Source organism: Sphaerodactylus townsendi, linkage group LG08 (genome assembly GCF_021028975.2).
Source record: "Sphaerodactylus townsendi isolate TG3544 linkage group LG08, MPM_Stown_v2.3, whole genome shotgun sequence".
In the NCBI taxonomy this organism is placed as follows: domain Eukaryota; kingdom Metazoa; phylum Chordata; class Lepidosauria; order Squamata; family Sphaerodactylidae; genus Sphaerodactylus; species Sphaerodactylus townsendi.
In genome coordinates this window covers 114,621,989-114,688,503 of record NC_059432.1, presented here as the reverse complement: position 1 = coordinate 114,688,503, position 66,515 = coordinate 114,621,989, and the positions used below count along the sequence as shown (strand labels likewise).

Here is a 66,515-nt window from a genome sequence, read left to right as displayed (position 1 = left end):
GGGTGGGGGGGGGGGGGGGTGGGGGGGGGGGGGGGTGGGGGGGGGGGGGGGTGGGGGGGGGGGGGGGTGGGGGGGGGGGGGGGTGGGGGGGGGGGGGGGTGGGGGGGGGGGGGGGTGGGGGGGGGGGGGGGTGGGGGGGGGGGGGGGTGGGGGGGGGGGGGGGTGGGGGGGGGGGGGGGTGGGGGGGGGGGGGGGTGGGGGGGGGGGGGGGTGGGGGGGGGGGGGGGTGGGGGGGGGGGGGGGTGGGGGGGGGGGGGGGTGGGGGGGGGGGGGGGTGGGGGGGGGGGGGGGTGGGGGGGGGGGGGGGTGGGGGGGGGGGGGGGTGGGGGGGGGGGGGGGTGGGGGGGGGGGGGGGTGGGGGGGGGGGGGGGTGGGGGGGGGGGGGGGTGGGGGGGGGGGGGGGTGGGGGGGGGGGGGGGTGGGGGGGGGGGGGGGTGGGGGGGGGGGGGGGTGGGGGGGGGGGGGGGTGGGGGGGGGGGGGGGTGGGGGGGGGGGGGGGTGGGGGGGGGGGGGGGTGGGGGGGGGGGGGGGTGGGGGGGGGGGGGGGTGGGGGGGGGGGGGGGTGGGGGGGGGGGGGGGTGGGGGGGGGGGGGGGTGGGGGGGGGGGGGGGTGGGGGGGGGGGGGGGTGGGGGGGGGGGGGGGTGGGGGGGGGGGGGGGTGGGGGGGGGGGGGGGTGGGGGGGGGGGGGGGTGGGGGGGGGGGGGGGTGGGGGGGGGGGGGGGTGGGGGGGGGGGGGGGTGGGGGGGGGGGGGGGTGGGGGGGGGGGGGGGTGGGGGGGGGGGGGGGTGGGGGGGGGGGGGGGTGGGGGGGGGGGGGGGTGGGGGGGGGGGGGGGTGGGGGGGGGGGGGGGTGGGGGGGGGGGGGGGTGGGGGGGGGGGGGGGTGGGGGGGGGGGGGGGTGGGGGGGGGGGGGGGTGGGGGGGGGGGGGGGTGGGGGGGGGGGGGGGTGGGGGGGGGGGGGGGTGGGGGGGGGGGGGGGTGGGGGGGGGGGGGGGTGGGGGGGGGGGGGGGTGGGGGGGGGGGGGGGTGGGGGGGGGGGGGGGTGGGGGGGGGGGGGGGTGGGGGGGGGGGGGGGTGGGGGGGGGGGGGGGTGGGGGGGGGGGGGGGTGGGGGGGGGGGGGGGTGGGGGGGGGGGGGGGTGGGGGGGGGGGGGGGTGGGGGGGGGGGGGGGTGGGGGGGGGGGGGGGTGGGGGGGGGGGGGGGTGGGGGGGGGGGGGGGTGGGGGGGGGGGGGGGTGGGGGGGGGGGGGGGTGGGGGGGGGGGGGGGTGGGGGGGGGGGGGGGTGGGGGGGGGGGGGGGTGGGGGGGGGGGGGGGTGGGGGGGGGGGGGGGTGGGGGGGGGGGGGGGTGGGGGGGGGGGGGGGTGGGGGGGGGGGGGGGTGGGGGGGGGGGGGGGTGGGGGGGGGGGGGGGTGGGGGGGGGGGGGGGTGGGGGGGGGGGGGGGTGGGGGGGGGGGGGGGTGGGGGGGGGGGGGGGTGGGGGGGGGGGGGGGTGGGGGGGGGGGGGGGTGGGGGGGGGGGGGGGTGGGGGGGGGGGGGGGTGGGGGGGGGGGGGGGTGGGGGGGGGGGGGGGTGGGGGGGGGGGGGGGTGGGGGGGGGGGGGGGTGGGGGGGGGGGGGGGTGGGGGGGGGGGGGGGTGGGGGGGGGGGGGGGTGGGGGGGGGGGGGGGTGGGGGGGGGGGGGGGTGGGGGGGGGGGGGGGTGGGGGGGGGGGGGGGTGGGGGGGGGGGGGGGTGGGGGGGGGGGGGGGTGGGGGGGGGGGGGGGTGGGGGGGGGGGGGGGTGGGGGGGGGGGGGGGTGGGGGGGGGGGGGGGTGGGGGGGGGGGGGGGTGGGGGGGGGGGGGGGTGGGGGGGGGGGGGGGTGGGGGGGGGGGGGGGTGGGGGGGGGGGGGGGTGGGGGGGGGGGGGGGTGGGGGGGGGGGGGGGTGGGGGGGGGGGGGGGTGGGGGGGGGGGGGGGTGGGGGGGGGGGGGGGTGGGGGGGGGGGGGGGTGGGGGGGGGGGGGGGTGGGGGGGGGGGGGGGTGGGGGGGGGGGGGGGTGGGGGGGGGGGGGGGTGGGGGGGGGGGGGGGTGGGGGGGGGGGGGGGTGGGGGGGGGGGGGGGTGGGGGGGGGGGGGGGTGGGGGGGGGGGGGGGTGGGGGGGGGGGGGGGTGGGGGGGGGGGGGGGTGGGGGGGGGGGGGGGTGGGGGGGGGGGGGGGTGGGGGGGGGGGGGGGTGGGGGGGGGGGGGGGTGGGGGGGGGGGGGGGTGGGGGGGGGGGGGGGTGGGGGGGGGGGGGGGTGGGGGGGGGGGGGGGTGGGGGGGGGGGGGGGTGGGGGGGGGGGGGGGTGGGGGGGGGGGGGGGTGGGGGGGGGGGGGGGTGGGGGGGGGGGGGGGTGGGGGGGGGGGGGGGTGGGGGGGGGGGGGGGTGGGGGGGGGGGGGGGTGGGGGGGGGGGGGGGTGGGGGGGGGGGGGGGTGGGGGGGGGGGGGGGTGGGGGGGGGGGGGGGTGGGGGGGGGGGGGGGTGGGGGGGGGGGGGGGTGGGGGGGGGGGGGGGTGGGGGGGGGGGGGGGTGGGGGGGGGGGGGGGTGGGGGGGGGGGGGGGTGGGGGGGGGGGGGGGTGGGGGGGGGGGGGGGTGGGGGGGGGGGGGGGTGGGGGGGGGGGGGGGTGGGGGGGGGGGGGGGTGGGGGGGGGGGGGGGTGGGGGGGGGGGGGGGTGGGGGGGGGGGGGGGTGGGGGGGGGGGGGGGTGGGGGGGGGGGGGGGTGGGGGGGGGGGGGGGTGGGGGGGGGGGGGGGTGGGGGGGGGGGGGGGTGGGGGGGGGGGGGGGTGGGGGGGGGGGGGGGTGGGGGGGGGGGGGGGTGGGGGGGGGGGGGGGTGGGGGGGGGGGGGGGTGGGGGGGGGGGGGGGTGGGGGGGGGGGGGGGTGGGGGGGGGGGGGGGTGGGGGGGGGGGGGGGTGGGGGGGGGGGGGGGTGGGGGGGGGGGGGGGTGGGGGGGGGGGGGGGTGGGGGGGGGGGGGGGTGGGGGGGGGGGGGGGTGGGGGGGGGGGGGGGTGGGGGGGGGGGGGGGTGGGGGGGGGGGGGGGTGGGGGGGGGGGGGGGTGGGGGGGGGGGGGGGTGGGGGGGGGGGGGGGTGGGGGGGGGGGGGGGTGGGGGGGGGGGGGGGTGGGGGGGGGGGGGGGTGGGGGGGGGGGGGGGTGGGGGGGGGGGGGGGTGGGGGGGGGGGGGGGTGGGGGGGGGGGGGGGTGGGGGGGGGGGGGGGTGGGGGGGGGGGGGGGTGGGGGGGGGGGGGGGTGGGGGGGGGGGGGGGTGGGGGGGGGGGGGGGTGGGGGGGGGGGGGGGTGGGGGGGGGGGGGGGTGGGGGGGGGGGGGGGTGGGGGGGGGGGGGGGTGGGGGGGGGGGGGGGTGGGGGGGGGGGGGGGTGGGGGGGGGGGGGGGTGGGGGGGGGGGGGGGTGGGGGGGGGGGGGGGTGGGGGGGGGGGGGGGTGGGGGGGGGGGGGGGTGGGGGGGGGGGGGGGTGGGGGGGGGGGGGGGTGGGGGGGGGGGGGGGTGGGGGGGGGGGGGGGTGGGGGGGGGGGGGGGTGGGGGGGGGGGGGGGTGGGGGGGGGGGGGGGTGGGGGGGGGGGGGGGTGGGGGGGGGGGGGGGTGGGGGGGGGGGGGGGTGGGGGGGGGGGGGGGTGGGGGGGGGGGGGGGTGGGGGGGGGGGGGGGTGGGGGGGGGGGGGGGTGGGGGGGGGGGGGGGTGGGGGGGGGGGGGGGTGGGGGGGGGGGGGGGTGGGGGGGGGGGGGGGTGGGGGGGGGGGGGGGTGGGGGGGGGGGGGGGTGGGGGGGGGGGGGGGTGGGGGGGGGGGGGGGTGGGGGGGGGGGGGGGTGGGGGGGGGGGGGGGTGGGGGGGGGGGGGGGTGGGGGGGGGGGGGGGTGGGGGGGGGGGGGGGTGGGGGGGGGGGGGGGTGGGGGGGGGGGGGGGTGGGGGGGGGGGGGGGTGGGGGGGGGGGGGGGTGGGGGGGGGGGGGGGTGGGGGGGGGGGGGGGTGGGGGGGGGGGGGGGTGGGGGGGGGGGGGGGTGGGGGGGGGGGGGGGTGGGGGGGGGGGGGGGTGGGGGGGGGGGGGGGTGGGGGGGGGGGGGGGTGGGGGGGGGGGGGGGTGGGGGGGGGGGGGGGTGGGGGGGGGGGGGGGTGGGGGGGGGGGGGGGTGGGGGGGGGGGGGGGTGGGGGGGGGGGGGGGTGGGGGGGGGGGGGGGTGGGGGGGGGGGGGGGTGGGGGGGGGGGGGGGTGGGGGGGGGGGGGGGTGGGGGGGGGGGGGGGTGGGGGGGGGGGGGGGTGGGGGGGGGGGGGGGTGGGGGGGGGGGGGGGTGGGGGGGGGGGGGGGTGGGGGGGGGGGGGGGTGGGGGGGGGGGGGGGTGGGGGGGGGGGGGGGTGGGGGGGGGGGGGGGTGGGGGGGGGGGGGGGTGGGGGGGGGGGGGGGTGGGGGGGGGGGGGGGTGGGGGGGGGGGGGGGTGGGGGGGGGGGGGGGTGGGGGGGGGGGGGGGTGGGGGGGGGGGGGGGTGGGGGGGGGGGGGGGTGGGGGGGGGGGGGGGTGGGGGGGGGGGGGGGTGGGGGGGGGGGGGGGTGGGGGGGGGGGGGGGTGGGGGGGGGGGGGGGTGGGGGGGGGGGGGGGTGGGGGGGGGGGGGGGTGGGGGGGGGGGGGGGTGGGGGGGGGGGGGGGTGGGGGGGGGGGGGGGTGGGGGGGGGGGGGGGTGGGGGGGGGGGGGGGTGGGGGGGGGGGGGGGTGGGGGGGGGGGGGGGTGGGGGGGGGGGGGGGTGGGGGGGGGGGGGGGTGGGGGGGGGGGGGGGTGGGGGGGGGGGGGGGTGGGGGGGGGGGGGGGTGGGGGGGGGGGGGGGTGGGGGGGGGGGGGGGTGGGGGGGGGGGGGGGTGGGGGGGGGGGGGGGTGGGGGGGGGGGGGGGTGGGGGGGGGGGGGGGTGGGGGGGGGGGGGGGTGGGGGGGGGGGGGGGTGGGGGGGGGGGGGGGTGGGGGGGGGGGGGGGTGGGGGGGGGGGGGGGTGGGGGGGGGGGGGGGTGGGGGGGGGGGGGGGTGGGGGGGGGGGGGGGTGGGGGGGGGGGGGGGTGGGGGGGGGGGGGGGTGGGGGGGGGGGGGGGTGGGGGGGGGGGGGGGTGGGGGGGGGGGGGGGTGGGGGGGGGGGGGGGTGGGGGGGGGGGGGGGTGGGGGGGGGGGGGGGTGGGGGGGGGGGGGGGTGGGGGGGGGGGGGGGTGGGGGGGGGGGGGGGTGGGGGGGGGGGGGGGTGGGGGGGGGGGGGGGTGGGGGGGGGGGGGGGTGGGGGGGGGGGGGGGTGGGGGGGGGGGGGGGTGGGGGGGGGGGGGGGTGGGGGGGGGGGGGGGTGGGGGGGGGGGGGGGTGGGGGGGGGGGGGGGTGGGGGGGGGGGGGGGTGGGGGGGGGGGGGGGTGGGGGGGGGGGGGGGTGGGGGGGGGGGGGGGTGGGGGGGGGGGGGGGTGGGGGGGGGGGGGGGTGGGGGGGGGGGGGGGTGGGGGGGGGGGGGGGTGGGGGGGGGGGGGGGTGGGGGGGGGGGGGGGTGGGGGGGGGGGGGGGTGGGGGGGGGGGGGGGTGGGGGGGGGGGGGGGTGGGGGGGGGGGGGGGTGGGGGGGGGGGGGGGTGGGGGGGGGGGGGGGTGGGGGGGGGGGGGGGTGGGGGGGGGGGGGGGTGGGGGGGGGGGGGGGTGGGGGGGGGGGGGGGTGGGGGGGGGGGGGGGTGGGGGGGGGGGGGGGTGGGGGGGGGGGGGGGTGGGGGGGGGGGGGGGTGGGGGGGGGGGGGGGTGGGGGGGGGGGGGGGTGGGGGGGGGGGGGGGTGGGGGGGGGGGGGGGTGGGGGGGGGGGGGGGTGGGGGGGGGGGGGGGTGGGGGGGGGGGGGGGTGGGGGGGGGGGGGGGTGGGGGGGGGGGGGGGTGGGGGGGGGGGGGGGTGGGGGGGGGGGGGGGTGGGGGGGGGGGGGGGTGGGGGGGGGGGGGGGTGGGGGGGGGGGGGGGTGGGGGGGGGGGGGGGTGGGGGGGGGGGGGGGTGGGGGGGGGGGGGGGTGGGGGGGGGGGGGGGTGGGGGGGGGGGGGGGTGGGGGGGGGGGGGGGTGGGGGGGGGGGGGGGTGGGGGGGGGGGGGGGTGGGGGGGGGGGGGGGTGGGGGGGGGGGGGGGTGGGGGGGGGGGGGGGTGGGGGGGGGGGGGGGTGGGGGGGGGGGGGGGTGGGGGGGGGGGGGGGTGGGGGGGGGGGGGGGTGGGGGGGGGGGGGGGTGGGGGGGGGGGGGGGTGGGGGGGGGGGGGGGTGGGGGGGGGGGGGGGTGGGGGGGGGGGGGGGTGGGGGGGGGGGGGGGTGGGGGGGGGGGGGGGTGGGGGGGGGGGGGGGTGGGGGGGGGGGGGGGTGGGGGGGGGGGGGGGTGGGGGGGGGGGGGGGTGGGGGGGGGGGGGGGTGGGGGGGGGGGGGGGTGGGGGGGGGGGGGGGTGGGGGGGGGGGGGGGTGGGGGGGGGGGGGGGTGGGGGGGGGGGGGGGTGGGGGGGGGGGGGGGTGGGGGGGGGGGGGGGTGGGGGGGGGGGGGGGTGGGGGGGGGGGGGGGTGGGGGGGGGGGGGGGTGGGGGGGGGGGGGGGTGGGGGGGGGGGGGGGTGGGGGGGGGGGGGGGTGGGGGGGGGGGGGGGTGGGGGGGGGGGGGGGTGGGGGGGGGGGGGGGTGGGGGGGGGGGGGGGTGGGGGGGGGGGGGGGTGGGGGGGGGGGGGGGTGGGGGGGGGGGGGGGTGGGGGGGGGGGGGGGTGGGGGGGGGGGGGGGTGGGGGGGGGGGGGGGTGGGGGGGGGGGGGGGTGGGGGGGGGGGGGGGTGGGGGGGGGGGGGGGTGGGGGGGGGGGGGGGTGGGGGGGGGGGGGGGTGGGGGGGGGGGGGGGTGGGGGGGGGGGGGGGTGGGGGGGGGGGGGGGTGGGGGGGGGGGGGGGTGGGGGGGGGGGGGGGTGGGGGGGGGGGGGGGTGGGGGGGGGGGGGGGTGGGGGGGGGGGGGGGTGGGGGGGGGGGGGGGTGGGGGGGGGGGGGGGTGGGGGGGGGGGGGGGTGGGGGGGGGGGGGGGTGGGGGGGGGGGGGGGTGGGGGGGGGGGGGGGTGGGGGGGGGGGGGGGTGGGGGGGGGGGGGGGTGGGGGGGGGGGGGGGTGGGGGGGGGGGGGGGTGGGGGGGGGGGGGGGTGGGGGGGGGGGGGGGTGGGGGGGGGGGGGGGTGGGGGGGGGGGGGGGTGGGGGGGGGGGGGGGTGGGGGGGGGGGGGGGTGGGGGGGGGGGGGGGTGGGGGGGGGGGGGGGTGGGGGGGGGGGGGGGTGGGGGGGGGGGGGGGTGGGGGGGGGGGGGGGTGGGGGGGGGGGGGGGTGGGGGGGGGGGGGGGTGGGGGGGGGGGGGGGTGGGGGGGGGGGGGGGTGGGGGGGGGGGGGGGTGGGGGGGGGGGGGGGTGGGGGGGGGGGGGGGTGGGGGGGGGGGGGGGTGGGGGGGGGGGGGGGTGGGGGGGGGGGGGGGTGGGGGGGGGGGGGGGTGGGGGGGGGGGGGGGTGGGGGGGGGGGGGGGTGGGGGGGGGGGGGGGTGGGGGGGGGGGGGGGTGGGGGGGGGGGGGGGTGGGGGGGGGGGGGGGTGGGGGGGGGGGGGGGTGGGGGGGGGGGGGGGTGGGGGGGGGGGGGGGTGGGGGGGGGGGGGGGTGGGGGGGGGGGGGGGTGGGGGGGGGGGGGGGTGGGGGGGGGGGGGGGTGGGGGGGGGGGGGGGTGGGGGGGGGGGGGGGTGGGGGGGGGGGGGGGTGGGGGGGGGGGGGGGTGGGGGGGGGGGGGGGTGGGGGGGGGGGGGGGTGGGGGGGGGGGGGGGTGGGGGGGGGGGGGGGTGGGGGGGGGGGGGGGTGGGGGGGGGGGGGGGTGGGGGGGGGGGGGGGTGGGGGGGGGGGGGGGTGGGGGGGGGGGGGGGTGGGGGGGGGGGGGGGTGGGGGGGGGGGGGGGTGGGGGGGGGGGGGGGTGGGGGGGGGGGGGGGTGGGGGGGGGGGGGGGTGGGGGGGGGGGGGGGTGGGGGGGGGGGGGGGTGGGGGGGGGGGGGGGTGGGGGGGGGGGGGGGTGGGGGGGGGGGGGGGTGGGGGGGGGGGGGGGTGGGGGGGGGGGGGGGTGGGGGGGGGGGGGGGTGGGGGGGGGGGGGGGTGGGGGGGGGGGGGGGTGGGGGGGGGGGGGGGTGGGGGGGGGGGGGGGTGGGGGGGGGGGGGGGTGGGGGGGGGGGGGGGTGGGGGGGGGGGGGGGTGGGGGGGGGGGGGGGTGGGGGGGGGGGGGGGTGGGGGGGGGGGGGGGTGGGGGGGGGGGGGGGTGGGGGGGGGGGGGGGTGGGGGGGGGGGGGGGTGGGGGGGGGGGGGGGTGGGGGGGGGGGGGGGTGGGGGGGGGGGGGGGTGGGGGGGGGGGGGGGTGGGGGGGGGGGGGGGTGGGGGGGGGGGGGGGTGGGGGGGGGGGGGGGTGGGGGGGGGGGGGGGTGGGGGGGGGGGGGGGTGGGGGGGGGGGGGGGTGGGGGGGGGGGGGGGTGGGGGGGGGGGGGGGTGGGGGGGGGGGGGGGTGGGGGGGGGGGGGGGTGGGGGGGGGGGGGGGTGGGGGGGGGGGGGGGTGGGGGGGGGGGGGGGTGGGGGGGGGGGGGGGTGGGGGGGGGGGGGGGTGGGGGGGGGGGGGGGTGGGGGGGGGGGGGGGTGGGGGGGGGGGGGGGTGGGGGGGGGGGGGGGTGGGGGGGGGGGGGGGTGGGGGGGGGGGGGGGTGGGGGGGGGGGGGGGTGGGGGGGGGGGGGGGTGGGGGGGGGGGGGGGTGGGGGGGGGGGGGGGTGGGGGGGGGGGGGGGTGGGGGGGGGGGGGGGTGGGGGGGGGGGGGGGTGGGGGGGGGGGGGGGTGGGGGGGGGGGGGGGTGGGGGGGGGGGGGGGTGGGGGGGGGGGGGGGTGGGGGGGGGGGGGGGTGGGGGGGGGGGGGGGTGGGGGGGGGGGGGGGTGGGGGGGGGGGGGGGTGGGGGGGGGGGGGGGTGGGGGGGGGGGGGGGTGGGGGGGGGGGGGGGTGGGGGGGGGGGGGGGTGGGGGGGGGGGGGGGTGGGGGGGGGGGGGGGTGGGGGGGGGGGGGGGTGGGGGGGGGGGGGGGTGGGGGGGGGGGGGGGTGGGGGGGGGGGGGGGTGGGGGGGGGGGGGGGTGGGGGGGGGGGGGGGTGGGGGGGGGGGGGGGTGGGGGGGGGGGGGGGTGGGGGGGGGGGGGGGTGGGGGGGGGGGGGGGTGGGGGGGGGGGGGGGTGGGGGGGGGGGGGGGTGGGGGGGGGGGGGGGTGGGGGGGGGGGGGGGTGGGGGGGGGGGGGGGTGGGGGGGGGGGGGGGTGGGGGGGGGGGGGGGTGGGGGGGGGGGGGGGTGGGGGGGGGGGGGGGTGGGGGGGGGGGGGGGTGGGGGGGGGGGGGGGTGGGGGGGGGGGGGGGTGGGGGGGGGGGGGGGTGGGGGGGGGGGGGGGTGGGGGGGGGGGGGGGTGGGGGGGGGGGGGGGTGGGGGGGGGGGGGGGTGGGGGGGGGGGGGGGTGGGGGGGGGGGGGGGTGGGGGGGGGGGGGGGTGGGGGGGGGGGGGGGTGGGGGGGGGGGGGGGTGGGGGGGGGGGGGGGTGGGGGGGGGGGGGGGTGGGGGGGGGGGGGGGTGGGGGGGGGGGGGGGTGGGGGGGGGGGGGGGTGGGGGGGGGGGGGGGTGGGGGGGGGGGGGGGTGGGGGGGGGGGGGGGTGGGGGGGGGGGGGGGTGGGGGGGGGGGGGGGTGGGGGGGGGGGGGGGTGGGGGGGGGGGGGGGTGGGGGGGGGGGGGGGTGGGGGGGGGGGGGGGTGGGGGGGGGGGGGGGTGGGGGGGGGGGGGGGTGGGGGGGGGGGGGGGTGGGGGGGGGGGGGGGTGGGGGGGGGGGGGGGTGGGGGGGGGGGGGGGTGGGGGGGGGGGGGGGTGGGGGGGGGGGGGGGTGGGGGGGGGGGGGGGTGGGGGGGGGGGGGGGTGGGGGGGGGGGGGGGTGGGGGGGGGGGGGGGTGGGGGGGGGGGGGGGTGGGGGGGGGGGGGGGTGGGGGGGGGGGGGGGTGGGGGGGGGGGGGGGTGGGGGGGGGGGGGGGTGGGGGGGGGGGGGGGTGGGGGGGGGGGGGGGTGGGGGGGGGGGGGGGTGGGGGGGGGGGGGGGTGGGGGGGGGGGGGGGTGGGGGGGGGGGGGGGTGGGGGGGGGGGGGGGTGGGGGGGGGGGGGGGTGGGGGGGGGGGGGGGTGGGGGGGGGGGGGGGTGGGGGGGGGGGGGGGTGGGGGGGGGGGGGGGTGGGGGGGGGGGGGGGTGGGGGGGGGGGGGGGTGGGGGGGGGGGGGGGTGGGGGGGGGGGGGGGTGGGGGGGGGGGGGGGTGGGGGGGGGGGGGGGTGGGGGGGGGGGGGGGTGGGGGGGGGGGGGGGTGGGGGGGGGGGGGGGTGGGGGGGGGGGGGGGTGGGGGGGGGGGGGGGTGGGGGGGGGGGGGGGTGGGGGGGGGGGGGGGTGGGGGGGGGGGGGGGTGGGGGGGGGGGGGGGTGGGGGGGGGGGGGGGTGGGGGGGGGGGGGGGTGGGGGGGGGGGGGGGTGGGGGGGGGGGGGGGTGGGGGGGGGGGGGGGTGGGGGGGGGGGGGGGTGGGGGGGGGGGGGGGTGGGGGGGGGGGGGGGTGGGGGGGGGGGGGGGTGGGGGGGGGGGGGGGTGGGGGGGGGGGGGGGTGGGGGGGGGGGGGGGTGGGGGGGGGGGGGGGTGGGGGGGGGGGGGGGTGGGGGGGGGGGGGGGTGGGGGGGGGGGGGGGTGGGGGGGGGGGGGGGTGGGGGGGGGGGGGGGTGGGGGGGGGGGGGGGTGGGGGGGGGGGGGGGTGGGGGGGGGGGGGGGTGGGGGGGGGGGGGGGTGGGGGGGGGGGGGGGTGGGGGGGGGGGGGGGTGGGGGGGGGGGGGGGTGGGGGGGGGGGGGGGTGGGGGGGGGGGGGGGTGGGGGGGGGGGGGGGTGGGGGGGGGGGGGGGTGGGGGGGGGGGGGGGTGGGGGGGGGGGGGGGTGGGGGGGGGGGGGGGTGGGGGGGGGGGGGGGTGGGGGGGGGGGGGGGTGGGGGGGGGGGGGGGTGGGGGGGGGGGGGGGTGGGGGGGGGGGGGGGTGGGGGGGGGGGGGGGTGGGGGGGGGGGGGGGTGGGGGGGGGGGGGGGTGGGGGGGGGGGGGGGTGGGGGGGGGGGGGGGTGGGGGGGGGGGGGGGTGGGGGGGGGGGGGGGTGGGGGGGGGGGGGGGTGGGGGGGGGGGGGGGTGGGGGGGGGGGGGGGTGGGGGGGGGGGGGGGTGGGGGGGGGGGGGGGTGGGGGGGGGGGGGGGTGGGGGGGGGGGGGGGTGGGGGGGGGGGGGGGTGGGGGGGGGGGGGGGTGGGGGGGGGGGGGGGTGGGGGGGGGGGGGGGTGGGGGGGGGGGGGGGTGGGGGGGGGGGGGGGTGGGGGGGGGGGGGGGTGGGGGGGGGGGGGGGTGGGGGGGGGGGGGGGTGGGGGGGGGGGGGGGTGGGGGGGGGGGGGGGTGGGGGGGGGGGGGGGTGGGGGGGGGGGGGGGTGGGGGGGGGGGGGGGTGGGGGGGGGGGGGGGTGGGGGGGGGGGGGGGTGGGGGGGGGGGGGGGTGGGGGGGGGGGGGGGTGGGGGGGGGGGGGGGTGGGGGGGGGGGGGGGTGGGGGGGGGGGGGGGTGGGGGGGGGGGGGGGTGGGGGGGGGGGGGGGTGGGGGGGGGGGGGGGTGGGGGGGGGGGGGGGTGGGGGGGGGGGGGGGTGGGGGGGGGGGGGGGTGGGGGGGGGGGGGGGTGGGGGGGGGGGGGGGTGGGGGGGGGGGGGGGTGGGGGGGGGGGGGGGTGGGGGGGGGGGGGGGTGGGGGGGGGGGGGGGTGGGGGGGGGGGGGGGTGGGGGGGGGGGGGGGTGGGGGGGGGGGGGGGTGGGGGGGGGGGGGGGTGGGGGGGGGGGGGGGTGGGGGGGGGGGGGGGTGGGGGGGGGGGGGGGTGGGGGGGGGGGGGGGTGGGGGGGGGGGGGGGTGGGGGGGGGGGGGGGTGGGGGGGGGGGGGGGTGGGGGGGGGGGGGGGTGGGGGGGGGGGGGGGTGGGGGGGGGGGGGGGTGGGGGGGGGGGGGGGTGGGGGGGGGGGGGGGTGGGGGGGGGGGGGGGTGGGGGGGGGGGGGGGTGGGGGGGGGGGGGGGTGGGGGGGGGGGGGGGTGGGGGGGGGGGGGGGTGGGGGGGGGGGGGGGTGGGGGGGGGGGGGGGTGGGGGGGGGGGGGGGTGGGGGGGGGGGGGGGTGGGGGGGGGGGGGGGTGGGGGGGGGGGGGGGTGGGGGGGGGGGGGGGTGGGGGGGGGGGGGGGTGGGGGGGGGGGGGGGTGGGGGGGGGGGGGGGTGGGGGGGGGGGGGGGTGGGGGGGGGGGGGGGTGGGGGGGGGGGGGGGTGGGGGGGGGGGGGGGTGGGGGGGGGGGGGGGTGGGGGGGGGGGGGGGTGGGGGGGGGGGGGGGTGGGGGGGGGGGGGGGTGGGGGGGGGGGGGGGTGGGGGGGGGGGGGGGTGGGGGGGGGGGGGGGTGGGGGGGGGGGGGGGTGGGGGGGGGGGGGGGTGGGGGGGGGGGGGGGTGGGGGGGGGGGGGGGTGGGGGGGGGGGGGGGTGGGGGGGGGGGGGGGTGGGGGGGGGGGGGGGTGGGGGGGGGGGGGGGTGGGGGGGGGGGGGGGTGGGGGGGGGGGGGGGTGGGGGGGGGGGGGGGTGGGGGGGGGGGGGGGTGGGGGGGGGGGGGGGTGGGGGGGGGGGGGGGTGGGGGGGGGGGGGGGTGGGGGGGGGGGGGGGTGGGGGGGGGGGGGGGTGGGGGGGGGGGGGGGTGGGGGGGGGGGGGGGTGGGGGGGGGGGGGGGTGGGGGGGGGGGGGGGTGGGGGGGGGGGGGGGTGGGGGGGGGGGGGGGTGGGGGGGGGGGGGGGTGGGGGGGGGGGGGGGTGGGGGGGGGGGGGGGTGGGGGGGGGGGGGGGTGGGGGGGGGGGGGGGTGGGGGGGGGGGGGGGTGGGGGGGGGGGGGGGTGGGGGGGGGGGGGGGTGGGGGGGGGGGGGGGTGGGGGGGGGGGGGGGTGGGGGGGGGGGGGGGTGGGGGGGGGGGGGGGTGGGGGGGGGGGGGGGTGGGGGGGGGGGGGGGTGGGGGGGGGGGGGGGTGGGGGGGGGGGGGGGTGGGGGGGGGGGGGGGTGGGGGGGGGGGGGGGTGGGGGGGGGGGGGGGTGGGGGGGGGGGGGGGTGGGGGGGGGGGGGGGTGGGGGGGGGGGGGGGTGGGGGGGGGGGGGGGTGGGGGGGGGGGGGGGTGGGGGGGGGGGGGGGTGGGGGGGGGGGGGGGTGGGGGGGGGGGGGGGTGGGGGGGGGGGGGGGTGGGGGGGGGGGGGGGTGGGGGGGGGGGGGGGTGGGGGGGGGGGGGGGTGGGGGGGGGGGGGGGTGGGGGGGGGGGGGGGTGGGGGGGGGGGGGGGTGGGGGGGGGGGGGGGTGGGGGGGGGGGGGGGTGGGGGGGGGGGGGGGTGGGGGGGGGGGGGGGTGGGGGGGGGGGGGGGTGGGGGGGGGGGGGGGTGGGGGGGGGGGGGGGTGGGGGGGGGGGGGGGTGGGGGGGGGGGGGGGTGGGGGGGGGGGGGGGTGGGGGGGGGGGGGGGTGGGGGGGGGGGGGGGTGGGGGGGGGGGGGGGTGGGGGGGGGGGGGGGTGGGGGGGGGGGGGGGTGGGGGGGGGGGGGGGTGGGGGGGGGGGGGGGTGGGGGGGGGGGGGGGTGGGGGGGGGGGGGGGTGGGGGGGGGGGGGGGTGGGGGGGGGGGGGGGTGGGGGGGGGGGGGGGTGGGGGGGGGGGGGGGTGGGGGGGGGGGGGGGTGGGGGGGGGGGGGGGTGGGGGGGGGGGGGGGTGGGGGGGGGGGGGGGTGGGGGGGGGGGGGGGTGGGGGGGGGGGGGGGTGGGGGGGGGGGGGGGTGGGGGGGGGGGGGGGTGGGGGGGGGGGGGGGTGGGGGGGGGGGGGGGTGGGGGGGGGGGGGGGTGGGGGGGGGGGGGGGTGGGGGGGGGGGGGGGTGGGGGGGGGGGGGGGTGGGGGGGGGGGGGGGTGGGGGGGGGGGGGGGTGGGGGGGGGGGGGGGTGGGGGGGGGGGGGGGTGGGGGGGGGGGGGGGTGGGGGGGGGGGGGGGTGGGGGGGGGGGGGGGTGGGGGGGGGGGGGGGTGGGGGGGGGGGGGGGTGGGGGGGGGGGGGGGTGGGGGGGGGGGGGGGTGGGGGGGGGGGGGGGTGGGGGGGGGGGGGGGTGGGGGGGGGGGGGGGTGGGGGGGGGGGGGGGTGGGGGGGGGGGGGGGTGGGGGGGGGGGGGGGTGGGGGGGGGGGGGGGTGGGGGGGGGGGGGGGTGGGGGGGGGGGGGGGTGGGGGGGGGGGGGGGTGGGGGGGGGGGGGGGTGGGGGGGGGGGGGGGTGGGGGGGGGGGGGGGTGGGGGGGGGGGGGGGTGGGGGGGGGGGGGGGTGGGGGGGGGGGGGGGTGGGGGGGGGGGGGGGTGGGGGGGGGGGGGGGTGGGGGGGGGGGGGGGTGGGGGGGGGGGGGGGTGGGGGGGGGGGGGGGTGGGGGGGGGGGGGGGTGGGGGGGGGGGGGGGTGGGGGGGGGGGGGGGTGGGGGGGGGGGGGGGTGGGGGGGGGGGGGGGTGGGGGGGGGGGGGGGTGGGGGGGGGGGGGGGTGGGGGGGGGGGGGGGTGGGGGGGGGGGGGGGTGGGGGGGGGGGGGGGTGGGGGGGGGGGGGGGTGGGGGGGGGGGGGGGTGGGGGGGGGGGGGGGTGGGGGGGGGGGGGGGTGGGGGGGGGGGGGGGTGGGGGGGGGGGGGGGTGGGGGGGGGGGGGGGTGGGGGGGGGGGGGGGTGGGGGGGGGGGGGGGTGGGGGGGGGGGGGGGTGGGGGGGGGGGGGGGTGGGGGGGGGGGGGGGTGGGGGGGGGGGGGGGTGGGGGGGGGGGGGGGTGGGGGGGGGGGGGGGTGGGGGGGGGGGGGGGTGGGGGGGGGGGGGGGTGGGGGGGGGGGGGGGTGGGGGGGGGGGGGGGTGGGGGGGGGGGGGGGTGGGGGGGGGGGGGGGTGGGGGGGGGGGGGGGTGGGGGGGGGGGGGGGTGGGGGGGGGGGGGGGTGGGGGGGGGGGGGGGTGGGGGGGGGGGGGGGTGGGGGGGGGGGGGGGTGGGGGGGGGGGGGGGTGGGGGGGGGGGGGGGTGGGGGGGGGGGGGGGTGGGGGGGGGGGGGGGTGGGGGGGGGGGGGGGTGGGGGGGGGGGGGGGTGGGGGGGGGGGGGGGTGGGGGGGGGGGGGGGTGGGGGGGGGGGGGGGTGGGGGGGGGGGGGGGTGGGGGGGGGGGGGGGTGGGGGGGGGGGGGGGTGGGGGGGGGGGGGGGTGGGGGGGGGGGGGGGTGGGGGGGGGGGGGGGTGGGGGGGGGGGGGGGTGGGGGGGGGGGGGGGTGGGGGGGGGGGGGGGTGGGGGGGGGGGGGGGTGGGGGGGGGGGGGGGTGGGGGGGGGGGGGGGTGGGGGGGGGGGGGGGTGGGGGGGGGGGGGGGTGGGGGGGGGGGGGGGTGGGGGGGGGGGGGGGTGGGGGGGGGGGGGGGTGGGGGGGGGGGGGGGTGGGGGGGGGGGGGGGTGGGGGGGGGGGGGGGTGGGGGGGGGGGGGGGTGGGGGGGGGGGGGGGTGGGGGGGGGGGGGGGTGGGGGGGGGGGGGGGTGGGGGGGGGGGGGGGTGGGGGGGGGGGGGGGTGGGGGGGGGGGGGGGTGGGGGGGGGGGGGGGTGGGGGGGGGGGGGGGTGGGGGGGGGGGGGGGTGGGGGGGGGGGGGGGTGGGGGGGGGGGGGGGTGGGGGGGGGGGGGGGTGGGGGGGGGGGGGGGTGGGGGGGGGGGGGGGTGGGGGGGGGGGGGGGTGGGGGGGGGGGGGGGTGGGGGGGGGGGGGGGTGGGGGGGGGGGGGGGTGGGGGGGGGGGGGGGTGGGGGGGGGGGGGGGTGGGGGGGGGGGGGGGTGGGGGGGGGGGGGGGTGGGGGGGGGGGGGGGTGGGGGGGGGGGGGGGTGGGGGGGGGGGGGGGTGGGGGGGGGGGGGGGTGGGGGGGGGGGGGGGTGGGGGGGGGGGGGGGTGGGGGGGGGGGGGGGTGGGGGGGGGGGGGGGTGGGGGGGGGGGGGGGTGGGGGGGGGGGGGGGTGGGGGGGGGGGGGGGTGGGGGGGGGGGGGGGTGGGGGGGGGGGGGGGTGGGGGGGGGGGGGGGTGGGGGGGGGGGGGGGTGGGGGGGGGGGGGGGTGGGGGGGGGGGGGGGTGGGGGGGGGGGGGGGTGGGGGGGGGGGGGGGTGGGGGGGGGGGGGGGTGGGGGGGGGGGGGGGTGGGGGGGGGGGGGGGTGGGGGGGGGGGGGGGTGGGGGGGGGGGGGGGTGGGGGGGGGGGGGGGTGGGGGGGGGGGGGGGTGGGGGGGGGGGGGGGTGGGGGGGGGGGGGGGTGGGGGGGGGGGGGGGTGGGGGGGGGGGGGGGTGGGGGGGGGGGGGGGTGGGGGGGGGGGGGGGTGGGGGGGGGGGGGGGTGGGGGGGGGGGGGGGTGGGGGGGGGGGGGGGTGGGGGGGGGGGGGGGTGGGGGGGGGGGGGGGTGGGGGGGGGGGGGGGTGGGGGGGGGGGGGGGTGGGGGGGGGGGGGGGTGGGGGGGGGGGGGGGTGGGGGGGGGGGGGGGTGGGGGGGGGGGGGGGTGGGGGGGGGGGGGGGTGGGGGGGGGGGGGGGTGGGGGGGGGGGGGGGTGGGGGGGGGGGGGGGTGGGGGGGGGGGGGGGTGGGGGGGGGGGGGGGTGGGGGGGGGGGGGGGTGGGGGGGGGGGGGGGTGGGGGGGGGGGGGGGTGGGGGGGGGGGGGGGTGGGGGGGGGGGGGGGTGGGGGGGGGGGGGGGTGGGGGGGGGGGGGGGTGGGGGGGGGGGGGGGTGGGGGGGGGGGGGGGTGGGGGGGGGGGGGGGTGGGGGGGGGGGGGGGTGGGGGGGGGGGGGGGTGGGGGGGGGGGGGGGTGGGGGGGGGGGGGGGTGGGGGGGGGGGGGGGTGGGGGGGGGGGGGGGTGGGGGGGGGGGGGGGTGGGGGGGGGGGGGGGTGGGGGGGGGGGGGGGTGGGGGGGGGGGGGGGTGGGGGGGGGGGGGGGTGGGGGGGGGGGGGGGTGGGGGGGGGGGGGGGTGGGGGGGGGGGGGGGTGGGGGGGGGGGGGGGTGGGGGGGGGGGGGGGTGGGGGGGGGGGGGGGTGGGGGGGGGGGGGGGTGGGGGGGGGGGGGGGTGGGGGGGGGGGGGGGTGGGGGGGGGGGGGGGTGGGGGGGGGGGGGGGTGGGGGGGGGGGGGGGTGGGGGGGGGGGGGGGTGGGGGGGGGGGGGGGTGGGGGGGGGGGGGGGTGGGGGGGGGGGGGGGTGGGGGGGGGGGGGGGTGGGGGGGGGGGGGGGTGGGGGGGGGGGGGGGTGGGGGGGGGGGGGGGTGGGGGGGGGGGGGGGTGGGGGGGGGGGGGGGTGGGGGGGGGGGGGGGTGGGGGGGGGGGGGGGTGGGGGGGGGGGGGGGTGGGGGGGGGGGGGGGTGGGGGGGGGGGGGGGTGGGGGGGGGGGGGGGTGGGGGGGGGGGGGGGTGGGGGGGGGGGGGGGTGGGGGGGGGGGGGGGTGGGGGGGGGGGGGGGTGGGGGGGGGGGGGGGTGGGGGGGGGGGGGGGTGGGGGGGGGGGGGGGTGGGGGGGGGGGGGGGTGGGGGGGGGGGGGGGTGGGGGGGGGGGGGGGTGGGGGGGGGGGGGGGTGGGGGGGGGGGGGGGTGGGGGGGGGGGGGGGTGGGGGGGGGGGGGGGTGGGGGGGGGGGGGGGTGGGGGGGGGGGGGGGTGGGGGGGGGGGGGGGTGGGGGGGGGGGGGGGTGGGGGGGGGGGGGGGTGGGGGGGGGGGGGGGTGGGGGGGGGGGGGGGTGGGGGGGGGGGGGGGTGGGGGGGGGGGGGGGTGGGGGGGGGGGGGGGTGGGGGGGGGGGGGGGTGGGGGGGGGGGGGGGTGGGGGGGGGGGGGGGTGGGGGGGGGGGGGGGTGGGGGGGGGGGGGGGTGGGGGGGGGGGGGGGTGGGGGGGGGGGGGGGTGGGGGGGGGGGGGGGTGGGGGGGGGGGGGGGTGGGGGGGGGGGGGGGTGGGGGGGGGGGGGGGTGGGGGGGGGGGGGGGTGGGGGGGGGGGGGGGTGGGGGGGGGGGGGGGTGGGGGGGGGGGGGGGTGGGGGGGGGGGGGGGTGGGGGGGGGGGGGGGTGGGGGGGGGGGGGGGTGGGGGGGGGGGGGGGTGGGGGGGGGGGGGGGTGGGGGGGGGGGGGGGTGGGGGGGGGGGGGGGTGGGGGGGGGGGGGGGTGGGGGGGGGGGGGGGTGGGGGGGGGGGGGGGTGGGGGGGGGGGGGGGTGGGGGGGGGGGGGGGTGGGGGGGGGGGGGGGTGGGGGGGGGGGGGGGTGGGGGGGGGGGGGGGTGGGGGGGGGGGGGGGTGGGGGGGGGGGGGGGTGGGGGGGGGGGGGGGTGGGGGGGGGGGGGGGTGGGGGGGGGGGGGGGTGGGGGGGGGGGGGGGTGGGGGGGGGGGGGGGTGGGGGGGGGGGGGGGTGGGGGGGGGGGGGGGTGGGGGGGGGGGGGGGTGGGGGGGGGGGGGGGTGGGGGGGGGGGGGGGTGGGGGGGGGGGGGGGTGGGGGGGGGGGGGGGTGGGGGGGGGGGGGGGTGGGGGGGGGGGGGGGTGGGGGGGGGGGGGGGTGGGGGGGGGGGGGGGTGGGGGGGGGGGGGGGTGGGGGGGGGGGGGGGTGGGGGGGGGGGGGGGTGGGGGGGGGGGGGGGTGGGGGGGGGGGGGGGTGGGGGGGGGGGGGGGTGGGGGGGGGGGGGGGTGGGGGGGGGGGGGGGTGGGGGGGGGGGGGGGTGGGGGGGGGGGGGGGTGGGGGGGGGGGGGGGTGGGGGGGGGGGGGGGTGGGGGGGGGGGGGGGTGGGGGGGGGGGGGGGTGGGGGGGGGGGGGGGTGGGGGGGGGGGGGGGTGGGGGGGGGGGGGGGTGGGGGGGGGGGGGGGTGGGGGGGGGGGGGGGTGGGGGGGGGGGGGGGTGGGGGGGGGGGGGGGTGGGGGGGGGGGGGGGTGGGGGGGGGGGGGGGTGGGGGGGGGGGGGGGTGGGGGGGGGGGGGGGTGGGGGGGGGGGGGGGTGGGGGGGGGGGGGGGTGGGGGGGGGGGGGGGTGGGGGGGGGGGGGGGTGGGGGGGGGGGGGGGTGGGGGGGGGGGGGGGTGGGGGGGGGGGGGGGTGGGGGGGGGGGGGGGTGGGGGGGGGGGGGGGTGGGGGGGGGGGGGGGTGGGGGGGGGGGGGGGTGGGGGGGGGGGGGGGTGGGGGGGGGGGGGGGTGGGGGGGGGGGGGGGTGGGGGGGGGGGGGGGTGGGGGGGGGGGGGGGTGGGGGGGGGGGGGGGTGGGGGGGGGGGGGGGTGGGGGGGGGGGGGGGTGGGGGGGGGGGGGGGTGGGGGGGGGGGGGGGTGGGGGGGGGGGGGGGTGGGGGGGGGGGGGGGTGGGGGGGGGGGGGGGTGGGGGGGGGGGGGGGTGGGGGGGGGGGGGGGTGGGGGGGGGGGGGGGTGGGGGGGGGGGGGGGTGGGGGGGGGGGGGGGTGGGGGGGGGGGGGGGTGGGGGGGGGGGGGGGTGGGGGGGGGGGGGGGTGGGGGGGGGGGGGGGTGGGGGGGGGGGGGGGTGGGGGGGGGGGGGGGTGGGGGGGGGGGGGGGTGGGGGGGGGGGGGGGTGGGGGGGGGGGGGGGTGGGGGGGGGGGGGGGTGGGGGGGGGGGGGGGTGGGGGGGGGGGGGGGTGGGGGGGGGGGGGGGTGGGGGGGGGGGGGGGTGGGGGGGGGGGGGGGTGGGGGGGGGGGGGGGTGGGGGGGGGGGGGGGTGGGGGGGGGGGGGGGTGGGGGGGGGGGGGGGTGGGGGGGGGGGGGGGTGGGGGGGGGGGGGGGTGGGGGGGGGGGGGGGTGGGGGGGGGGGGGGGTGGGGGGGGGGGGGGGTGGGGGGGGGGGGGGGTGGGGGGGGGGGGGGGTGGGGGGGGGGGGGGGTGGGGGGGGGGGGGGGTGGGGGGGGGGGGGGGTGGGGGGGGGGGGGGGTGGGGGGGGGGGGGGGTGGGGGGGGGGGGGGGTGGGGGGGGGGGGGGGTGGGGGGGGGGGGGGGTGGGGGGGGGGGGGGGTGGGGGGGGGGGGGGGTGGGGGGGGGGGGGGGTGGGGGGGGGGGGGGGTGGGGGGGGGGGGGGGTGGGGGGGGGGGGGGGTGGGGGGGGGGGGGGGTGGGGGGGGGGGGGGGTGGGGGGGGGAAGGGCCAGTGGGGGGGGGGGGGGGGGGGGGGGGGGGGGGGTGGGGAGGGGGGCGGCGGCGGCCGGGGGGGGGGGGGGGGGGGGCGGGGTGGGGGGGGGGTGGGGGGGGGGGGCGGGGGGAGGGGGGGTGGGGGGGGGGGTGGGGGGGGGGGGGGGGGGTGGGGGGGGGGGGGGCGGGTGGGGGGGATGGACTACAATTCCCATCAGCCCCTGCCATGCTGGCAGGGGCTGATGGGAATTGTAGTCCATAACATCTGGAGTGCCAAAGGTTCGCCACCACGGCACTAAGTGTTCTCCTGTTAACACAACATGCCCCACATTGCAGTCACATATTAAATGCTGGCCCCCTAAAAAAAGGTGTTTGCATCCCTTGTGGAAAATACTTTAGTGTTTGTCATGGACCCCTTGCATTGGGGTAGCTGCCTTTTCCGACATGGGGCAAGTCAACCTAAGACCACAGCAGTGTTCTTAAATCTTTCATCTGAACCACATTGTTGTGATCTTTGTTTTTGAAATGTTGGTCTTGCACTTATCACTGAACAGCGGGAGGTAAAACGACTGTTTGCTGGTGGGCTTTCAGAGAGTCATGATTCTTCTTAGAAAATGCACGCACAAAATGTTACGTTGGATTTCAGAGGCGGGAAAGTAGGTGGACGATGAATCTGACGGACTTTGGCTCATTCCGCACATGCAGAATAATGCACTTTCAAACTGCTTTCAGTGCTCTTTGAAGCTGTGCGGAATAGCAAAATCCACTTGCAGACAGTTGTGAAAGTGGTTTGAAAACGCATTATTTTGTGTGTGCAGAAGGGGCCTTTGACTCCAGACTCTCGGCTGGGTTTGGTAAAGATGGACCTAAGGGCTGGGTTTGGTAAAGATGGACCTAAGGACATCCTATTCCTTGGGCCTTTCCTCTCTGCACTTGCTTTGTTGAAGTGAAGGAAGGCTGAAATTGCCCGCCTGCTGCATGTGTGTGTTGACAACTTCTTGTGCTTCTTCCTTTAGCCCTGCTGGGAACAGGACGACAAGGCGGCGCCATGTCTGGCAGGTAAGAAGCGGAAATGCTCCCCTCAGCAGTCTGTGCAAGTTTCTCATGGTTTCTTTTTTCAGTTGCGCTGTGTCATTCTGCGCCATTTCATACCAGGTGCTCGGGAGCAACAGCCGCAGAAGGCCACTGCTTTCACATCCTGCACGTGAGCTCCCAAAAGCACCTGGTGGGCCACTGCGAGTAGCAGAGAGCTGGACTAGATGGACTCTGGTCTGATCCAGCAGGCTCTTTCTTATGTTCTTAAGGCCCTTGCTTTCACCTCACCATGTAGTCTCAAAGGCACCTGGTGAATGACACTGCGAGTAGCAGAGAGCTGGACTAGATGGACTCTGGTCTGATCCAGCAGGCTCTTTCTTATGTTCTTAAGGCCCTTGCTTTCACCTCCTGCATGTGAGCTCTCAAAGGCACCTGGTGGGCCACTGCAAGTAGCAGAGAGCTGGACTAGATGGACTCTGGTCTGATCCAGCTGGCTTGTTCTTATGTTATTATACCACTTTAGCCAGTCTGCTTGACTGCTACTTTGGAAAACGATCCTGTGTATTCTGCGTATCGATTTAGGACATTGATATCCCGTCATTTTGCTTCACCTGGTCCACCACTGAAACTAAAACATCAGGCAAATCAGAAGTGTCTTCGCCCACTGAAAGAGGACTGTCCTAGGGGAGGGAGTTCCATAATCACTCCTAGTTGTGGCATTTTTCACTTGCATGGGATGGCTAATGGAAGTTCAGAATTCCAGCTCCTCTTTGAATGGAAGGTTTTGAAGATGCTTCAGATTCTGTGTTCAAAACCAGCCGGGCTCTGTTTCCTTTGGTTGACGTGTCTTTGTGAATACTTTTGAGACACAAAGCTATGATAATTCTTTTCCCTTTTTGAAAAAAGGAGCTGTGATTGTCAAAAGCTTATCCCCCCCCCCCCCCAATCTTTTGGGTCTTTAAGATGCTGCACATTTGAATCTAGCTGTTCCCCCATACATCAACATGGCTACCCAAATGTGATTGTTTTACTGCAGAACATTATGGTTACCCTTTGAAATAATATTCTTTCCAGCTTTTTGTGAAATGACCGTGTGGCGACTCTAAAGCATTCAGTAAATAAACAATCGGGAGATTTGGGGTGTTCTGAACAAATGCTGCTCACTTGAGCCCTCAGTTTTCGTCACAGTCTCACTGCTGATCTGGGCTCGAACCTGCTCTTTGGGGATGAATAATGATTTAATGTTCATGGGTGTAATGGAGGATAGAAGGTAGATAAAAAATGTAGCCATATGTATAAAATAATGATCAAAGCAGCCCATGCAACAATAGCTTTAGGCTGGAAAGAAAATTAAAAAATGGACAATCCAGAAATGGTTGGAATACATCTGGGAACAAGTGACACTAGACCAGTGATGGCGAACCTTTTTGAGACCGAGTGCCCAAACTGCAACCCAAAACCCACTTATTTATCTCAAAGTGCCAATCCGGCAATTCAACCTGAATACTGAGGTTTTAGTTTAGAAAAAACGGTTGGCTCAGAGGCGTAAGCTTGGTGGCAGTCGGTGGCTTTGCTTTGAAGCAACCATGCAACTCTTCCAATGGGTGAATCACGACCCTAGGAGGGTTTACTCAGAAGCAAGCCCCATTGCCAGCAACCGAGCTTACTCCCAGGTAGAGGATCCCACTTTAGTTCTTCGCATGAAAATCAGTGGGGTTTAACAGCGCTTAGCAGGGTTACCTACACTACTTAGTACTTCCCCAAAACTAGGTCTTAGGTTTAATGCTAATAATCGAGCCCAACAGCCCAGGCCAGCCTAGATGTGTGTGTGTGGGGGGGGGGGGGCTGACTCTGCGCGTGCCCACAGAGAGGGCTCTGAGTGCCACCTCTGGCATCCGTGCCATAGGTTCGCCATCACTGCACTAGACATTTTCGAAATAATAACAAAAAATAAACTGTGGCAAGATAAACAGAGCGAAATTTTGAAGATATGGACCATATATGCGGACTGGATGAAAGAAGCTGGAGTCAATGAGGAGATATGGGAGAAGAGATGACAAAGAATGAACTTACTGCTGTTTGTTTGATAAAACTATGAAGAAAATACAGGGGGGGAGGGGGAAAAGGGGGAAATGTATTGTTTGAAAACGAATGAAGAAGTGTATTAATATAAAATGGAATATTCAAATGATACAATAAAACATTATTTAAAAAAAGAACCTGCTCTTTGCACTGTAGTTTAACCCCGCGTGCCTTCCCTCCCCCAGGCTGTGGTCCAAGGCGACTTTTTTGCGGCTACAAGCGGAGACTCATAACCAGAGAGGAGCACTGCGGCCCTTCTGAAGAAGATTGAGGGGTTTATTCCACTTAGCCTTGAGGAGGCCGGAGTTTTACTTGGGCAAAAAATGTGCCTACGTGTACAAAGCAAAAAAGTAAGTGGGCGATCAGCCAGCGCTTGATTTTGGCGTGTGATCTGATAGCAGACTTGAGCGGTACTACTCAAAGTAGACAAAGTACAGCAAACCCCCCACCTTCATGAAGAAAAACTCCACACAGCTGTTTCTTTCAAAAGAAGGCTTTTACCGTTGAGTTGCTATATGTACAAGATACTATATACAGAGTATATTGAGCAGTCCAACAAAGTGCTTCGCCAGGCACTCGTTTCCCAAAGGAACAAACACACAGTACATTGCTGTTGCTTATATACATGGTTCCACCAATCACTGTAAAGGTCACTTGCATCTGGATAGAACCAGTCTGCTTGCTGTTCTCTAGCTGTCAGATCATTCCTTTCTTGCAGACTCATACCTCTGCTGGATAGGATATGACCATCATGATCTAACTGTCATGACACCCCTTCTCATATCCTAGGAAGCAGACATTATATACATTTACTTGTTTACATATTTACATTTGCAATGCCTAACATTGGCAACATACGCTCAAACTGAAGCTCTGGTACTGCTTTGGTAAACAAATCAGCTTGATTGTTTTCACTTTCTATGTAAGACAGAGCAATTGTTTTGTTTTGCACCATTTGCTTTACATTTTGGTATCTAACACTAATATATTTCATTCTTGTTCTCATGCTTTCTGTTTCTGCTAAACTAATACAGGTTTGTGAATCATCTTGGATGATTACTGGTTCTACACATTGCACCTTTAAGTCAGTTAGCAATTGTTTCACCCAGTGCAACTCCGTACATGTTTCGGATAAAGCACAATAGTCTGTCTCAGACGTTACACATTTGGCATGTTACACATTTGGAGTCATGTGACCTTTTGGATGCTCCTATATGAAAAAGCCAAGTTTGGAGATAGGAGGAATAATGGATAGTGTTGGACTTGGAGGAGCCAAGTTCATATTCTTGCTTGGCTGAGAAGCTTATGGGCAGCCTTGGTCTGATTGGGTTTTAAGCTTAGCCCAGGGATTTGCAACCTGTGGCTCTCCAGATGTTCATAGACTACAATTCCCATCAACCTCTGCCAGCATGGTTGTTTTGCCATGCTGGCAATGGCTGATGGGAATTGTAGTCCATGAACATCTGGAGAGCCACAGGTTGCAGATCCCTGGCTTATTCTACCTGGCAAGGCCACCGACTGTCAAGGGGTTGCCAGCCAGGTTGCTGCTCTGACTTTTGTGGTGGAAAAGTAACTTGCACTCACTTCATTAAGAACCACCATCCCAACTCTCAACAGTGAAACTTTAAATTTTAGCCCAAGAGGAGGATTTTTATGATGTCACTAAAATTCTTGCATTTAGTAAGATGTGGCGTAGGAGGTTAAGAGCTCGTGTATCTAATCTGGAGGAACCGGGTTTGATTCCCTGCTCTGCCGCTTGAGCTGTAGAGGCTTATCTGGTGAATTCAGATTAGCCTGTGCACTCCCACACACGCCAGCTGGGTGACCTTGGGCTAGTCACAGCTTCTCGGAGCTCTCTCAGCCCCACCTACCTCACAGGGTGTTTGTTTTGAGGGGAGAAGGGCAAGGAGATTATCAGCCCCTTTGAGTCTCCTGCAGGAGAGAAAGGGGGGATATAAATCCAAACTCCTCTTCTTCTTTTTCTCTGGCCTGCCCCGTTCTCTTCCTGAAGTTGAGAAAAACCCTGGTTTGCCTCCCACCATCTCCTTTTTTATTTGAATTTGGCTAGCTGCCCAGGGGCCGTTGCTTAATGGTTGTGGCTAACACAGACTGTGGCCTCTCTTCTCTGGTGTGTGTTGAATCCCCCTTTTCTATAGGATTAATCAGCTGCCCGTGGATTGGTACCCAACACTTAAGCCTACTGAAAAAACTAGTAGGGTTTGAACCTCTGGCAGAACTTGTGAGACTGGCATTCTTATGTCCTGCCTGATTCTGGGGACCAACAACGTCGAATACAGTTCATGGGAAGTAGATCGAGGGAAGTAATTGTACCACTTTGCTCTGCATTGGTCAGGCCTCAGTTCAGTTCTGGGCACTGCAATTTAAAAAGGATATTGACAAGCTGGAATGGGTCCAGGGGAGGGCAGCCAAAATGGCCAAAGTTCTGGAATCCATTCTCTACAAAGAGAGACTTAGGGAGCTGGGGATGTTTAGTTTGGTGAAGAGAAGGTTAAGGGGGGACATGATAGCCATGTTTAAATATTTGAAGGGACGTCATGTCGAAGAGAGAGCAAGCTTGTTTTCTGCTGCCTCAGAGACTAGGACACAGTAATTTATCTATTTAATTATTGGATTTTTATACCTCCCTCCCCCGTATTCAATGGATTCAAGGTGCAGGAAAAGAGATGCCACTTAAACATTAGGAAGAACTTCCTGACCATCAGGGCTGTTTGACAGTGGAGTTCACTGCCTCGGAGGGTGGTGGAGTCTCCTTCTTTGGAGGTTTTTAAACAGAGGCTGGATGAACATATGTCGGGAGTGCTTTGATTGTGTGTTCCTGCATGGCAGGGGGTTGGACTTGATGGCTCTGGTGGTCTCTTCCAACTCTATGGTTCTTGCAGTGTTGTAAGTGTAACCTCTATCTATGGGCTCTGTGGGGCAGAACTTGGAATGAGTTTGCAACAACAAATTTTAAAAACAAAATGGTTTACTTTCTTAACATATAACATCAACATTTAACATCACACTTCAAGGTCCTGTTCAGGTTGCATTTTCAAGTCCTTCTAGTTACAGTCTTGTAATGCCAAGTCCATTTCTTCTTGCAAGTGGGTTGGCTCCTGAAGACTCCAAGGGCTTGGTGAACAGGATTCAACATGATGACGGTTTCCAGGAGAACTCTCACCCATTACAAACACACAAAAAACCCTGAAACAGTAAACTCCAACATTTACAACATAGCAAAAATAAACAACTACCTTCCCAGTAGTTCCCAACAATATTGCAGTTACCTTAACAAGGTGTTAAGGGCTTATACAACCAAGGTCTGAGTCTGGTAGCCTTGTCTCCTCCAACTACACGAGGTCTGCTGCAGCCTCTTGCTGCTTTGAGTCTCCACCTCTTACTGGGTCAACCCATTCTGAGCATGGGGGTTACATAAGCATTTCCCCAGACATTGTTTTGGTTTCTGTTTCTCATGCCTTGACCAAAAGACACCTAATGGGGAGCATGGTTGGTACATAGGGGATTCAGAGGAATGTTTCTTCTCTTGACAGTTTTTGTGTGCCAGTAGCGGGCAATTCCTTGTAGATTAGTTGCCTCCCGTATGTTTACAGTGTTTCACCGGAGGCTGTTTGATGGTTTGTTGATAGTTCTTAACTGTAGCAGTTTCGGACTCCACCATGAGGCCCAAGGCTTCATTGTTTGTCTGTTTCTCTTTGGCAGCAATACAGTGACTCCTGGAGGCAAGCCCAACAGAACCAGGGTGATCTGGGGGAAGGTGACCCGCGCCCACGGGAACAGCGGCATGGTGCGAGCAAAGTTCCGGTCCAACTTGCCTGCCAAAGCCATTGGACACAGGATCAGAGTGGTGAGGACCTTTGGTTTCTTTCGCAGAAATATTCCTGATAGGGGAACGTTGCTTCCCGTCGAGGACATGCCCTTTCAGGACACAGTGAACATGGCACCATCTTGCCATTTATCTACCTGCAGAGGCCTGGTGCATTGTGGGACAACCATTGTTGTACAAGATGCAAGAGGCTACTTTGCATCAGGATCCGATTGGTGTGATGTGGGCATCATAGCTCTGAATGAAGGCCTCCCACTCTCTGGGCTACTCGATTTAAACATGGTGTGGGCAAGAACATGTTTTTCGGGGCTTTGTGCTTGCAGCGTCTGAAGCTGCTTCGCCCAAGTGGTCATCTGGTGTAAACGAGTCACTTCTTCCTGAGTGCCGAGTCCCACAGAGAAATGGACTCAGCAAGCATCATTAGACCAACCATCAGGTTGGACTGAGCGATAGATATGAAGGAAGCCAATACTTGGGTTTGAATCCTGGACAGTTTGCCAGAGCAGTCACTGAATTGCATCAGAAACTGTTGGAGCCGCATTTGCTCTCTCTGACGCTGTGAGCAGTTGTCACAGAAGTTATATCCTGACCTAGGGAAAGCCAACAGGCCCTCTTAGACATAGGACTTGTGTCTTGTTGCGAAGGGGTCCTCTTGTTGGGCAGAAGGGGCTCCGGGCCCTCTGGCAAGGTATTTTTACGCCTTGGGAATGTCTGCTGATGGATTTTGAGGTCAGTTCTTTAAGTCAGCTGCTTTGTCCTAGCAGACAAACAACTGCTTATGCTGCTGGCATTGAAGAATATTTTCCTGCAGTTGTCTGGGTACATCTTGGATATGTGGAGCAGAAGAAGTGGGATTTTGTACCTAAGAAGTGGGATTCATTGATACCTAGGGCAGATCACATTTGGCCCCATATAATACCACGTCGATCTCTGCAAGGTGCGGCAGGAAGCCGTAATCTGCTTGTGATCCCCGCCCTGCTATGATGGGGCTGGCCTCCACTGGGGCCAGGGCTTTTCCGGCCCTGGCCCCTACCTGGTGGAATGCTCTCCCACCATCTGTCCGGGCCCTGCGGGACCTTAATGAATTCCGCAGGGCCTGTAAGACTGAGAGTTATTCCGCCGGGCTTTTGGAGAGTCCAGCCGCTGATAGGGGTGCCCGGAAACAGCTACAACCCACTGTTCCCTTTGTAGGAGTTTTAATAGCGGGACGCCATCTTTATTTTAATTGATACAGAAACTGGATGCTGCTTTTAAATTGTTTTAATATTTATTGTCTTATCACTGTTGTAAACCGCCCTGAGCCCTTCGGGGGAGGGCGGTATAAAAGTAGAATAATAAATAAATAAATTTCTGTCCAAATTTCTGGGGACAAAAAAAGTCAAGCCTCTCTTAATCCTTGCCTTTGTAACACAGCAGTCTGATAATATATGTTCGAGAAGTCAGTTTTCCTAACCTGTATAATTAATGAGACAGTTCTGGTGGTTTTCTTACCTTTCTTTTCTTTTCTTTTTTTACAGATGCTGTATCCATCTAGAGTTTAAACGTGGGCAGAAAATAAAGTTTACAGAATATTACATTTTTGTATATTTAGTTTTATCTTGCCTTTTTGTTCCCAATCACTGAGGCTCAGATGTGGGAGAAGGAGATGGGTGCTCTACAGAGGCTGGTCAGGAGAAGATTATTGGCACTGTCATAACATGTATCAATAGGAGTATAGTGTCTAGACCAGGGGTCTGCAACCTGCGGCTCTCCAGATGTTCATGTACTACAAATCCCATCAGCCCCTGCCAATTGGCCAAGCTACGTAAGGGCTGATGGGATACGAAGTCCCTCAGGCTATCTGGAAAACACTGAAGTCTGCAGATCCCTAGTCTGGAAACAGAAAGAAGGTAATAATAGTACCTCTCTCATTACCACATTAGTTGGAGCCTGCGCGGAATATTGTGTTCAGTTCTGGGCACAACAATTCAAGAAGGATATTGACAAGCTGGAACAGGTCCAGAGGAGGGCAACCAAAATGGGAAAAGGTCTGGAGTCCATGTCCTACGAGGAGAGATTTAGGGAGCTGGGTGTGTTTACTTTGGTGAAGATATATCCAAGAAGAGACCACCAGGATATCCGCATATCCAAGAAGAGACCACTAGGGCCATCAAGTCCAACCCCCTGCCATGCAGGAACACACAATTAAAGCACTCCCGACATATGATCATCCAGCCTCTGTTTAAAAACCTCCAAAAAAGGAGACTCCACCACACTCTGAGGCAGTGAATTCTACTGGCGAACAGCTCTGACAGTCAGAAAGTTCTTCCTGATGTTTATTATTTTTATTATTTATTAAATTTAGTATACCGCCCTATCCCTGAAGGGCTCAGGGCGGTATACAGATAAAATATCAGCTAAAAACATACATTTAATTAAAACAACAGTCGTATCTTAGAACATCGCCCGCGCCCTTACGAAACCCTCCTAATGCCCAATAATGGGTCCTGATGGTATTAGGGCCCATGGGGGTAAAGAGGAGGGGGCAGGAGCACCCTCAGCGGCTGGTCTCTCCAAAGGCCCGGTGGAACAACTCAGTCTTACAGGCCCTGCAGAAATCCCCAAGGTCCCGCAGGGCCCGGACAGCTGGAGGGAGAGTTTTCCACCAGGCCGGCGCCAGAGCTGTGAAGGCCCTGGCCCGAGTGGAGGCCAGCTGCATCATTGAGGGGCCAGGGACCTCCAGTAAATTGGCCTCTGCTGAGCGCAGAGGCCGAGCTGGGACATATGGGGTAATGCGGTCCCGAAGGTACAAGGGTCCCAGGCCGCGCAAGGTCTTAAAGGTCAACACCCACACCTTGAAGATGATTTGGAATTCAACCAGGAGCCAATGCAGGCGGTGCAACACAGGTTGAATATGCTCTCGAAAAGCGCCCCCTGTGAGCAAATGAGCCGCCGCATGTTGGACCAGTTTTAATTTCCAGATCAAACGCAAGGGAAGGCCCGCGTAGAGCGAGTTACAATAGTCTAGCTTCGAGGTGACCGTTGCATGGATCGCCGTGGCTAGGTCAGTGTTAGAGAGGAAGGGAGCCAACCGTCGGGCCTGTCGAAGATGGAAAAACGCAACCCGGGTTATATGGGCCACCTGGGTCTCCATTGAAAGACGAATCCAGGTGAACCCCCAGGCTGCGGACGGAGGAGGTCGGCGCCAATGTGACCCCCTCCCACACCGGCGGCTGGAAATCCCCAACCCCTCCCCCCCGACCAAGCCAAAGGATCTCCGTCTTCGATGGATTGAGTTTTAACCTGCTCTGCTGCAACCAACCAGCAACCGCCTCCAAACACCCTCTCCTCCTTTAGGTGGAATCTCTTTTCCTGCACCTTGAATCCATGACTCCGTGCCCCAGTCTCTGAGCTCGCTTCCTCTTTGACATGACATCCTTTCAAATATTTCAACATGGCTATCATGTCCCCCCTTAACCTTCTCTGCCTTCCACACAACGGACCAGTTCCTCTCAAAGGGCAATGTCATGCCCCCACAGACCCTTTAAGATTAGTTTCCCTTTATATAGAATGGGTTTAGCTATGTTTTGTATAGTATTCAATGGGAGGGAACCTAATTTAGTTCTGTCCCTTTAAGAAGCCCTAGGGCTGGTGTTCTACGGCAGTTATTACCCAGCAACCCGTCTGGTTTTGGCAGTTAGGTGCCAATGGAAGCTGGGTGACAGCAACAAGTTAGACAGTCCAAGATGTTATAGACTCTCAGTATTTAAGTTAAACAGTCAAAGATGTTATAGATTCACAGTGTTTACAATAAATTCCAGACTCCAGAAAGTTTCTGCAACAAAGTAACCTTTATTTAGTTAGACCCGGGAGGAGTCAGGGTCTGTCAACATTGTTACAATTAAAGCTTTTAAGTATTGAACTGTTAACTGAATCAGTGAGTCTGACATTCTGCTTTGGCCGGGTGCAGGGCACCTAAATAACCACCTGGGGAGCAGAACATCCATTGTTCATGAACTTAGCATGCCCTTGGGGTTTGCTTTTGGTGTTTTTAAGACACTGGTAGCCAAGCTTTTAGCACAATTTTCAAAGTCTCTTCTTTCCTGTTGAAGTTGTCTTGGTGTTTGTGAATGTGACACACTGGACACAGTGTGTAACAGATTTCCCTCTGTGATACACCTCTGCGATACACCCAGAGGTGGGATCCAGCAGGTTCTCACAGGTTCCCAAGAGTAGGTTACTAGTTATTTGTGTGTGCCGAGAGGGGGTTACGAATGGGTGATTTTGCCACCTGATTTTTGCCTTAGTGACGCCCCTCCTCTCAGCAGTAGCGCGCAGAACTTGAAGCAGTCTAGCAGGGAGGTGCACCGGTGTGCGTGGCCGCTTGCGCCTGCGTGCATTCGTTTCCCGCCCCAGGACCGGCGCAGCGGCTGCGTCCTTGCCACAGGAATGCCCCGCCCCGGAATGCCCGGCCACGCCCCCGTCGTGCCCCGCCCAGCCCCATTGGCGCTACGCCACAGTTTGAATCCCACCGCCATGGGAACCTGTTCCTAAAATTTTTGGATCCCACCACCGGATACACCTCTGAAGACGCCAGCCACAGATGCAGGCAAAACGTTAGGAACAAGATCCACCAGACCACGGCCACCTGGGGAGCAGAACAGGCAACGACTGCTTGGGTGGGTCGGCTCTGGAGGCTCCACTCCTTTCTAGCTCATTCCATTCTTATCTAGGGGTCACAGACCCAGAGACTCCCACGAGATGCGGTGGCGCTGAGAAACAGACTCGGGAGAAGCACGGGCTTTGGCAGTCTGGAATGGCGAGCAAGCAGACCCAAATTGCAAAATGCTTGCTAACTGAGCAAGAAGAAGAGATGGATTTATATCCCCCCCTTCCTCTCCTGCAAGGAGACTCCAAGGGGCTTACAAACTCCTCCCCCATCCACCCCCACAACAAACACCCTCTGCGGTGCGTGGGACTGAGAGATGCCAAGTAGAAGAAGAGTTTGAATTTATATCCCGCCTTTCTCTCCTGTAAGGAGACTCCAAGGGGCTTACAAACTCCTCCCCCATCCACCCCCACAACAAACACCCTCTGCGGTGCGTGGGACTGAGAGATGCCAAGTAGAAGAAGAGTTTGAATTTATATCCCGCCTTTCTCTCCTGTAAGGAGACTCCAAGGGGCTTACAATCTCCTCCCCGCTCCCCCACAACAAACACCCTGGGAGGTGGGTAGGGCTGAGAGATGCCAAGTAGTAGAAGAAGAGTTTGGATTTATATCCCTCCTTTCCTGTAAGGAGACTCAAAGGGGCTGACAATCTTTTCCTCCCCGCACCACAGCAAACACCCTATGACAGTGGTGGCGAACTTTTTCGAGACCGAGTGCCCAAACTGCCACCCAAAACCCACGTATTTATTGCAAAGTGCCAACACGGCTATTTAACCTGAATACTGAGGTTTTAGTTTTAAAAAACGGTTGGATCAGAGGCCTGCGTTACTCTGGAGCAAGCTTGGTGGTTGTCGGTGGCTTTGCTCTGAAGAAACCGTGCAACTCTCCCAACGGGTGAATCACGACCCTAGGAGGGTTTACTCAGAAGCAAACCCCATTGCCAGCAACTGAGATTACTTCCAGGAAAAGGATCAAACTTTAGTTCTTCACATGAGAATCAGTGGGGTTTAACAGTGCTTAACAGGGTTACCTACGCTGCTTCCCCAAAATTTGGTCTTAGGTTTAATGCTAATAATCGAGCCCAGTGGCCCAGGTCAGCCTAGATGTGGGGGAGGGATGGGGGTGACTCTGTTTGCGCGTGCCCACAGAGAGGGCTCTGAGTGCCACCTCTGGCACCCGTGCCATAGGTTCGCCACCACTGCCCTATGAGATGGGTGGGACTGAGAGCTCCAAAAAACTGACTAGCCCTAGGTCACCCAGCTGGCATGTGTTGGAGTGCACAACCTAATCCGGTTCATCAGATAAGACTACATGTCAAGTTGCAGAGGGGAATCAAACCTGGTTCTCCAAGTTAGAGTGCACCTGCTCTTAACCACTACACACCGGCGTAAAAGTTTACCTACCTTCCCTCTCTCTTTACCAGTAGGGATAGGCATAGAAATTGTACTTAGTGGAGGCAGCTTGCAGTAGGACCTGTCTCTAAAGACGGCAGACCTGTGCAGATAAGGGCAGCTCACCTGTGCCCCCGGCCCTACCTCACTCACCTTGTTTGCATGTCACACTGAACACAGATACAATATATGTACAGCTGGCACTTTGTCTTTACATACAAATTGAGCTTCAGGAACCCAGAGATGAGTTCACCCCTGAGGGCATCGTGGTGCCAACGGCCCCTCACTGTGCCTCACTCTTCCAGTGATAAGCCTGGCAGAAGGCATCAGTGCTCCTGAGCAACTCAAAAGTTCACCGTGGCAAAGTGGTGCTAAAAATAACAGAGAAACTGCAAAGCGCTTCTTGACCTGAAGAGGGCGCCCTTGGCTAGCTGAAAAGTCACCTCCAGCCATAGTCATTAAAGCGCTCATGCATTCGAATTGTGCTATTCTGAGAAGGAAGAAATGATTATTTATCAAATTCCTAATTCATCAAATTCATAATTTGTCAAAGTCCTAATTCTTCCCCCCAGCATTTTCAATGAATGCCCCCTGGTTCTATAAATAAACTTCATATTGTGATGCTTTAAGGTAGGTTCACGTGAACCCATGAAGCTGCCTTATATTATCCACCAAACTCAGTATTGCCCAGAGGCGTTCCTCCCATTGGGCAAAGTGGGCAGTTGCCCAGGGTGCCACCTTATGGGGGGTGCCAAAAATGGAGGTGGGATTTTTTGAATTTTTCAGTGTTTTTTCTGTTTTTGGCCTGCAGGGGGCGCAGTTTTTAGGCTAGCAGCACCAAAATTTCAGGGATTTTTCAGGAGACTATCCTAATGATATCACCCAGGTTTGGTGAGGTCAAAGCACTCCCATCAGGTGGCCATCCAGTCTCTCTTTAAAAACCTCCAAAGAAGGAGACTCCACCACACATCCTTCAACAGATTTCAAATCTTTGCAGAATTTTATGTCTATTTAATAAAACATGGTAACCTTTGAGGTACCAGGTACCTCTTTTTTGCTGCGATGGACCAGCTCTGGAATTGCCGAAGGGTTTCATTTCCCTTCCACCTGGCCGCTGAAGCGTCCCCATCCCAAATGTCTCTGGTGCAGTGGTGGGATCCAAAAATGTTAGTAACAGGTTCCCATGGTGGTGGGATTCAAACAGTGGCGTAGCGCCAATGGGGCTGGGCGGGGCATGATGGGGGTGTGGCCAGGCATTCTGGGGGCGGGGCATTCCTGGGCAGGGCTGTGGCAAGGACGCAGCCGCTGCACTGGTCCTCGGGCGGGAAACGAATGCACGCAGGCGCAGGCTGCCACGCACGCCGGTGCCCCTCCTGCTAGACTGCTTCAAGTTCTGCGCGCTGCTGCTGAGAGGAGGGGCGTAACTAAGGCAAAAATCACGTGGCAAAATCACCCATGAGTGACCCCCTCTCGGCACACACAAATCATTAGTAACCTACTCTCGGGAACCTGTGAGCACCTGCTGGATCCCACCTCTGCTCCGGTGCCCAAACAAAGCCCTGCAGACCTGGAATTTGGAGGGCTCCCTGCCAATTCCTTCTCCCCTCCCATGTCGACTGACTCAGGAGAATCCCTATAAACAACCATTAAAGTTTTACTCTGAAAGAGTCTAAAGAGGGGCTTTGTCAAGAGAGAGAAACCACCCAGGACTTCTGCTACAGCTACACTCTCCCAGCACAACTGCTCTGAGCCAAACGAGAATTGGGCCCTCTCCTTTGCTCTGGCTGCTGTTTGGTTCTGGAGAACTGGAGAAACATAGTTCATATAGTTTCAGGGGGCAGCAACGGTGGTCTGCAGCAGAAAGGCTACATTCAAATCCAGTAGCCCCTTGGAGACGAACAAGATGTCTAAGATACGCGCTTTTGAGAGTCAAAGCTCAAACATACGATAAAGGGATCTTCAACTCTCAAAAATTTATACTCCCCCAAATCTTGTTGGTCCCTAAGGTGCTATTGGATTCAGATTAAATCATTGACTAGTCTTATAATTGAGGAGGCGCAGTGGCGTAGGAAGTTAAGAGCTCGTGTATCTAGTCTGGAGGAACCGGGTTTGATTCCCCGCTCTGCCGCTTGAGCTGTGGAGGCTTCTCTGGGGAATTCAGATTAGCCTGGGCACTCCCACACACGCCAGCTGGGTGACCTTGAGCCAGTCACAGTTCTCTCGGAACTCGCTCAGCCCCACCTGCCTCACAAGGGGTCTGTTGTGGGGAGAGGAAAGGAAAGGAGCTTGTAGGCCACCTTGAGTCTCCTTACAGGAGAGAAAGGGGGGGTATACATCCAAACTCTTCTTCTTCTAAACCCAACTGCTACAGTTATCGTCCAAGACGTTGCTTCTGAGATTAGGCAGGTGGAAAACTGGCACAGTGCCTTCTTGGTGATGGCTCCAAAACTTTCACTTGAAGGTGACTCACCTGCCTCCATCTGATGCTGTCTTCTACTTGCTGGTAAAAAGGTTTTTGTTTTGTTTTGTGTCATGTTTCCTCAGTGATTCCACCTCCCAGCCCACTTTAAAAAAAAAAAAAAACTTGGATTGATCATTTATTTTAATTGCTGATTTTTAATTTTCCCTTTTTGGTTTTGTTTGAATGATGCGATCGATCTGGTTTCAATTATGCGTTGCGGTTACGCACGCTGCCAATCTGCTCGCCTGCTGGGCGGCTCTGCTGACGGCATAAAGGAAGGGAAGGAACGTTGTTAACAAATAGATAAATAAATAAAAGGCGCCCTGGACTGGTTAAAGAATTGCGATTGTACGAAAGACGAGTTCTTTGCCACAGATCTACGAAGCACCTTCCTCGTCCTCCCTTCCTTAGAACATAAGAACATAAGAACAAGCCAGCTGGATCAGACCAGAGTCCATCTAGTCCAGCTCTCTGCTACTCGCAGTGGCCCACCAGGTGCCTTTGGGAGCTCACAGGCAGGAGGTGAAAGCAATGGCCTTCTACGGCTGCTGCTGCTCCCAAGCACCTGGTCTGCTAAGGCATTTGCAATCTGAGATCAAGGAGGATCAAGATTGGTAGCCAGAGATCGACTTCTCCTCCATAAATCTGTCCAAGCCCCTTTTAAAGCTATCCAGGTGAGTGGCCATCACCACCTCCTGTGGCAGCATATTCCAAACACCAATCATCTGTTGCGTGAAGAAATGTTTCCTTTTATTAGTCCTTATTCTTCCCCCCAGCATTTTCAATGGATGCCCCCTGGTTCTAGGATTGTGAGAGAGAGAGAAAAACTTCTCTCTGTCCACATTTTCTACCCCATGCATAATTTTATAGACTTCAATCCTATCCCCCCTCAGACGTCTCCTCTCCTCTTCCTTGGTTGAAGAAGGGCACATTTCACGTGATTCCTGCATCCCTGTTTTATCTCCACGACGTCCAGCAAAAGAAGTTTGCTTGAGCCTGTGTCTCACCCAGCAAACCTCAGGGCAGAGTGGAGATTCGAACTCAGCCGCCCCAGAGTTTGGTCCGATCCTCCAATCAGTCCCTTATCCAGGTATGTAGGGGCTGCCAACTCCAGGTTGGGCAATTCCTGGAGTTCTGTAGGTGGAGCCAGAGGAGAATGGGAGGGGAGGGGAGGGGCTTCAATAGAGATAAAGGCTCCGCCCTCTAAAGCAGCCATTTTTTCCCAGAGAAACTGATCTTTGTTACCTGGAAATCAGTTCTCCCAGGAGATCTCCAGCCCCCACCTGCAGGTTGGCAACCTCGTGCAGGGTTTGAAAGAACCCATTTCAAACTCATTACTAGTTCCGGTGTGGTGTAGTGGTTAAGAGCAGGTGTGCTCTAATCTGGAGAACCAGGTTTGATTCTGCGCTCTGCCACTTGAGATGTAGAGGTTTATCCGGTGAACCAGATTGGCTTGTGCATTCCAACATATGCCAGCTTAGGCTAGTCACAGTTCTTTGGAGCTCTCTCAGGCCCACCTACCTCACAGGGTGTTTGTTGTGGGGGAGGGGAAAGGAAATTGTAAGCCCCTTTGGGTCTCCTTACAGAAGAGAAAAAGGGGAATATTAATCCAAACTCCTCCCCTCCCCCTCCCCCTCCCCCTCCCCTCCTCCTCCTCCTCCTCCTCCTCCTCCTCCTCCTCCTCCTCTTCTTCTTCTTCTTCTTCTTCTTCTTCTTCTTCTTCTTCTTCTTCTTCTTCTTCTTCTTCTTCTTCTTCTTCTTCTTCTTCTTCTCCTCCTCCTCCCCCTCCTCCCCCTCCCCCTCCTCCTCTCCTCCTCCTCCTCCTCCTCCTCCTCCTCTCCTCCTCCTCTTCTTCTTCTCCTCCTCCTCCTCCTCCTCCTCTTCTTCTCCTCCTCCTCCTCCCCTCCTCCTCCTCCTCTTCTTCTCCTCCTCCTGCTCCTCTCCTCCTGCTCCTCTCCTCCTGCTCCTCTTCTCCTCCTCCTTTTCCTCCTCCTCCTCTTCTTCTCCTCCTCTTCTCCTCCTCCTCCTCCTTTTCTTCCTCCTCCTCCTCCTCTCCTCCTCCTCCTCCTCCTCCTCTCCTCCTCCTCCTCCTCCTCCTCCTTTTCTTCCTCCTCCTCCTCCTCCTCTTCTCCTCCTCCTCCTCCTTTTCCTCCTCCTCCTCCTTTTCCTCCTCCTCCTCCTCTTCCCCTCCTCTCCTCCTCTCCTCCTCCTCCTCCTCCCTCCATACATTTTCCCTGGGATGAAGTCAATGGTGCACATACATGCCTGCAAGACCGCTAAGTTGTGCACTGAACATCCAGTTTAACCCTTTAAAACAAGGTGTATAATTTTTGCCCCTTAAATAAACGTTCTTGGCGGCCTCGATCCATTCCTGTTTTTCTCAGGAAAGAATCGAACAAATTCTGGGGCACAGCTCCACAGAAGTCTCTCCTTTTGCTTTTTCGCTCCCTGTTGTGAAACAACAGTTGGGTTTTTTCTTTTAAAGCCATCTGGCAAAACAGCCTTAGGGGGGTGGATTTTGACAGCAGACAACTGTGCAGATTTCGGAGGGCCGGTCCCAAACTTGCAGCTGCTTTTGCAGGGGTTGAAACATCTTTGTTGGGAGCCTGCAGCCGGCTGGCGGAGAGAAGGTCGTAGATTGAGCCCTGGCACGGTTGGGAGTGTGTGCATGGGGAAGGAAAAGGACCTATTGCAAGAAGAGGGAGGCGTGACCTGCATGGGGAATGCCAGAGAACCCCAGACACACACACACACACACACTGCCTCTCTCTCTGTCACACACACACACACACACACACACACACAGTGTCTCTCTTTCTCTCTTTCACACACAAATCTCCGCACAAAGATAAGCCAGACAGCCGAAGATCTGGGACAGCGCAAACCAACCTCAGCAAGCTTTGAAAGACTCTCCCAACGGATCAGGACCCCCCAAAGGCAGTGGAAGCTACAGGGGAGAAAATGAGGTGAGATTTTTTTTTGGGGGGGGGGGGGAAAGGGGGAGATGGTCATGGAGGGTTGAGGCAAACGCACCCCTGCCCCTTGGACTATGCACACTGCACATACAAGGAGGAGAATTTGTTTGTGATCCTGATGTTTGTGGGTGGAACGGTTTGGGGGGAGCGCGTTGTCACGAGGGCAACTTGGAATGCTTTTCTGAAATCTGAAATGCGCCCCTTGGAAATTTTCCTCTGGAGGTGGGGGGGTGGGGGGTGGGGTGGGAAGGCTAGTTTTCCAGTGAGGGTGATTTCCTAGCCAGCATGACTTTGGTTGTCTGATTCTAGAGGTTGCATTTAGCTGGGGATATGCTAGCACCTTAGAAACCGGGAAAGGGAGCTACGGCTCTCTAAAGTTTGTAACACCCCCCCCCCAAATCTTTACTTTAATTCAACTTTTATCCCACCCAACCCCAGCCAGAGGCCAAGCTCAGGTGGCCAACGACATTCATGCCAATGTGTATCCATGTCAATTCAGTTTTATTTGAATTATTACATTAGAACATAAGAACATAAGAACAAGCCAGCTGGATCAGACCAGAGTCCATCTAGTCCAGCTCTCTGCTACTCGCAGTGGCCCACCAGGTGCCTTTGGGAGCTCACAGGTAGGAGGTGAAAGCAAGGGCCTTCTGCTGCTGCTGCTGCTGCTCCCGAGCACCTGGTCTGCTAAGGCATTTGCAATCTCAGATCAAAGAGGATCAAGATTGGTAGACAGAGATCGACTTCTCCTCCATAAATCTGTCCAAGCCCCTTTTATAGCTATCCAGGTTAGTGGCCATCACCACATCGCACACTGCCCAGAGCCCTTTGGGGGTGGGCGGTGTAGCAAGTTTGAATTATAAATAAATAATATACACGATCAATAATGTAAATCAATCAAAAACAGCAAAAATTACATAGCCTATCGGTGATGTAATACAAAAATACAAATATTCAGCACCGCTAGTCTATTCCCTGTGTTTCTGATGAGTCTCGTCTGGCATAGTGACCACGTAGCCTGATCTCATTCTACCGCCTTTCCAATCAGTGTGCAGAAGGAACAAAGAGGGAAGAGAGAGGGGATAAGGTGAGACTAAGGCAAAAAGGAAGGAAGAAGAGAATAGGAAGGAAAAAGGAAGGAAAGAAGGAAAAGGAAGGAAGAAAAAAGGAAGGACGAAGAGAAGGAAGAGAAAAAGGAAGAAGAGAATAGGAAGGAAAAAGGAAAAGGAGGGAAAGAAGGAAAAGGAAGGAAGAAGAGAAGGAAGAGAAAAAGGAAGAAGAGAATAGGAAGGAAAAAGGAAGGAAAAAAAGAAAAAGAAGGAAGAAGAGAAGGAAGAGAAAAAGGAAGAAGAGAATAGGAAGGAAAAAGGAAGGAAAGAAGGAAAAGGAAGGAAGAAGAGAAGGAAGAGAAAAAGGAAGAAGAGAATAGGAAGGAAAAAGGAAAAGGAAGGAAAGAAGGAAAAGGAAGGAAGAAGAGAAGGAAGAGAAAAAGGAAGAAGAGAATAGGAAGGAAAAAGGAAAAGGAAGGAAAGAAGGAAAAGGAAGGAAGAAGAGAAGGAAGAGAAAAAGGAAGAAGAGAATAGGAAGGAAAAAGGAAAAGGAAGGAAAGAAGGAAAAGGAAGGAAGAAGAGAAGGAAGAGAAAAAGGAAGAAGAGAATAGGAAGGAAAAAGGAAGGAAAGAAGGAAAAGGAAGGAAGAAGAGAAGGAAGAGAAAAAGGAAGAAGAGAATAGGAAGGAAAAGGGGAAAAGGAAGGAAAGAAGGAAACGGAAGGAAGAAAAAGGAAGGACGAAGAGAAGAAAGAGAAAAAGGAAGAAGAGAATAGGAAGGAAAAAGGAAGGAAAGAAGGAAAAGGAAGGAAGAAGAGAAGGAAGAGAAAAAGGAAGAAGAGAATAGGAAGGAAAAGGGGAAAAGGAAGGAAAGAAGGAAACGGAAGGAAGAAAAAGGAAGGAAGAAGAGAAGGAAGAGAAAAAGGAAGAAGAGAATAGGAAGGAAAAGGGGAAAAGGAAGGAAAGAAGGAAACGGAAGGAAGAAAAAGGAAGGACGAAGAGAAGGAAGAGAAAAAGGAAGAAGAGAATAGGAAGGAAAAAGGAAGGAAAGAAGGAAAAGGAAGGAAGAAGAGAAGGAAGAGAAAAAGGAAGAGAAGGAAGGGAAAGAATAGAGAGAGGGGAGGGGGAAAGGGGAGGGGAGGGAAGCTCTTGATTTCTAAGGTGTTACTGAATTCAAATCCAGCTCTTCTACTGTGGATTGACGTGTCTACCCTTTGAAATTGTAACTGTGAACACCTAGATTGAAATCCAGCGGTTCCTTAAAGACCAGCAAGATTCCCAGGGTATAAGCTTCCCAGCTCAAAGATCCCTTCGTCACGTAAAGGGGCTTGGAAAGCTCACCTCCCCAAAATATGGTTGGGTTTTAAGGCGCTCCTGGACTCGAACTGAGCTCCTGCAGACCTGCACGGTTACCCTCTGAAACTAACTGGAGATATGTAAACGCGAGAAACCAATCCTTATTGGGGAAAACTGCCTCTCTCAAGGGAAGAGTGGACAACCCCTCGGTCCCGGGGCAATGTCGGAGACGAGAAGAACCAAGGCAGAAGACTGCCCAATTGGGGTGCAACTGGTCTCCCTGATTCCAGCGCTATGATGGACCCCCTGGGCATCAGGAGCAGCAGTGGCGTAGGAGGTTAAGAGCTCTTCTTCTTCTTCTTCTTCTTCTTCTTCTTCTTCTTCTTCTTCTTCTTCTTCTTCTTCTTCTTCTTCTTCTTCTTCATCATCAATGGAAAAATGCATTTTAAACTGGAACAAAACTTTTAAATTAAGCCAAGGGGTTCTTGGCAAAAAAAAGTCTGCCATCCACTGACTGCCATCCACCCAGTGCCCCCATAAAAGAATAGAGCTTTGGATTTATATCCCCCCTTTCTCTCCTGTAAGGAGACTCAAAGGGGCTTACAGTCTCCTTTCCCTTCCCCCCTCCACAACAAACGCCCTGCGAGGTAGGTGGGGCTGGGAGACCTCCGAAGAGCTGTGACTAGCCCAAGGTCACCCAGCTGGCATGAGCTGGAGAGCACAAGCTAATCTGGTTCACCAGATAAGCCTCCACAGCTCAGGCAGCAGAGCGGGGAATCAAACCCGGTTCTCCAGATTAAAGTGCAGCAGCTCTTAACCACTACGTCGCTGCTGCTCTGTTTCCAGGCTCTGGTGCGAGGGGAAATCAATGGTATTGGGAAATCTGTGTTTGTGAAGTGCTGCCAAGTCGCCGCCGACGTATGGAGACCCTTGGTGGGGTTTTCATGGTAAAGAAGAGGTGGTTTACCATTCCCTTCCTCTGCAGACTTTCATGGGGAGGGTCTCCCTTCCAAGTACTGGCCCAACCCACCCTCTGATATCCGATGAGATTGGGCTATACAATACAATTCCACAACCCCTGGAAAGCTACACGCTACATTAAAAAGACAGCAAGCTTTTAAGCTACACAGAAGTCTTCTTCGCTGCAGGGATGCTAAACATCCAAGTTTCACAAATTGCCACCGGAGGCGCCTGTCCCAGGAAATGCTTAGACCTCCCCTGAAGTTTTTCCTATCCCACCCTGTTTCTGTACAACAGAAGCCAGTCATCTCTGTGCTAAGGGGGGCCCATCCACCCTGAGTCCTCTAGGAAATTTGGCGGGTTTAAAACGTAACAAATAAAAAAAAATTATTCCAGAACTGGAAATCAGAGCTGCTGGATTCTCACACACACAGCCTTAGGTCTATGCAAGGTTCCGCTGCTTTATGCCCACAGTGTTTAAAGCTGTGCTGATGAAAACTCATGTTAACATCTTTGAAACCAGGTGACAAAATTCTTATTTAATTGATTTATACCCCCCCCCCCGGCAGTGGTGGGATCCAAAAATTTTAGTAACAGGTTCCCATGGAGGTGGAATTCAAACTGTGGCGTAGCGCCAATGGGACTGCAGGCGAGGGCATGGCCAGGCATTAGCCGAGGAGCATTCTGGGAGTAGGAACGCATTCCCTGGAGCAGGCGGGGCTGTGGCAAGGAGACGCCCAGCCGCTTCACGCCGTTCCTTGGGCGGGAAACGAATGCACGCAGGCGCAGGCTGCCACGCACGCCGGTGCACCTCCTGCTAGACTGCTCCAAGTTCTGCGCACTACTGCTGAGAGGAGGGGCGCAACTAAGGCAAAAACCACGTGGCAAAATCACCCATTAGTAACCCCCTCTCGGCACACACAAATAATTAGTAACCTACTCTTGGGAACCTGTGAGAACCTGCTGGATCCCACCTCTGCCCCCCGTCTCCCCAGTGAAAGCCCAAAGCAGTTTACATCACTTTCCTTTCTTCCATTGTATCCTCACTACAACCCTGTGAGGTAGGTCAGATTGAGCAAGTGTGACAGGGCCAACATCACCTAGCAAGCTTCAGTGGCATGAGTAGGGGATCCCGAGGTTCATCTGGAGACTAGGGTTTGAACCCAGTTCCAAGACACTACCCCGTCCTTTCTCTATGTAAAGGTGCTATTAAAATGTCACATACAACAGGCTCACTGAGCATCAACAATGTTCAGAGGTTGTATTTAACAGGGTGCAAGGTTGCCAACAGTATCCTGAGAAATTCCTGGAGATCTGGGATAGGTGCGTTTCCAGGACAACCTCAGGCCTCACCGGGAAGTTTAAATCAATCCCACTCTACAAGAAGAAGAAGAAGAAGGAGAAGAAGGAGAAGAAGAAGAAGAGTGTGGATTTATATCCCCCCTTTCTCTCCTGGAAGAGACTCAAAGGGGCTTACAATCTCCTTGCCCTTCCCCCCTCACAACAAACACCCTGTGAGGTAGGTGGGGCTGAGAGAGCTCCGAGAAGCTGTGACTAGCCCAAGGTCACCCAGCTTGGCGTGTGTGGGAGCGCACAGGCTAATCTGAATTCCCCAGAGAAGCCTCCACAGCTCAGGCGGCAGAGCTGGGAATCAAACCCCGTTCCTCCAGATTAGATACACGAGCTCTTAACCTCCTACTCCACAAGTACATAAAGGTCTACTACAACTTATGACTTATCTTCTGATGAGTAGTAATATGAAGTCATCTCAAGTAATCTCTTTGTTCTTTTTTTAACAGAAAATACTTGAAAGCCAAACCATCCAGAAGTCTGTACATAATTTTCAAGAAACATTTATATAAAGTAAATACTTCCTCTGTGCATTTTCTTTCATATATCAAAGAAAGTTCATATAAATGCCTCTTACAACAAATGGGCATAACAATAATCCACACAGAACCAAAATGTTGCACAAAAATGTGCTTAACAATATCGTACAGTAAGTATTCACCGTACAAGAGCAAGTTACTTCAAACTTCTTTTATTTATTTCTTGTGAAGAAAGAAGTTTGATTTTTTTTTAATTTTAATTTTTATCCTTTACAGATTTGGTCTTAAGAAAGTTTTTTTGAAATAATAACCTGTTGGGAATTTATATTGCTCTATATGCAGTTTTGTGAAGCACATTACACTGCTTGGGAGAACATTCTTGTACAGTGAATAGTTAATGTACGGTTTTGTTAAGAAGAAGAAGAAGAAGAAGAGTTTGGATTTATATCCCCCTTTCTCTCCTGCAGGAGACTTAAAGGGTCTTACAATCTCCCTGCCCTTCCCCCCTCACAACAAACACCCTGTGAGGTGGGTGGGGCTGAGAGAGCTCCGAGAAGCTGTGACTAGCCCAAGGTCACCCACCTGGTGTGTGTGGGAGTGCACAGGCTAATCTGAATTCCCCAGATAAGCCTCCACAGCTCAGGCGGCAGAGCGGGGAATCAAACCCGGTTCCTCCAGATTAGATACATGAGCTCTTAACCTCCTACGCCACTGCTGCATTTCTGTGCAACATTTTGATTCTATATGGATTATTGTTATGCCCAGTTACTGTCCGAGGTGTTTATGTGAACTTAACTTTGATATAGGAAAGAAAATACACAGAGGAAGTACAGCATAGCAAAACCTTTATTAGGCATAAGTTAAAATCTCTACAAACAATAATTCTGTACATAAGTACAAAAATAGTCTAATATCCAGGTTGCGATAAAATATTATATATGCAAAACATCGAATATATGATGTATTGTTTAGCGTCAGACAGTTAAAATCCATTTACATTCAGGAACTGCTCACGATTGTCATTTTATTAAATCACATGTATTTGTAACTTATATAACTACCTAAGCTCAGGCTTTGGGTAACATTTGTTGTTCATTACTTCTGCTAAGAAAGTTGCAACCTTAAGAGTTATTTCAGGGGACCCATCATTTAGTAAATAAGAGACTATGTATGTTGCAGGTAGGCTAGGTTTCGTTTTAAGAAGTGGAGTAATATAAATACTACGTAGAGACAGTGGTGGGATCCAAAAATTTTAGTAACAGGTACTAATGGTGGTGGGATTCAAACTGTGGCGTAGCGCCAATGGGACTGGGCGGGGCATGATGGGGGCGTGGCCGGGCATTCCGGGGGTGGGGCATTCCTGGGCGGGGCTGTGGCAAGGACTTGGCAGCATGCGATCCTTAGGCCAGGGGGGGAAAGCTTGAGATGCAGGGCACAGGCTGCCACACACGCCGGTGCACCTCCTGCTAGACTGCTTCCAGTTCTGTGCGCTACTGCTGAGAGGAGGGGCGTAACTAAGGCCAAAATCACGTGGCAAAATCACCCATGAGTAACCCCCTCTCGGCACACACAAATAATTAGTAACCTACTCTCGGGAACCTGTGAGAACCTGCTGGATCCCACCCCTGTGTAGAGAAGAGTAGAACTGACAGTTAAAAAGAATATGCTGGATTGAATCCACTTCATTTAACGGGCATGGGCACCTTCACACAGAGGAAGTATTTACTTCAAATATTTTTTGATTGAAAATGGTGTGCAGTCTTCTGTATGGCTTGGCTGTGAAGCCGTTTGGGACTGAGGTAACCGTTTAGGTGCACCTGCCCCATGATAGATATGGGATTTGGCAACAATAACATGGCAGGATTTGCACATTTTTGGTAGCCGACCCCTTTCCCTGCTCCACAGGGAACGGCCAATTTCAGTGTACTGGGCATTGAGCAGGGATGGGTAACAACCAGCGTGGGTGCGTGTAGTAATCTGCCTGTTCACACAACAACACAGCCGGGTGGCATTTGGGCAGAGGCCGTTTCCCCCTTCGTGGGCTGCCAGAAGCATTTCTCAAGCGAATGACTCTTGCGGCAGAGAATGCTAGATGCTTTTCTCTGCCGGCTGCCAGGATTAAACTGATGGTTGCCACAGGAATGGTCCATGCCGGGCACCGCGTAAGGATCGGCCGTTTATTTTCCACTCGGCAAGTAGGATTCCATCACAATTGATTGACTGTCTTTATTTATAGAACCGAGAAACCCACACATTTTTAAAGGCCGGTTAGAACCGAGAAAGCAAAAAATGGAGTCCGGGAACTCCTCCGCTAAAAGCAGTTTGAGAGCCTGCTTGGAACATGGATCTGAGGATCCTTCTGAGAAGCATTCAGATACCTGTGTTTCAATCACCTTGTAGGGGAAGTTACCTTCCAGGTGAGTCCACACCTGAAATCCCGGTCACCTCCCTGAAGGAAAAGGCATGAACTGAACAAGAAGAGTTTGGATTTATACCCTGCTTTTCTCAATTGCTAGGGGCTTACAAGCTCCTTTCCCTTCCTCTCACCACAACAGGCACCTTGTGAGGTAGGTGGGGCTGAGAGAGTTCTGAGAGAACTGTGACTGGCCCAAGGTCACCCAGCAGGCTTCATGTGGAGGAGAGGGGAAGCAAATCCAGATCTCCAGATTAGAGTCCGCCACGCATGTTCTCCAGATCAGAATCCACCGCTCATAACCACTGAATAGACCCACTACCTCCTAGGGCTGTATAAAGCTCTGTGGACAGAAATTCAATTCAATTCAATTTATTACAGTCAAAGACCAGAAAATTCTGTACAAAATCTCACAAGTTGGCAATGGTCAGCATAAATTGAAAAACATATGACCAGTGGTGGGATCCAAAAATTTTAGTTACAGGTTCCCAAGGTGGTGGGATTCAAACTGTGGCGTAGCGCCAATGGGGATGGGCGGGGCACGGGGGGGCATGGCCGGGCATTCCGGGGGCGGGGCATTCCTGGGCGGGGCTGTGGCAAGGACGCAGCCGCTGCGCCGGTCCTTGGGCGGGAAACGAATGCACGCAGGCGCAGGCTGCCACGCACGCCGGTGCACCTCCTGCTAGACTGCTTCAAGTTCTGCGCACTACTGCAGAGAGGACGGGTGTAACTAAGGCAAAAATCACGGGACAAAATCACCAATGAGTAACCCCCTCTCGGCACACACAAATAATTAGTAACCTACTCTCGGGAACCTGTGAGAACCTGCTGGATCCCACCTCTGCCACTACCCCACTCTGGCTCCCAGGAAGGAAGGAAGGAAGGAAGGAAGGAAGGAAGGAAGGAAGGAAGGAAGGAAGGAAGGAAGGAAGGAAGGAAGGAAGGAAGGAAGGAAACTTGTGCCACTGAAGAAGCAGCTCACCATCTTTGGAGCAGATTTTCCCCCCGGCTCGTTGATTTTGCATTTGGAACGAGAGTCTGCAAACAATGTTTTGTTACAGACTTCTGCTCATCTGGAGGAAAAGGGACCCGGTCTGCTTTGCTCTTTCTCATCTGTTGCGAACTGGAAGCCAGGTCAGACAATCAAAACCACACGCACATGATGTGCCTCCTCCGGACCATCTGTTTTGCAATTAAAATCCCAGAAATCCGTCTTAAGCCGCAACCCTAAAACTTTCAGGCGCTTGGCTGCTCTGCTCCAGGGGCACAAACCTGATTCCAAGAAGGTCTTCCCATGTATTTTGATTATTGACTTTTTTCTACCTTGTTTCCCCGAATATAAGATCTCCCCAGAAAATAAGACGCAGTAGAGGTTTTGCTGAAGTGCTAAATATAAAGCATCCCCCAAAAGTAAGACGTAGCAAAGTTTTTGTTTGGAAGCATGCCATCAGAAAAATGGGCAGAAAAATAAGACATCCCCTGAAAATTAGACATAGCGCATCTTTGGGAGCAAAAATTAATATAAGACACTGTCTTATTTTCTGGGAAACACGGTATGTGCAGCTTCTGTAGCCATAGGAGCTCAAGACAGGTAACCTAAAAACAGCTCTTTATGACATAAAAGCAGGATTGCAGGTGGCCAAACAAACAATTATCAGTGCAACTAAAGATAAATAGAAAATAATCCAAAATTATACTGTCTGCAGCTTGCAGCAAAATACAGCAGCTGTATTAGAGCTGTCTCACCTTCGCAATGTTAAACCAATTAAACGCTTAAAACAAACACAAGGTTTCTCACAAACATATATTGGTTGTCAGATTCTGTGTGCAATGTAAAATGTATATTGGTATACAAACTCAAACCACATCCAGTGGTGGGATCCAAAAATTTTAGTAACAGGTTCCCATGGTGGTGGGATTCAAACAGTGGCATAGTGCCAATGGGGCTGGGCGGGGCACAACGGGGGCGTGGCCGGGCATTCCGGGGGCGGGGCATTAATAATTTCTCTGTTACTGTAAAAAACTCTTACTGCAAACAAAAAGTTCCTAATTTCCAGCTGGTATCTTTCTGTCCATAATTTAAACTCATTATAGCAAGTCCTATCGTCTGCTGCCAACAGAAACAACTACTTCTCCTCTCTTTGACAGCCTGTCAAATACTTAATACTTTCAAATACTTAGTTTTGTTTCTAGAAATCAAAAGAAGGAGACTTTCCTTAAACTAGGAACTTTACCATATTTCTAAAACATGTTTTTAAAACAGCCCAACAGGGAGAATTATCCCGTTTTCGACCTTCGCTAACCAGCCACATAGGAAACAACAGGACTTGATGATTTTTGGACCTAATGGAATTTCTAACGGAAAAGCAGACCCAATTAGTAACCCCCTCTCGGCACACACAGATAATTAGTAACCCACTCTCGGGAACTGGTGAGAACCTGCTGGATCCCACCTCTGATCACATTCAAACAGGAATACTCTCTAACTAACATAATTCTTTCTCCAAGTAGATCTGTAGACATCGATTTTGGAGAAAGAATTACGATACTTAGAGAGTATTCATGTTGGGATGAGATTTGAGTTTGTATATCAATGTAAATTTCAAGTTGCGCATAGAATCTGACAGCCAATGTCTTTTGGAAACGTGGCAGGAGAGAAGGTTAGTCACAAATATATGCCACATTTCTATGTTTTATATTATTAAAAACAACTTATTAGCCACCCTTCCCCCGCCCTGCAGAATTCAAGGTGGCTTCCAATATTCCCAATGCATCCTCTTGATTTAGTACGTGCGCGTGTAGGGAGATGTCACCGAATCTCGATGTGCATTTCGACCTGGCATGCTCAGGAGGAGAGGAACGACAGCGCTTTATGGTGCTACAAACAGAATCTGCCATCTTTTCTGCTGAGGGACTGATTTCCATAGTATGGAGATCCATTGTGATTTCGGGTACAGACGATACAGGTCTATCAAAACTAGGACAAAGAGGCTTAGAGACAGCTTCTACTCTAGAGCTGTGGCTTGGCGGAACTCCGCGGCTTCGTGTTGATGTGTTTGGGGCTGTGTAGGGATGGGTGGAGGAAGGGGAAAGGGAGGATGGGGTATGTGGGGGGCGGGGGGGGGGGGGGGGGGGGGGGGGGGGGGGGGGGGGGGGGGGGGCGTGGGGGGGGGGGGGGGGGGGGGGGGGGGGGTTGTGGGGGGGGGGGGGTGGGTTGGGGGGGGGGGGGGGGGGGGGGGGGGGGGGGTGTGGGGGGGGGGGGGTGGGGGGGGGGGGGGGGGGGGGGGGGGGGGGGGGGGGGGGGGGGGGGGGGGGGGGGGGGTGGAAGGGTGGGGTTGGGGGGGGGGGTGGGGGGGGGGGGGGGTGGGGGGGTGGGGGGGTGGGGGGGGGGGGGGGTGGGGGGGGGGGGGGGTGGGGGGGGGGGGGGGTGGGGGGGGGGGGGGGTGGGGGGGGGGGGGGGTGGGGGGGGGGGGGGGTGGGGGGGGGGGGGGGTGGGGGGGGGGGGGGGTGGGGGGGGGGGGGGGTGGGGGGGGGGGGGGGTGGGGGGGGGGGGGGGTGGGGGGGGGGGGGGGTGGGGGGGGGGGGGGGTGGGGGGGGGGGGGGGTGGGGGGGGGGGGGGGTGGGGGGGGGGGGGGGTGGGGGGGGGGGGGGGTGGGGGGGGGGGGGGGTGGGGGGGGGGGGGGGTGGGGGGGGGGGGGGGTGGGGGGGGGGGGGGGTGGGGGGGGGGGGGGGTGGGGGGGGGGGGGGGTGGGGGGGGGGGGGGGTGGGGGGGGGGGGGGGTGGGGGGGGGGGGGGGTGGGGGGGGGGGGGGGTGGGGGGGGGGGGGGGTGGGGGGGGGGGGGGGTGGGGGGGGGGGGGGGTGGGGGGGGGGGGGGGTGGGGGGGGGGGGGGGTGGGGGGGGGGGGGGGTGGGGGGGGGGGGGGGTGGGGGGGGGGGGGGGTGGGGGGGGGGGGGGGTGGGGGGGGGGGGGGGTGGGGGGGGGGGGGGGTGGGGGGGGGGGGGGGTGGGGGGGGGGGGGGGTGGGGGGGGGGGGGGGTGGGGGGGGGGGGGGGTGGGGGGGGGGGGGGGTGGGGGGGGGGGGGGGTGGGGGGGGGGGGGGGTGGGGGGGGGGGGGGGTGGGGGGGGGGGGGGGTGGGGGGGGGGGGGGGTGGGGGGGGGGGGGGGTGGGGGGGGGGGGGGGTGGGGGGGGGGGGGGGTGGGGGGGGGGGGGGGTGGGGGGGGGGGGGGGTGGGGGGGGGGGGGGGTGGGGGGGGGGGGGGGTGGGGGGGGGGGGGGGTGGGGGGGGGGGGGGGTGGGGGGGGGGGGGGGTGGGGGGGGGGGGGGGTGGGGGGGGGGGGGGGTGGGGGGGGGGGGGGGTGGGGGGGGGGGGGGGTGGGGGGGGGGGGGGGTGGGGGGGGGGGGGGGTGGGGGGGGGGGGGGGTGGGGGGGGGGGGGGGTGGGGGGGGGGGGGGGTGGGGGGGGGGGGGGGTGGGGGGGGGGGGGGGTGGGGGGGGGGGGGGGTGGGGGGGGGGGGGGGTGGGGGGGGGGGGGGGTGGGGGGGGGGGGGGGTGGGGGGGGGGGGGGGTGGGGGGGGGGGGGGGTGGGGGGGGGGGGGGGTGGGGGGGGGGGGGGGTGGGGGGGGGGGGGGGTGGGGGGGGGGGGGGGTGGGGGGGGGGGGGGGTGGGGGGGGGGGGGGGTGGGGGGGGGGGGGGGTGGGGGGGGGGGGGGGTGGGGGGGGGGGGGGGTGGGGGGGGGGGGGGGTGGGGGGGGGGGGGGGTGGGGGGGGGGGGGGGTGGGGGGGGGGGGGGGTGGGGGGGGGGGGGGGTGGGGGGGGGGGGGGGTGGGGGGGGGGGGGGGTGGGGGGGGGGGGGGGTGGGGGGGGGGGGGGGTGGGGGGGGGGGGGGGTGGGGGGGGGGGGGGGTGGGGGGGGGGGGGGGTGGGGGGGGGGGGGGGTGGGGGGGGGGGGGGGTGGGGGGGGGGGGGGGTGGGGGGGGGGGGGGGTGGGGGGGGGGGGGGGTGGGGGGGGGGGGGGGTGGGGGGGGGGGGGGGTGGGGGGGGGGGGGGGTGGGGGGGGGGGGGGGTGGGGGGGGGGGGGGGTGGGGGGGGGGGGGGGTGGGGGGGGGGGGGGGTGGGGGGGGGGGGGGGTGGGGGGGGGGGGGGGTGGGGGGGGGGGGGGGTGGGGGGGGGGGGGGGTGGGGGGGGGGGGGGGTGGGGGGGGGGGGGGGTGGGGGGGGGGGGGGGTGGGGGGGGGGGGGGGTGGGGGGGGGGGGGGGTGGGGGGGGGGGGGGGTGGGGGGGGGGGGGGGTGGGGGGGGGGGGGGGTGGGGGGGGGGGGGGGTGGGGGGGGGGGGGGGTGGGGGGGGGGGGGGGTGGGGGGGGGGGGGGGTGGGGGGGGGGGGGGGTGGGGGGGGGGGGGGGTGGGGGGGGGGGGGGGTGGGGGGGGGGGGGGGTGGGGGGGGGGGGGGGTGGGGGGGGGGGGGGGTGGGGGGGGGGGGGGGTGGGGGGGGGGGGGGGTGGGGGGGGGGGGGGGTGGGGGGGGGGGGGGGTGGGGGGGGGGGGGGGTGGGGGGGGGGGGGGGTGGGGGGGGGGGGGGGTGGGGGGGGGGGGGGGTGGGGGGGGGGGGGGGTGGGGGGGGGGGGGGGTGGGGGGGGGGGGGGGTGGGGGGGGGGGGGGGTGGGGGGGGGGGGGGGTGGGGGGGGGGGGGGGTGGGGGGGGGGGGGGGTGGGGGGGGGGGGGGGTGGGGGGGGGGGGGGGTGGGGGGGGGGGGGGGTGGGGGGGGGGGGGGGTGGGGGGGGGGGGGGGTGGGGGGGGGGGGGGGTGGGGGGGGGGGGGGGTGGGGGGGGGGGGGGGTGGGGGGGGGGGGGGGTGGGGGGGGGGGGGGGTGGGGGGGGGGGGGGGTGGGGGGGGGGGGGGGTGGGGGGGGGGGGGGGTGGGGGGGGGGGGGGGTGGGGGGGGGGGGGGGTGGGGGGGGGGGGGGGTGGGGGGGGGGGGGGGTGGGGGGGGGGGGGGGTGGGGGGGGGGGGGGGTGGGGGGGGGGGGGGGTGGGGGGGGGGGGGGGTGGGGGGGGGGGGGGGTGGGGGGGGGGGGGGGTGGGGGGGGGGGGGGGTGGGGGGGGGGGGGGGTGGGGGGGGGGGGGGGTGGGGGGGGGGGGGGGTGGGGGGGGGGGGGGGTGGGGGGGGGGGGGGGTGGGGGGGGGGGGGGGTGGGGGGGGGGGGGGGTGGGGGGGGGGGGGGGTGGGGGGGGGGGGGGGTGGGGGGGGGGGGGGGTGGGGGGGGGGGGGGGTGGGGGGGGGGGGGGGTGGGGGGGGGGGGGGGTGGGGGGGGGGGGGGGTGGGGGGGGGGGGGGGTGGGGGGGGGGGGGGGTGGGGGGGGGGGGGGGTGGGGGGGGGGGGGGGTGGGGGGGGGGGGGGGTGGGGGGGGGGGGGGGTGGGGGGGGGGGGGGGTGGGGGGGGGGGGGGGTGGGGGGGGGGGGGGGTGGGGGGGGGGGGGGGTGGGGGGGGGGGGGGGTGGGGGGGGGGGGGGGTGGGGGGGGGGGGGGGTGGGGGGGGGGGGGGGTGGGGGGGGGGGGGGGTGGGGGGGGGGGGGGGTGGGGGGGGGGGGGGGTGGGGGGGGGGGGGGGTGGGGGGGGGGGGGGGTGGGGGGGGGGGGGGGTGGGGGGGGGGGGGGGTGGGGGGGGGGGGGGGTGGGGGGGGGGGGGGGTGGGGGGGGGGGGGGGTGGGGGGGGGGGGGGGTGGGGGGGGGGGGGGGTGGGGGGGGGGGGGGGTGGGGGGGGGGGGGGGTGGGGGGGGGGGGGGGTGGGGGGGGGGGGGGGTGGGGGGGGGGGGGGGTGGGGGGGGGGGGGGGTGGGGGGGGGGGGGGGTGGGGGGGGGGGGGGGTGGGGGGGGGGGGGGGTGGGGGGGGGGGGGGGTGGGGGGGGGGGGGGGTGGGGGGGGGGGGGGGTGGGGGGGGGGGGGGGTGGGGGGGGGGGGGGGTGGGGGGGGGGGGGGGTGGGGGGGGGGGGGGGTGGGGGGGGGGGGGGGTGGGGGGGGGGGGGGGTGGGGGGGGGGGGGGGTGGGGGGGGGGGGGGGTGGGGGGGGGGGGGGGTGGGGGGGGGGGGGGGTGGGGGGGGGGGGGGGTGGGGGGGGGGGGGGGTGGGGGGGGGGGGGGGTGGGGGGGGGGGGGGGTGGGGGGGGGGGGGGGTGGGGGGGGGGGGGGGTGGGGGGGGGGGGGGGTGGGGGGGGGGGGGGGTGGGGGGGGGGGGGGGTGGGGGGGGGGGGGGGTGGGGGGGGGGGGGGGTGGGGGGGGGGGGGGGTGGGGGGGGGGGGGGGTGGGGGGGGGGGGGGGTGGGGGGGGGGGGGGGTGGGGGGGGGGGGGGGTGGGGGGGGGGGGGGGTGGGGGGGGGGGGGGGTGGGGGGGGGGGGGGGTGGGGGGGGGGGGGGGTGGGGGGGGGGGGGGGTGGGGGGGGGGGGGGGTGGGGGGGGGGGGGGGTGGGGGGGGGGGGGGGTGGGGGGGGGGGGGGGTGGGGGGGGGGGGGGGTGGGGGGGGGGGGGGGTGGGGGGGGGGGGGGGTGGGGGGGGGGGGGGGTGGGGGGGGGGGGGGGTGGGGGGGGGGGGGGGTGGGGGGGGGGGGGGGTGGGGGGGGGGGGGGGTGGGGGGGGGGGGGGGTGGGGGGGGGGGGGGGTGGGGGGGGGGGGGGGTGGGGGGGGGGGGGGGTGGGGGGGGGGGGGGGTGGGGGGGGGGGGGGGTGGGGGGGGGGGGGGGTGGGGGGGGGGGGGGGTGGGGGGGGGGGGGGGTGGGGGGGGGGGGGGGTGGGGGGGGGGGGGGGTGGGGGGGGGGGGGGGTGGGGGGGGGGGGGGGTGGGGGGGGGGGGGGGTGGGGGGGGGGGGGGGTGGGGGGGGGGGGGGGTGGGGGGGGGGGGGGGTGGGGGGGGGGGGGGGTGGGGGGGGGGGGGGGTGGGGGGGGGGGGGGGTGGGGGGGGGGGGGGGTGGGGGGGGGGGGGGGTGGGGGGGGGGGGGGGTGGGGGGGGGGGGGGGTGGGGGGGGGGGGGGGTGGGGGGGGGGGGGGGTGGGGGGGGGGGGGGGTGGGGGGGGGGGGGGGTGGGGGGGGGGGGGGGTGGGGGGGGGGGGGGGTGGGGGGGGGGGGGGGTGGGGGGGGGGGGGGGTGGGGGGGGGGGGGGGTGGGGGGGGGGGGGGGTGGGGGGGGGGGGGGGTGGGGGGGGGGGGGGGTGGGGGGGGGGGGGGGTGGGGGGGGGGGGGGGTGGGGGGGGGGGGGGGTGGGGGGGGGGGGGGGTGGGGGGGGGGGGGGGTGGGGGGGGGGGGGGGTGGGGGGGGGGGGGGGTGGGGGGGGGGGGGGGTGGGGGGGGGGGGGGGTGGGGGGGGGGGGGGGTGGGGGGGGGGGGGGGTGGGGGGGGGGGGGGGTGGGGGGGGGGGGGGGTGGGGGGGGGGGGGGGTGGGGGGGGGGGGGGGTGGGGGGGGGGGGGGGTGGGGGGGGGGGGGGGTGGGGGGGGGGGGGGGTGGGGGGGGGGGGGGGTGGGGGGGGGGGGGGGTGGGGGGGGGGGGGGGTGGGGGGGGGGGGGGGTGGGGGGGGGGGGGGGTGGGGGGGGGGGGGGGTGGGGGGGGGGGGGGGTGGGGGGGGGGGGGGGTGGGGGGGGGGGGGGGTGGGGGGGGGGGGGGGTGGGGGGGGGGGGGGGTGGGGGGGGGGGGGGGTGGGGGGGGGGGGGGGTGGGGGGGGGGGGGGGTGGGGGGGGGGGGGGGTGGGGGGGGGGGGGGGTGGGGGGGGGGGGGGGTGGGGGGGGGGGGGGGTGGGGGGGGGGGGGGGTGGGGGGGGGGGGGGGTGGGGGGGGGGGGGGGTGGGGGGGGGGGGGGGTGGGGGGGGGGGGGGGTGGGGGGGGGGGGGGGTGGGGGGGGGGGGGGGTGGGGGGGGGGGGGGGTGGGGGGGGGGGGGGGTGGGGGGGGGGGGGGGTGGGGGGGGGGGGGGGTGGGGGGGGGGGGGGGTGGGGGGGGGGGGGGGTGGGGGGGGGGGGGGGTGGGGGGGGGGGGGGGTGGGGGGGGGGGGGGGTGGGGGGGGGGGGGGGTGGGGGGGGGGGGGGGTGGGGGGGGGGGGGGGTGGGGGGGGGGGGGGGTGGGGGGGGGGGGGGGTGGGGGGGGGGGGGGGTGGGGGGGGGGGGGGGTGGGGGGGGGGGGGGGTGGGGGGGGGGGGGGGTGGGGGGGGGGGGGGGTGGGGGGGGGGGGGGGTGGGGGGGGGGGGGGGTGGGGGGGGGGGGGGGTGGGGGGGGGGGGGGGTGGGGGGGGGGGGGGGTGGGGGGGGGGGGGGGTGGGGGGGGGGGGGGGTGGGGGGGGGGGGGGGTGGGGGGGGGGGGGGGTGGGGGGGGGGGGGGGTGGGGGGGGGGGGGGGTGGGGGGGGGGGGGGGTGGGGGGGGGGGGGGGTGGGGGGGGGGGGGGGTGGGGGGGGGGGGGGGTGGGGGGGGGGGGGGGTGGGGGGGGGGGGGGGTGGGGGGGGGGGGGGGTGGGGGGGGGGGGGGGTGGGGGGGGGGGGGGGTGGGGGGGGGGGGGGGTGGGGGGGGGGGGGGGTGGGGGGGGGGGGGGGTGGGGGGGGGGGGGGGTGGGGGGGGGGGGGGGTGGGGGGGGGGGGGGGTGGGGGGGGGGGGGGGTGGGGGGGGGGGGGGGTGGGGGGGGGGGGGGGTGGGGGGGGGGGGGGGTGGGGGGGGGGGGGGGTGGGGGGGGGGGGGGGTGGGGGGGGGGGGGGGTGGGGGGGGGGGGGGGTGGGGGGGGGGGGGGGTGGGGGGGGGGGGGGGTGGGGGGGGGGGGGGGTGGGGGGGGGGGGGGGTGGGGGGGGGGGGGGGTGGGGGGGGGGGGGGGTGGGGGGGGGGGGGGGTGGGGGGGGGGGGGGGTGGGGGGGGGGGGGGGTGGGGGGGGGGGGGGGTGGGGGGGGGGGGGGGTGGGGGGGGGGGGGGGTGGGGGGGGGGGGGGGTGGGGGGGGGGGGGGGTGGGGGGGGGGGGGGGTGGGGGGGGGGGGGGGTGGGGGGGGGGGGGGGTGGGGGGGGGGGGGGGTGGGGGGGGGGGGGGGTGGGGGGGGGGGGGGGTGGGGGGGGGGGGGGGTGGGGGGGGGGGGGGGTGGGGGGGGGGGGGGGTGGGGGGGGGGGGGGGTGGGGGGGGGGGGGGGTGGGGGGGGGGGGGGGTGGGGGGGGGGGGGGGTGGGGGGGGGGGGGGGTGGGGGGGGGGGGGGGTGGGGGGGGGGGGGGGTGGGGGGGGGGGGGGGTGGGGGGGGGGGGGGGTGGGGGGGGGGGGGGGTGGGGGGGGGGGGGGGTGGGGGGGGGGGGGGGTGGGGGGGGGGGGGGGTGGGGGGGGGGGGGGGTGGGGGGGGGGGGGGGTGGGGGGGGGGGGGGGTGGGGGGGGGGGGGGGTGGGGGGGGGGGGGGGTGGGGGGGGGGGGGGGTGGGGGGGGGGGGGGGTGGGGGGGGGGGGGGGTGGGGGGGGGGGGGGGTGGGGGGGGGGGGGGGTGGGGGGGGGGGGGGGTGGGGGGGGGGGGGGGTGGGGGGGGGGGGGGGTGGGGGGGGGGGGGGGTGGGGGGGGGGGGGGGTGGGGGGGGGGGGGGGTGGGGGGGGGGGGGGGTGGGGGGGGGGGGGGGTGGGGGGGGGGGGGGGTGGGGGGGGGGGGGGGTGGGGGGGGGGGGGGGTGGGGGGGGGGGGGGGTGGGGGGGGGGGGGGGTGGGGGGGGGGGGGGGTGGGGGGGGGGGGGGGTGGGGGGGGGGGGGGGTGGGGGGGGGGGGGGGTGGGGGGGGGGGGGGGTGGGGGGGGGGGGGGGTGGGGGGGGGGGGGGGTGGGGGGGGGGGGGGGTGGGGGGGGGGGGGGGTGGGGGGGGGGGGGGGTGGGGGGGGGGGGGGGTGGGGGGGGGGGGGGGTGGGGGGGGGGGGGGGTGGGGGGGGGGGGGGGTGGGGGGGGGGGGGGGTGGGGGGGGGGGGGGGTGGGGGGGGGGGGGGGTGGGGGGGGGGGGGGGTGGGGGGGGGGGGGGGTGGGGGGGGGGGGGGGTGGGGGGGGGGGGGGGTGGGGGGGGGGGGGGGTGGGGGGGGGGGGGGGTGGGGGGGGGGGGGGGTGGGGGGGGGGGGGGGTGGGGGGGGGGGGGGGTGGGGGGGGGGGGGGGTGGGGGGGGGGGGGGGTGGGGGGGGGGGGGGGTGGGGGGGGGGGGGGGTGGGGGGGGGGGGGGGTGGGGGGGGGGGGGGGTGGGGGGGGGGGGGGGTGGGGGGGGGGGGGGGTGGGGGGGGGGGGGGGTGGGGGGGGGGGGGGGTGGGGGGGGGGGGGGGTGGGGGGGGGGGGGGGTGGGGGGGGGGGGGGGTGGGGGGGGGGGGGGGTGGGGGGGGGGGGGGGTGGGGGGGGGGGGGGGTGGGGGGGGGGGGGGGTGGGGGGGGGGGGGGGTGGGGGGGGGGGGGGGTGGGGGGGGGGGGGGGTGGGGGGGGGGGGGGGTGGGGGGGGGGGGGGGTGGGGGGGGGGGGGGGTGGGGGGGGGGGGGGGTGGGGGGGGGGGGGGGTGGGGGGGGGGGGGGGTGGGGGGGGGGGGGGGTGGGGGGGGGGGGGGGTGGGGGGGGGGGGGGGTGGGGGGGGGGGGGGGTGGGGGGGGGGGGGGGTGGGGGGGGGGGGGGGTGGGGGGGGGGGGGGGTGGGGGGGGGGGGGGGTGGGGGGGGGGGGGGGTGGGGGGGGGGGGGGGTGGGGGGGGGGGGGGGTGGGGGGGGGGGGGGGTGGGGGGGGGGGGGGGTGGGGGGGGGGGGGGGTGGGGGGGGGGGGGGGTGGGGGGGGGGGGGGGTGGGGGGGGGGGGGGGTGGGGGGGGGGGGGGGTGGGGGGGGGGGGGGGTGGGGGGGGGGGGGGGTGGGGGGGGGGGGGGGTGGGGGGGGGGGGGGGTGGGGGGGGGGGGGGGTGGGGGGGGGGGGGGGTGGGGGGGGGGGGGGGTGGGGGGGGGGGGGGGTGGGGGGGGGGGGGGGTGGGGGGGGGGGGGGGTGGGGGGGGGGGGGGGTGGGGGGGGGGGGGGGTGGGGGGGGGGGGGGGTGGGGGGGGGGGGGGGTGGGGGGGGGGGGGGGTGGGGGGGGGGGGGGGTGGGGGGGGGGGGGGGTGGGGGGGGGGGGGGGTGGGGGGGGGGGGGGGTGGGGGGGGGGGGGGGTGGGGGGGGGGGGGGGTGGGGGGGGGGGGGGGTGGGGGGGGGGGGGGGTGGGGGGGGGGGGGGGTGGGGGGGGGGGGGGGTGGGGGGGGGGGGGGGTGGGGGGGGGGGGGGGTGGGGGGGGGGGGGGGTGGGGGGGGGGGGGGGTGGGGGGGGGGGGGGGTGGGGGGGGGGGGGGGTGGGGGGGGGGGGGGGTGGGGGGGGGGGGGGGTGGGGGGGGGGGGGGGTGGGGGGGGGGGGGGGTGGGGGGGGGGGGGGGTGGGGGGGGGGGGGGGTGGGGGGGGGGGGGGGTGGGGGGGGGGGGGGGTGGGGGGGGGGGGGGGTGGGGGGGGGGGGGGGTGGGGGGGGGGGGGGGTGGGGGGGGGGGGGGGTGGGGGGGGGGGGGGGTGGGGGGGGGGGGGGGTGGGGGGGGGGGGGGGTGGGGGGGGGGGGGGGTGGGGGGGGGGGGGGGTGGGGGGGGGGGGGGGTGGGGGGGGGGGGGGGTGGGGGGGGGGGGGGGTGGGGGGGGGGGGGGGTGGGGGGGGGGGGGGGTGGGGGGGGGGGGGGGTGGGGGGGGGGGGGGGTGGGGGGGGGGGGGGGTGGGGGGGGGGGGGGGTGGGGGGGGGGGGGGGTGGGGGGGGGGGGGGGTGGGGGGGGGGGGGGGTGGGGGGGGGGGGGGGTGGGGGGGGGGGGGGGTGGGGGGGGGGGGGGGTGGGGGGGGGGGGGGGTGGGGGGGGGGGGGGGTGGGGGGGGGGGGGGGTGGGGGGGGGGGGGGGTGGGGGGGGGGGGGGGTGGGGGGGGGGGGGGGTGGGGGGGGGGGGGGGTGGGGGGGGGGGGGGGTGGGGGGGGGGGGGGGTGGGGGGGGGGGGGGGTGGGGGGGGGGGGGGGTGGGGGGGGGGGGGGGTGGGGGGGGGGGGGGGTGGGGGGGGGGGGGGGTGGGGGGGGGGGGGGGTGGGGGGGGGGGGGGGTGGGGGGGGGGGGGGGTGGGGGGGGGGGGGGGTGGGGGGGGGGGGGGGTGGGGGGGGGGGGGGGTGGGGGGGGGGGGGGGTGGGGGGGGGGGGGGGTGGGGGGGGGGGGGGGTGGGGGGGGGGGGGGGTGGGGGGGGGGGGGGGTGGGGGGGGGGGGGGGTGGGGGGGGGGGGGGGTGGGGGGGGGGGGGGGTGGGGGGGGGGGGGGGTGGGGGGGGGGGGGGGTGGGGGGGGGGGGGGGTGGGGGGGGGGGGGGGTGGGGGGGGGGGGGGGTGGGGGGGGGGGGGGGTGGGGGGGGGGGGGGGTGGGGGGGGGGGGGGGTGGGGGGGGGGGGGGGTGGGGGGGGGGGGGGGTGGGGGGGGGGGGGGGTGGGGGGGGGGGGGGGTGGGGGGGGGGGGGGGTGGGGGGGGGGGGGGGTGGGGGGGGGGGGGGGTGGGGGGGGGGGGGGGTGGGGGGGGGGGGGGGTGGGGGGGGGGGGGGGTGGGGGGGGGGGGGGGTGGGGGGGGGGGGGGGTGGGGGGGGGGGGGGGTGGGGGGGGGGGGGGGTGGGGGGGGGGGGGGGTGGGGGGGGGGGGGGGTGGGGGGGGGGGGGGGTGGGGGGGGGGGGGGGTGGGGGGGGGGGGGGGTGGGGGGGGGGGGGGGTGGGGGGGGGGGGGGGTGGGGGGGGGGGGGGGTGGGGGGGGGGGGGGGTGGGGGGGGGGGGGGGTGGGGGGGGGGGGGGGTGGGGGGGGGGGGGGGTGGGGGGGGGGGGGGGTGGGGGGGGGGGGGGGTGGGGGGGGGGGGGGGTGGGGGGGGGGGGGGGTGGGGGGGGGGGGGGGTGGGGGGGGGGGGGGGTGGGGGGGGGGGGGGGTGGGGGGGGGGGGGGGTGGGGGGGGGGGGGGGTGGGGGGGGGGGGGGGTGGGGGGGGGGGGGGGTGGGGGGGGGGGGGGGTGGGGGGGGGGGGGGGTGGGGGGGGGGGGGGGTGGGGGGGGGGGGGGGTGGGGGGGGGGGGGGGTGGGGGGGGGGGGGGGTGGGGGGGGGGGGGGGTGGGGGGGGGGGGGGGTGGGGGGGGGGGGGGGTGGGGGGGGGGGGGGGTGGGGGGGGGGGGGGGTGGGGGGGGGGGGGGGTGGGGGGGGGGGGGGGTGGGGGGGGGGGGGGGTGGGGGGGGGGGGGGGTGGGGGGGGGGGGGGGTGGGGGGGGGGGGGGGTGGGGGGGGGGGGGGGTGGGGGGGGGGGGGGGTGGGGGGGGGGGGGGGTGGGGGGGGGGGGGGGTGGGGGGGGGGGGGGGTGGGGGGGGGGGGGGGTGGGGGGGGGGGGGGGTGGGGGGGGGGGGGGGTGGGGGGGGGGGGGGGTGGGGGGGGGGGGGGGTGGGGGGGGGGGGGGGTGGGGGGGGGGGGGGGTGGGGGGGGGGGGGGGTGGGGGGGGGGGGGGGTGGGGGGGGGGGGGGGTGGGGGGGGGGGGGGGTGGGGGGGGGGGGGGGTGGGGGGGGGGGGGGGTGGGGGGGGGGGGGGGTGGGGGGGGGGGGGGGTGGGGGGGGGGGGGGGTGGGGGGGGGGGGGGGTGGGGGGGGGGGGGGGTGGGGGGGGGGGGGGGTGGGGGGGGGGGGGGGTGGGGGGGGGGGGGGGTGGGGGGGGGGGGGGGTGGGGGGGGGGGGGGGTGGGGGGGGGGGGGGGTGGGGGGGGGGGGGGGTGGGGGGGGGGGGGGGTGGGGGGGGGGGGGGGTGGGGGGGGGGGGGGGTGGGGGGGGGGGGGGGTGGGGGGGGGGGGGGGTGGGGGGGGGGGGGGGTGGGGGGGGGGGGGGGTGGGGGGGGGGGGGGGTGGGGGGGGGGGGGGGTGGGGGGGGGGGGGGGTGGGGGGGGGGGGGGGTGGGGGGGGGGGGGGGTGGGGGGGGGGGGGGGTGGGGGGGGGGGGGGGTGGGGGGGGGGGGGGGTGGGGGGGGGGGGGGGTGGGGGGGGGGGGGGGTGGGGGGGGGGGGGGGTGGGGGGGGGGGGGGGTGGGGGGGGGGGGGGGTGGGGGGGGGGGGGGGTGGGGGGGGGGGGGGGTGGGGGGGGGGGGGGGTGGGGGGGGGGGGGGGTGGGGGGGGGGGGGGGTGGGGGGGGGGGGGGGTGGGGGGGGGGGGGGGTGGGGGGGGGGGGGGGTGGGGGGGGGGGGGGGTGGGGGGGGGGGGGGGTGGGGGGGGGGGGGGGTGGGGGGGGGGGGGGGTGGGGGGGGGGGGGGGTGGGGGGGGGGGGGGGTGGGGGGGGGGGGGGGTGGGGGGGGGGGGGGGTGGGGGGGGGGGGGGGTGGGGGGGGGGGGGGGTGGGGGGGGGGGGGGGTGGGGGGGGGGGGGGGTGGGGGGGGGGGGGGGTGGGGGGGGGGGGGGGTGGGGGGGGGGGGGGGTGGGGGGGGGGGGGGGTGGGGGGGGGGGGGGGTGGGGGGGGGGGGGGGTGGGGGGGGGGGGGGGTGGGGGGGGGGGGGGGTGGGGGGGGGGGGGGGTGGGGGGGGGGGGGGGTGGGGGGGGGGGGGGGTGGGGGGGGGGGGGGGTGGGGGGGGGGGGGGGTGGGGGGGGGGGGGGGTGGGGGGGGGGGGGGGTGGGGGGGGGGGGGGGTGGGGGGGGGGGGGGGTGGGGGGGGGGGGGGGTGGGGGGGGGGGGGGGTGGGGGGGGGGGGGGGTGGGGGGGGGGGGGGGTGGGGGGGGGGGGGGGTGGGGGGGGGGGGGGGTGGGGGGGGGGGGGGGTGGGGGGGGGGGGGGGTGGGGGGGGGGGGGGGTGGGGGGGGGGGGGGGTGGGGGGGGGGGGGGGTGGGGGGGGGGGGGGGTGGGGGGGGGGGGGGGTGGGGGGGGGGGGGGGTGGGGGGGGGGGGGGGTGGGGGGGGGGGGGGGTGGGGGGGGGGGGGGGTGGGGGGGGGGGGGGGTGGGGGGGGGGGGGGGTGGGGGGGGGGGGGGGTGGGGGGGGGGGGGGGTGGGGGGGGGGGGGGGTGGGGGGGGGGGGGGGTGGGGGGGGGGGGGGGTGGGGGGGGGGGGGGGTGGGGGGGGGGGGGGGTGGGGGGGGGGGGGGGTGGGGGGGGGGGGGGGTGGGGGGGGGGGGGGGTGGGGGGGGGGGGGGGTGGGGGGGGGGGGGGGTGGGGGGGGGGGGGGGTGGGGGGGGGGGGGGGTGGGGGGGGGGGGGGGTGGGGGGGGGGGGGGGTGGGGGGGGGGGGGGGTGGGGGGGGGGGGGGGTGGGGGGGGGGGGGGGTGGGGGGGGGGGGGGGTGGGGGGGGGGGGGGGTGGGGGGGGGGGGGGGTGGGGGGGGGGGGGGGTGGGGGGGGGGGGGGGTGGGGGGGGGGGGGGGTGGGGGGGGGGGGGGGTGGGGGGGGGGGGGGGTGGGGGGGGGGGGGGGTGGGGGGGGGGGGGGGTGGGGGGGGGGGGGGGTGGGGGGGGGGGGGGGTGGGGGGGGGGGGGGGTGGGGGGGGGGGGGGGTGGGGGGGGGGGGGGGTGGGGGGGGGGGGGGGTGGGGGGGGGGGGGGGTGGGGGGGGGGGGGGGTGGGGGGGGGGGGGGGTGGGGGGGGGGGGGGGTGGGGGGGGGGGGGGGTGGGGGGGGGGGGGGGTGGGGGGGGGGGGGGGTGGGGGGGGGGGGGGGTGGGGGGGGGGGGGGGTGGGGGGGGGGGGGGGTGGGGGGGGGGGGGGGTGGGGGGGGGGGGGGGTGGGGGGGGGGGGGGGTGGGGGGGGGGGGGGGTGGGGGGGGGGGGGGGTGGGGGGGGGGGGGGGTGGGGGGGGGGGGGGGTGGGGGGGGGGGGGGGTGGGGGGGGGGGGGGGTGGGGGGGGGGGGGGGTGGGGGGGGGGGGGGGTGGGGGGGGGGGGGGGTGGGGGGGGGGGGGGGTGGGGGGGGGGGGGGGTGGGGGGGGGGGGGGGTGGGGGGGGGGGGGGGTGGGGGGGGGGGGGGGTGGGGGGGGGGGGGGGTGGGGGGGGGGGGGGGTGGGGGGGGGGGGGGGTGGGGGGGGGGGGGGGTGGGGGGGGGGGGGGGTGGGGGGGGGGGGGGGTGGGGGGGGGGGGGGGTGGGGGGGGGGGGGGGTGGGGGGGGGGGGGGGTGGGGGGGGGGGGGGGTGGGGGGGGGGGGGGGTGGGGGGGGGGGGGGGTGGGGGGGGGGGGGGGTGGGGGGGGGGGGGGGTGGGGGGGGGGGGGGGTGGGGGGGGGGGGGGGTGGGGGGGGGGGGGGGTGGGGGGGGGGGGGGGTGGGGGGGGGGGGGGGTGGGGGGGGGGGGGGGTGGGGGGGGGGGGGGGTGGGGGGGGGGGGGGGTGGGGGGGGGGGGGGGTGGGGGGGGGGGGGGGTGGGGGGGGGGGGGGGTGGGGGGGGGGGGGGGTGGGGGGGGGGGGGGGTGGGGGGGGGGGGGGGTGGGGGGGGGGGGGGGTGGGGGGGGGGGGGGGTGGGGGGGGGGGGGGGTGGGGGGGGGGGGGGGTGGGGGGGGGGGGGGGTGGGGGGGGGGGGGGGTGGGGGGGGGGGGGGGTGGGGGGGGGGGGGGGTGGGGGGGGGGGGGGGTGGGGGGGGGGGGGGGTGGGGGGGGGGGGGGGTGGGGGGGGGGGGGGGTGGGGGGGGGGGGGGGTGGGGGGGGGGGGGGGTGGGGGGGGGGGGGGGTGGGGGGGGGGGGGGGTGGGGGGGGGGGGGGGTGGGGGGGGGGGGGGGTGGGGGGGGGGGGGGGTGGGGGGGGGGGGGGGTGGGGGGGGGGGGGGGTGGGGGGGGGGGGGGGTGGGGGGGGGGGGGGGTGGGGGGGGGGGGGGGTGGGGGGGGGGGGGGGTGGGGGGGGGGGGGGGTGGGGGGGGGGGGGGGTGGGGGGGGGGGGGGGTGGGGGGGGGGGGGGGTGGGGGGGGGGGGGGGTGGGGGGGGGGGGGGGTGGGGGGGGGGGGGGGTGGGGGGGGGGGGGGGTGGGGGGGGGGGGGGGTGGGGGGGGGGGGGGGTGGGGGGGGGGGGGGGTGGGGGGGGGGGGGGGTGGGGGGGGGGGGGGGTGGGGGGGGGGGGGGGTGGGGGGGGGGGGGGGTGGGGGGGGGGGGGGGTGGGGGGGGGGGGGGGTGGGGGGGGGGGGGGGTGGGGGGGGGGGGGGGTGGGGGGGGGGGGGGGTGGGGGGGGGGGGGGGTGGGGGGGGGGGGGGGAAAGAAGAAGAAGAAGAAGAAGAAGAAGAAGAAGAAGAAGAAGAAGAAGAAAAAGAGGAGGAAGAGGAAGAGGAAGAGGAAGAGGAAGAGGAGGAGGAGGAGTTTGGATTTATATCCCCCTTTCTCTCCTGCAGGAGACTCAAAGGGGCTTACAACCTCCTTTCCCTTCCCCCCTCACAACAAACACCCTGTGAGGTAGGTGGGGCTGAGAGAGCTCTGAGAAGCTGTGACTAGCCCAAGGTCACTCAGCTGGCATGTGTGGGAGTGCCCAGGCTAATCTGAATTCCCCAGATAAGCCTCCACAGCTCAGGTGGCAGAGCTGGGAATCAAACCCGGTTCCTCCAGATTAGATACACGAGCTCTTAACCTCCTACGCCACTGCTGCTCCTACCAAATTTGGACGAGGGCATTGGAAACGCTGAGTGTCCTTGCACGGTTTATTTGTATTTGTAAACAGGGTATATACAAGCAAGCTACATAAATCAGTCCCCTCATCCATCAAGGACAGTGGGCGCTTTCCCACTTACCTTCTGCCCCGTGCTACTGTAGGCAAGTAGCGCGGGGTCCCCCAGCACTCCCCACAACAGGGGCTGCGACAATGCAGCCGCCCCGACACTGCCGCTGTCGCGCCCCCTCAGCATGCGTCATTCCTGGCGCTCTTCCAGACGGCGCCTTTTGATGACCCCGCACAGAGCGCTTGGGACTCTTTAGTTTGGAGAGGAGACGTCTGAGGGGGGATATGATTGATGTCTATAAAATTATGCATGGGGTAGAAAATGTGGACAGAGAGAAATTTTTCTCTCTTTCTCACAATACTAGAACCAGGGGGCATACATTGAAAATGCTGGGGGGAAGAATTAGGACTAATAAAAGGAAACACTTCTTCACGCAACGTGTGATTAGTGTTTGGAATATGCTGCCACAGGAGGTGGTGATGGCCACTAACCTGGATAGCTTTAAAAGGGGTTGGACAGATTTATGGAGGAGAAGTCGATCTCTGGCTCCCAATCTTGATTCTCTTTGATCTGAGGTTGCAAAGGCCTTAGCAGACCAGGTGCTCGGGAGCAGCAGCAGCAGAAGGCCATTGCTTTCACCTCCTGCCTGTGAGCTCCCAAAGGCACCTGGTGGGCCACTGCGAGTAGCAGAGAGCTGGACTAGATGGACTCTGGTCTGATCCAGCTGGCTTGTTCTTATGTTCTTATGTTCTCATGCCAGAAATGACACACGCTGAGAGCAGCGCGCGGCAAACGGGGGGTCGTGGCAAGTGGGGAAACGCCCAGTATTGTTTACTCTGACTGGCAGCTGTTCTCCAAGGTCTCAGGTGGAGGTCTGTTGCATCACCTTCTGCCTTGTTCTTTTAACTGGAGATGCTGGCTGGTGACGGAACTGGGGACTTTCCTTCAACAGACAGCGAACACCCAGAGAGAGTCCTGCACCCCATGATGTTTTACCTCCGGCTACAAAGATTGCTTGGGTCTCATGCTACCTAAATGCAAATTGCAAAATGGCTGATTGCTGTTTCTCTTCCCTTTCCTCTTCACTGATGGAGTATTATTACCTTCCCCGAGTGCTGGTCGGGGTCTTGTTCCAGAATGTGGAGGGCACCGCAATTCAAGAAGGATATTGACAAGCTGGAACAGGTCCAAAGGAGGGTAACCAAAATGGTCAAAGGTCTGGAGTCCATGCCCTGCAAGGAGAGACGAAGAAGAAGAAGAAGAAGAAGAAGAAGAAGAAGAAGAAGAAGAAGAAGAAGAAGAAGAAGAAGAAGAAGAGGAGGAGGAGGAGGAGGAGGAGGAGGAGGAGGAGGAGGAGGAGTTTGGATTTATATCCCCCCTTTCTCTCCTGCAGGAGATTCAAAGGGGCTGACAATCTCCTTGCCCTTCCCCCCTCACAACAAACACCCTGTGAGGTGCGTGGGGCTGAGAGAGCTCTGAGAAGCTGTGACTCGCCCAAGGTCACCCAGCTGGCATGTGTGGGGGTGCACAGGCTAATCTGAATTCGCCAGATAAGCCTCCACAGCTCAGGCGGCAGAGCTGGGAATCAAACCCGGTTCCTCCAGATTAGATACACGAGCTCTTAACCTCCCACGCCACTTAGGGAGCTGGTTGTGCTTAGTCTGGAGAAGAGAAGGTTAAGGGGAGACATGATAGCCATGTTTGGATATCTGAAGGGGTGTCATGTTGGTGAGGGAGC

At 72.2% G+C, this 66,515-nt stretch overlaps 1 protein-coding gene across 1 annotated transcript; it reads left to right on the top strand.

The window, feature by feature from the left end:
• The first annotated feature begins 21,274 nt into the window (after positions 1 to 21,274).
• On the top strand, positions 21,275 to 28,761 carry RPL35A (ribosomal protein L35a). The gene is made up of 4 exons (XM_048506982.1): positions 21,275 to 21,285; positions 23,607 to 23,693; positions 27,064 to 27,208; positions 28,705 to 28,761. Exons 1-4 carry the CDS (start codon positions 21,275 to 21,277, stop codon positions 28,726 to 28,728), a joined length of 267 nt encoding a protein of 88 aa, XP_048362939.1. The 3' UTR covers positions 28,729 to 28,761.
• The last annotated feature ends 37,754 nt before the right edge of the window (positions 28,762 to 66,515 follow it).

Bases quoted from the DNA above. Each gene is read 5' to 3' on its own strand.
- RPL35A (XM_048506982.1), top strand. The intron at 23,694-27,063 runs GTAAGTGGGCGA...TCTCTTTGGCAG, and splicing joins TACGTGTACAAAGCAAAAAA to CAATACAGTGACTCCTGGAG. The intron at 27,209-28,704 runs GTGAGGACCTTT...CTTTTTTTACAG, and splicing joins TTGGACACAGGATCAGAGTG to ATGCTGTATCCATCTAGAGT.